Below are 72089 nucleotides of genomic sequence, written 5' to 3' on the forward strand. Positions count from 1 at the left end.
AATCGTAGCTAAACTACGTGTCCGAGCTCTACCGAATCGTAATCTAAACGATTCTAGGATAGCGTTATCGTCTTGGTTTTGAGATAACCAATTTATGGTTATTCGATCCCATTTAAGCGGGATAGATACTAAGTCTCGAGATCGACTTAGTTTTCGAGTGTTCTAGAAAATATATTCTTATATATAAATATAAGCATACTTGCGAAGTCGTGAATTAGAAGTACATAGGTGGATAGCGGTTCGTGTCGCCGTTATCGAATCGAGTCGGTTAATAGCGTCGTTTGTTAAAATCCTACGACAATGTGTCGTACTTCGGGTAAACGTTCTAAATAAATATAAATAATTATATTAATTTTATAAAAGTATACGAACACGACGTTTGAAAGAAATATATACATTATATTTATTTGTAAATGAGTTTGGAAGTATGGATGTTTAAAATAAACATAACCATTTATGTTTATGTTATTAAAATATTCGGATTCTATCGTTTTGAAATAAACATAATTCAGTGCGAGTGCTTGATGAAATCGTAAATATTATTTATTTAGTAAGGGTTTGTCGGAATGTTATAATTTCGTTTCGTGAGTTGTGAAACGTCGGCAAAATAAATATACATATATATTTATTTTATAAGGAACTTCAACTTCGACAAGTGTCGTTTTTTTTTTTAGAATATAATCGCGTGTCGTGTTTAGGATTTTTATGAAAATCGGACAGAGTTTCCTCTGTTTTTCGAATAACCCGACAGCTAAATGTCGATATATTTTTCAAAATTCAATCAACGCTTCAATAATATAAGAAATCTATATAAAATTTTGTCGAGTGTAATAAATATAAACTAGTACCAAATTGAAACGGGTCGAGCTCGGTCGCGTAAACTACTAAAATTCTAAATTCTATATCAATCTAATCTAACTTTCGTGTTGTAAAACTTTACCGGGTCTAAGTTGACCGGGTCTTGCGTTGACCAGCCTTTGACTAAGTTTGACTGAGTTTGACCAGAACCGATGACTTGTTGACTGCCTTTGACCGAGACCCGAAACTGACCGGAGTGAATATGAGCTGCTCCACGAAACTTGAACCAAGCTAGAACCATAACCCAACCGAGACTAGATCGAACCAAATCAAACCCGAAGCTGAGTTCACTTAAGCCGACCGTGTCGTGAACTGAACCGAGCATAATCTAACCCGAGACCTCCCAAAAGACCCGAACCGCGGCTGTGACCCGAACCAACTGAAGTACCTCGGACCACCACCCTTGTCGCCGCCGCTGCCATTACTCCGGTGGCCTTTTGCCGCCGTCAACCACCACCGTAACCCCCCTGAAACATCACCATATAACGGAGAACATCTCGGATCTAGAAGGAAATAAAAAGAGAAGAAGTGAAACCAGGTCTTACCCGAAAACTTTTGTCGAACCATAGCACTACTACCGACGTAGACGGTGCTGCTTCCGTCTTCCGACGCCGGCTTCACCGCGTCGCTGACCGGCTCCATCGTTGTTGCTCCTCTCCGACTCATCTCTCTTCGTTGCCACCCTCCTTCTCTCTCGGTTCCGATGCCGCACCACCACCAGACGGTGGTGGTGGTGGTGGTCGTTCAGTTCTGTAACGGGGGGGGGGGGGTAGGAAGGGAGGGTGTTGTGTGATGAGTGGGTTACCGGAGAACGGCTGGAGCCGTTGCCTGAGTCCGTCGACTGAAACGAAGGAAGTGAAGAGGCTGATGATGATCATGAGTGGGTGTGAGCTAGGGTTTCTCTAAGGAGCAAATGCAGAGAGAAGAAAGTGATGAGGGAGCGTCGGCTGAAACTTGAAAGTGAAATGAGGGTTTCTTTTTTTTATAACAAGGTTTATATAGTAGGGTTTCAAAAGCAAATAAAGTTGGATGACTTTTATTTCTTGTTTCATACGTATATACACATACATATAAAACATAATTTCATGGTTATGGTGTGTATATGACAACATCATTACCACCATACTTTTATGATGTCATACTAAACGTATTAGTTAACAAAATATCTTTTGTTAGTGTAGGCCTTACAATCAAGAAATATGATCATGATAAATCAATTACTTAACACAATCTAGTGAAATAATTCACCCCTACCAGTAGGGTGACATGATTGTATATACATACTATAAGTGATCATTTATATAAATAAAACACAAGATCTGATGATAAACAAAAATGTAGGTGTTCGTGTTTGTATATATTTATACATAAGTATACACGTGTGTTTTCGTTGAACCTGTAATCTTTATTAAAATAGACTGCGTTAAAATATGAATATTAATTACAATCATATTTACGTGTATATTATGCATAGAAATTAAGATGAAAATGCTTCTCTAGCATCTTGGTTACCAACGTTTGTTTTGTTCTTTCATATCGCTATAGAATTGTTAATTAATAAAGAGTTATTTGTGCCTCTAATCATAATTAACAAGCGTCGAAATTACGGGTTGTCACACTTCTCCCCCACCACCTCCTGCTCCTCCACCACCTCCTTCTTCTACTTCTACTCGTCATCCTATGGTTACTCGTTCTCGTGATCACACTCAACATCCTCGACAGTTTCCTGATCATGTTGTTTTTCATGCTTCCACAGTTCCTACTACTGAGCCATCTACTTTTCATCAGGCTCAGCGGTTTTCAGTTTGGTGGGATGCGATGCGTGTTGAGATGGATGATTTATCCGCCAACCAGACGTGGTGTCTGATTCCGGCACCCATTGATGCCAACATTGTTGGTTGCAAGTGGGTTTACAGGATTAAGCGCAATCCAGATGGGTCTGTTAGCCGATATAAAGCCCGGCTTGTCGCCAAGGGCTTTCATCAGACTGAGGGTATTGACTATACTGAGACTTTTAGTCCAGTGGTCAAACCTACTACCATTCGGCTTGTCCTTTCACTTGCTTTCTCTCGAGGATGGTCTATTCGACAAGTGGATGTCAACAATGCTTTTCTGCATGGTGACTTATCTGAGACGGTTTACATGTCTCAGCCACCTGGTTTTGTTGATTCCACTAGACCGGATCATGTTTGTCTTCTGCAGAAGGCCTTGTATGGTCTGAAGCAGGCTCCTAGGGCTTTGTTTTCCAAGCTTTGTTCTGCTCTTACTACTAGTGGTTTTACACAGTGCGTCTCTGATACATCCCTCTTTGTATATAGAGTTGATTCTACTGTTTGCTATGTGTTAATCTATGTGGATGATATCATTATCACTGGGAGTTCTACTTTTGTTACTACTTTGATTGCACAGTTACATTCGCAGTTTGCACTCAAAGATCTAGGAGAGTTGTCTTATTTTTTGGGGGTTCAGGCTACTTTCACCGATGATATTACATCTTTCTCAGCAGCGATATCTACTTGATTTACTTCATCGTACGGGTCTTTCTGAGTGTCGTCCTTTGCCTACTCCTGTTGCTTCTGGACGCCAGCTTTCTCGTCATACTGGTATTCCATTGTCTGATCCATCTCTGTATCGGAATACTGTTGGGGCTTTACAGTATTTGGTCTTGACTCGCCCAGAGATAGCATATGCGGTTAGTAAGGTGTCTCAGTTTTTACAGACTCCTACTGACCGACATTGGGTAGCGGTCAAGAGGATCTTACGGTATCTTAGAGGCACGAGTTCTTTTGGATTGAGTATACGTCGATCTGCTATACTTGACATTCATGCTTATTCTGATGCTGATTGGGCAGGTTGCCCTGATGATCGCAGGTCGACTACTGGGTATTGTGTTTTTCTTGGACCCAATCTTGTTACTTGGAGTTCCAAGAAACAACGCACTGTGGCTCGTTCTAGTACTGAGGCAGAGTATCGTGCGTTGGCTGATACAGCTGCTGAGATTCGATGGATTATGTCTTTATTACATGAGTTGCATATTGATTTACCTTGTCCACCGACTTTGTGGTGTGACAATCTTGGGGCCACATATCTTGCAGTCAATCCTGTGTTCCATCTGTGACAACCCTCACCAAACCAGGTATCCGTACGAATTAATTAATATTTAATTACCGCTTAATTACTGTGCTTGCTTACAAATGTGATTAAACTGCTTACTGATTTCTGATACATACATGCTCAAGCATCACATTTTATATTGTCACTCTATTATTTATGCACAAACACTAGTGACAACCTTGATGCACAAAAAGCACAGTGAGCACACTACGGGATACCCAGCAAACATGCTGACATAGCCAGCATCAGACAATTACTGTCTCTGAGGCCATTATGAGCCGGGAATAGATTACTACACTAGCAGTGAGTGTAGGGAGGTGAGGATCGTAGAACTGCGTCACTAGGTGAAGTTTATAGTGACCGGATGTGCCTAAAACGTACTTTAAGTACAACATTCTGCACTTAAATACAAAACTCAGCATTCTTACATTACTAATAAAGTGCAAAAACAGGGCAGAACGGTCCCGTATATTTTCCTAAGTGACGGGGATAATTTATGTTACAAAAATATACATAAAGGACCTTTTTCGGCATAATTAAACTTTTTAACGGATCGGTATTTAATCGTATAACCAGACATTACCCGGGACACTAAATTTTTGTCAAATACCTTGTCTTATTATTTTTGGCTTGTCATGATCCCCGTATGCCATAACACCCGCTAAAATAATAACTAACTAGCATATGAAGTTCATACTTGTAATGTAACTATCTTTTACCATCTAACCACAAAATGTTACATTAAGACCCCCCCCCCCAACGATTTTAGTCCTTCATGGACCCACATAAATCACCCACCATACTTCATATCATATATATTATTTGGATATTACTTGTGCTAGTTAACAAAATATGAGATGAAGATTATAAGTATGGAACAATAGGATCTTTCATCATTTCCTACCATTCACAAGATTCACTCCCACCTCACTTATCTCTCTCTCTTCTCGGTTACACATAGCAGCCATCACCCTCACCATTTCAACATCATCCTCTTCAAATATCAAGCTTCATTCAAACTTATAGGGTCATCTATGGAGGTTACAACTTGAAGGGATTTCAAAGGAGCAATGTTCTAGCCTTTTACACCATCTTTTTCTCACATTTCTTCACTAGATTTCAACCCTAGCTATAAGCTAGTAGTAAGTCTCATTTTGCCTTGTTTCATCTTGTTCGAAAATTATGGCCTATAACATGTTGTATTGTTGTTTAAACTACAAGATTACAAGAACACTAGAAAAATATGAAGCATGAGTTTTGAATATAAGATCTACATGAAAGTTTACTTATAATCGAATCATGAAGCGGAATCTTGTGGGTTTGAGGGTTGGCTAAATCATACTTGATGTTTAAAAGTTGTTTTCTTGTTAAATCCATTGTTCGGACACTCGTTGATGCGATTTAGTAATGTTTAAACCGTAAATTAACATGCTGATGTACTTTTCCAGCCGTCTTCATCAGGCTGTAAACGGACTTTAAAAACTCAAAAAACAGAATTTCAAAAGCCTAAATCGTGTCATTTCGAAAAACGAAGAAAATGGCGCTGGAATCGTATTTTTCTGATGTCGGTTACTATTTTAAAAATCTGTTTTCGTGACAGCAGCTAAGGCTGTTTGTTACTGCAGTAAAATGGGTCTTATGTTTTCAGTCACAACTTGAAACCTGAACCAAACCAGCCCCTGAAACTTTTATCAAAGATGATCACGGATGTATTTGTGACCCTCGAACTGGATTTTCGATAAACGGACTTACCAGGAATTTTTGGCGAATAATTCCGTAAACTATGATCAGAATGTAACAAACCTGATCACAGTTCGGTAAACGATTTTCTATAAATTTTTGGTAATGAACTAGACCCCGAAATTTTTACACAATAATTTGTGGGTCGTTTATAACGTTCCACAAAAATTTGGGAATTTTTGGAATAAGTTAAGTAATTTATTTACACATCCGAAAACAGTCCAGTTTTTTTTCACATATTGAAACTAAAGCGACAAGGGTAGTATTTCGCGTGTTAAAACGTAAGGGTTGATTGTTGATGATCATGGGTTGATTTCAAAAAGAAAATGATGTGCGTATTAGCACAGACACTCTCGTTTTAGGGGAAGTTCTGGCGAATTTTTTTTTTCTAAAAATACCGAGACTTAGAAAAATTATTTTTCTAACAAGTATGTTTAACTTTATTTTGGAATTTAACCTCACCTTGAGTTTTGACATAAATCTTTAAAGTGTTGGTTATGAGACTTGTAAATATATTTTGTCAATACTTTAAGTCACCGAATACATAATGCTTGTACGAATACCCCATCCTTGGGAAGGAATCTATTTATACGTTAACCAAGAAATTTAAACACGAAATAGATGTCTAACTATTTCCCCAAGAACATTAAAACTCTAAGCTAAGGCACGACCGTTCGTCTAATAGATATAGCACGTTGTAGGTTGTCGTGCTGCAGACTGAGTTGATTTGCTGTTATCGAGGACGCATTACTGTGAGTTCATGTCCCCCTTTTCTCTTAACTGTTTTCAGTTTTCTAAACTGCGGGGGTGAAATACATGTTACTATGATTACGAGTACTTTTTACATGGTATGGTTAGCGTAAGGAGGGTTACTACTTAGATCATGTGAGTGGGTAGGCGGGAACTGGAGGCCATTAATCCTCATTGTAGGACCGAGGGACGTAAGCGGTAGATCTATCTGGGTGTAGCGAGCCCAACCTCAGGCCCAGCAGAACGGACCTTGGGGTGACTTTGTGCCCAACGCAAAATCCGCTAGGTTTGAGTCTTCCTACTTGCACTTCACACATATCAATGGCCTTGCAAACCATTGGTGATCTCTTTTTCCTTATTTGCTACATACCAGGGTTTTTATACATACAAAGGTTTATTTACTCACCTACACATGAACTCGCTCAACATTATTGTTGATTTTTCCAACTTACATGTATTTCAGGGAATTAAAGGATCTGGCACGGTATGCTCCGTTTTCACGCTGCGTTAAAGTTATGAGGTCATCCAAGTTTAAGGGATGTGACTTTTTCCTGGACGGGTCACAGCTCTTAAACTGCGTCTGTTTCATGTTGGTGTTGGTGTCTTTTGAACAATATTTTATTTTGTAGTACTGTAATTTCCGTTGCTTGTGTCAACACATTTAGACAATGTTGTGGTGGTTTTACTTTTCAACTTAAATCAATGGATGATCTTGCATGGTTTTATTTTCATATAGCTTTGTTATGATTAAGCTATGGTATTAAGAAGTCACACCAAATTAACCACGCTTCCGCAAAGCCAGGGTGTGACAGCTTGGTATCAGAGCTCTGATCATAGCGAACTAGGATTCCTTCTCGAGTCTAGACTATGATCACTAGGGCTCTCACGAAAACATTTTTACACTGATACCACTTAAGTCCAGATTCAAAATGTTTTTACAAACAAATGTTGAGCACCTTTTAATGGTTAGTATAGGCTCAGTCTGGGAGGCTGGGGCTCGGTCTGGGAGGCTGAGGTAGTTGTCTAGTGGGACTAGGGGAGTCAGTCTGGGAGGCTGGGAGGCTAGTGGGACTAGGGAGTCAGTCTGGGAGGCTGGGAGGCTAGTGGGACTAGGTAGAGCAGTCTGGGAGGCTGGGAGGCTGGGAGGCTAGTGGGACTAGGAGAGATATTTAGTTGCTTATTGATGACTAATGTGTTTACTTGATTATATGATTGATATATGTGCATATCTGTGGTTGTATTACAGACACTATGTCTTCATCGAGCGGGGTTTCAGACCCAGTGGCAGTAGACTCAGACGACCCGATGTACACTGATTCAGAGGTTCATACATCAGATACAGACAGCACTGACGAGGATGCATTCCAGCCTTTTGCTATACCCGATTTTGGGGATGATATACCTCATGCTGATGGTGTTCCTGCCGGGGATCTACCTCTTGTGGAGATCCCTGCTCCCGTTCCACACGTTGCTTTTGCTGCTGAGGATTTGCCTCACGATTTCGAGTTCGAGGACGACCTCGATCTATTCGCGGGTCCCCCGGAGGGTCACCATGAGGGTGGGGCCCCGATAGCAGACGAGGTAGCTCTCCCATTAGTTGAGATTCCTGATGAGCAGGCCCATTCTGATTCGTCGATTCCTGATTCTCATGAGTCGGTTTCTTCCTCTGTTCCACCACCTATCCATGCTGATATACAGGTTGAGCCTGATGTTGTTGCTCCCCTTCCTGACCCGGTACCTCTAGAGCCCGACCATGCACTCTTCGCGGCTCATGTCGACCCCCAGTATGCTGACACCCAGAATGGGTGGATTGAGGCCGATGATGATATTCCACCTTTTGTAGTACCAGATGCACCAGCTTTAGCTCCCTTTGATGCACCCTTATTCCCCACACACACGGCTGATGCGCATCACGCGGATCTGCCCGTCACGTTTCTTCATGAGATCCCTCCACCGCGTCCTGGAGAGGGCCCATCTCATCAGCCTTTTGGCCATGCACCTTTTCTGACCGGAGGGGATCAGTTTGCACCGCAGGTCCCTCACCATACTGTTGTTCCCCCTGTTCCACCGTTCACTGTACCACCTTTTACTCCGTCCAGCGAGCCTTTTCTCTGGACATCATCATCCGTCATGCCGCCGACAGATCCATATCATCCCTATTTTGTCGGACCGTCTACGGAGGATGTCCTCGTCTCATTCATGCTACAGCATGACGCGCTGACGCGTCGTGTCCAGGTCCTGGAGCAGCAGTTAGAGCAGCTGTCACGCTCTCACCACGCCATGGAGGCGGACTGGCTCCTCATGCGCAGTTTGTTCTACTTTCATTTTCCCCCTCCCCCTCCACCACCAGCAGCATGAGGGCACTTTTGGTTTGATGCAGGTACCACTACTTTTAATGAGAAGATAGCGATTAAGTCGGCTGCACAGTTTTTTTTTTTGAAGACCACCTGGCGATGATGACTTTTGATGTTTGGTATTTGTATATATTTAGACGTTTCGGACAAGGGCGTTGTGACCCTTGGTCCCTTTTTGGATGTATGTTACATTATGAAACTCGTAAACATTGTAATCGTGGTCTTGGTTATATGAAAGCTTAATCGCAATATTCTCATTACATGCATGGCTGATTTATTGATTATTTATATTTATATCATGGGATGTAGTGTAATTGGTTGTTTATGTTCTATAACATGAGATGTTAGGTGTTCGGTTTATTTTAACATGAGATGTTATGTATTACCACTATCGTTATATACGCACACATTACTACTATGACCTGACCAACGTTAACACACCTTTTAGAAGATGCCGCCGAGACGTCAAACACGCATGCCTACCAACGACGCAGAACTTCAGCAGGTCATCGCTGCCGCCATCGCGCAATACGCCGCCTCTCAAGGAGGAGCTAGCGGAAGTAATTCTGGCAATACCGGCAACAACAATCCGCCTCATGGTAATACTAAGTTATTAAGGCCTACCATGATACATTGGATATCTATAGCAAGTTGCTAATGCCATTCATATGTTGTAACGTATGTGCAGGGTGCACCTACAAGCAGTTCTTAGACTGCAAACCTGTAAACTTTGATGGCACCGGAGGTGCTGTTGCTTTTGTTCGTTGGGCAGAAAAGACAGAATCAGTTCTCCGCATGAGCAAATGCGCTCCAGATCAGCAGGTTACTTACATCTCTGGGCTATTCTTGAACGGAGCCCTGTCATGGTGGAATTTACAAGTCCAAACACTTGGTGAAGCTGCAGCCTACGCATTGACGTGGAACGAGCTGAAAGAGCTCATGCGTAAAAAGTATTGCTCTCGCGCTGAAATTCAAAAGTTGGAAACCGAGTTTTGGCATCTGAAGATGGAAGGACCGAAAATTGCGGAATATGTTCAGAGGTTTCACGACCTGTCACAGGTGGTACCTTATATGGTCACGCCAGAATTCAAGCGGATTGAGCGCTTCATTTGGGGTTTAGCTCCTCAAATCATTAGTATGGTGACCACCTCAAAACCGGCAACAATCACCGAGGCGATCGATCTAAGCGTAGCTCTCACTGAGGAGGCCATCCGCCTAAACAAGTTTTCTGATGTTGAGCAAAAGAAGAAGGAGACTCATGTAGAGTCGTCCGGGAACAACAAAAGAAAATTCTCGAATTTCAAACAAGGCACAAGCAGTGATGGCAGGAAAGGAGAACCAAGCGCACCGGTTCAAGCTATGACTGGTACTGGAAGGAGAGGAAAGGGATATATGGGTACTCATCCCAAGTGTGACTCCTGCCAGCGTCACCATTCTGGCCGATGCGGGCCAAAAGTATGTGAAGCTTGTGGAAGGCTAGGCCACTTGAAGGATTCTTGCTGGGCTAGTACTGGCCGGGGAGGCCAAGGAGGATTTGGAAATAGAAACAATAATCGTGGTGGTATTGGGAATCGCACTCAGGGGAGCAATGGAGGAAACGGGAATCGAGGCAGCAATGCGAATCAAGCTGGTAATGTGAATCGTAACCAAAACAACAATCAAGCTGGGAATGGAGCAGGAAATGGTCAAAGAATGGGTTGTTTTAACTGTGGTGACATGGGGCATTTTAAAAGGAACTGCCCGGAATTGAACCAAGCACGGGGAAGGGTTTTCAATATCGAAGCGAGGGAAGCGCGCCAGGATCCCAATGTTGTTACTGGTACGTTCCCTATAAACCAACGCTTTGCATCCGTTTTATTTGATACTGGTGCCGATTATAGCTTCGTATCGTTAGAGTTTAAGAATATGCTTGGTTTAGCCGCTAGTAAATTAGATATTCCTTACTCAATCGAATTAGCAAATGGAAAGTTGGTAGAAGCCAATGAAGTGGTCAGAGGTTGTGTAATCGAGCTGGGAGAGCGTGAGTTTACTTTGGATTTACTACCAGTCCAGCTGGGAAGCTTCGACGTGGTAGTAGGAATGGATTGGTTATCAAGAAACAAGGCTGAAATTGTTTGTCACGAAAAGGTCATCCGTATTCCAACCAAAGATGGTGAGACAATTATGGTTCATGGAGAGAAGCGTGATACGCCTTTGAGAATTATCAGTTGCCTGAAAGCTCGTAAGTGTTTACAAAAGGGATGTGCTGCCTTCCTGGCACACATCGTGGATAAGAAAGCTGCTGAGCCGAAAATCGAAGACATCCCTGTCGTGAGGGAATATCCTGAAGTCTTTCCAGAGGACTTGCCAGGATTGCCACCTCAAAGGCAAGTGGAATTTCACATTGACTTAGTTCCAGGCGCCGCGCCTGTGGCTAAGGCACCTTATAGACTTGCACCTTCAGAGATGCAAGAATTGTCGACACAACTCCAGGAGTTACTTGACAAAGGTTTTATCCGACCAAGCTTCTCACCTTGGGGAGCTCCGGTCCTGTTTGTCAAGAAGAAGGACGGTAGTTTTCGTATGTGTATCGACTACCGGGAGTTGAATAAGCTGACGATCAAGAATAGATACCCTCTGCCAAGGATAGATGATTTATTCGACCAACTGCAAGGTTCAAGCTTTTACTCTAAGATCGATCTTCGATCTGGATACCATCAGTTAAGGATACAAGAGGAAAGTATCCCAAAGACAGCCTTCAGAACTCGTTATGGACACTACGAGTTCCTAGTTATGCCGTTTGGGTTGACAAACGCGCCTGCTGTTTTTATGGACCTAATGAATCGAGTCTGCAAGCCGTATCTCGATAAGTTCGTGATTGTATTCATCGACGATATTTTGATTTACTCAAAGACAAAGGCTGAGCACGAACAGCATCTAAGAGCAATTCTGGAACTGCTGAAAAAGGAACAGTTGTATGCCAAGTTCTCCAAGTGCGAGTTTTGGCTACGTGAAGTCCAATTCCTTGGACATGTGGTGAATGGGGATGGGATACATGTGGACCCCACCAAGATTGAAGCAATCAAAAATTGGGAAACTCCAAAGACGCCAACCGAGATTCGACAATTCTTAGGCTTGGCTGGTTACTATCGAAGGTTCATTGAGGATTTTTCAAAAATCGCTCAATCACTGACACTCCTCACGCAAAAGGATAAGAAGTTTGACTGGGGAATCAAACAAGAGGAAGCATTTCGGTTGTTGAAGGATAAGCTCTGCAATGCGCCGATCTTAGCACTACCGGAAGGTACAGATGATTTCGTGGTATACTGTGACGCCTCACGTCAAGGATTGGGTTGCGTGTTGATGCAACGCCAGAAAGTTATAGCTTACGCGTCACGTCAATTGAAAGTACATGAAAGGAACTATACCACGCATGATTTGGAACTAGGCGCAGTGATATTTGCATTAAAGATCTGGAGACACTACCTATATGGTACGAAGTGTACAATCTTCACAGACCACAAGAGCTTACAACACATATTCAACCAGAAAGAGCTGAACATGAGACAAAGACGTTGGGTCGAATTGTTGAACGATTACGACTGCGAGATAAAGTACCATCCAGGGAAGGCAAATGTGGTCGCCGATGCCCTAAGTCGTAAAGAAAGGATCAAGCCCATAAGGGTTAGGGCTTTGGAGATGATCATCCAGACAGATCTTTCCTTGCGCATTCGTGCCGCGCAGAAGGAAGCTCTTAAGGGAAGAAACTTTGAAGAAGAATATCTCCGTGGGATGGAGAAGCAATTAGTACCAAACAAGGAAGGAACGTTATGTTTTATGAAAAGGATTTGGGTTCCTCTGTTTGGTGGGTTGAGAAAAGTTATTTTTGATGAGGCACACAAATCACGGTACTCTATTCATCCCGGTGCGGATAAGATGTACCAGGATCTTAAGGATTATTATTGGTGGCCCAGGATGAAGGGCGACGTTGCTGTTTATGTTAGCAAGTGCTTGACGTGTGCCAAGGTGAAAGCTGAATACCAGAAGCCTTCGGGACTTCTGCAACAACCTGAAATTCCCAAGTGGAAATGGGAACAGATTTCAATGGATTTTATAACGAAACTGCCCAAGACGCCCAGGGGCCATGATACCATTTGGGTGATAGTTGACCGCCTAACAAAGTCCGCACATTTCTTGCCAATCAAGGAGAAAGACAGTACGAGTAAGCTTGCGGAAATTTACATGAGAGAAATAGTTGCACGTCATGGAGTGCCACTCTCAATCATCTCTGATAGAGATGGGAGATTTGTATCAAGGATTTGGAAATCCTTCCAAGAAGCTTTTGGCTCACAATTGAATTTGAGTACTGCATTCCATCCGCAAACTGATGGCCAAAGTGAAAGAACTATTCAGACACTGGAGGATATGCTGAGAGCATGTGTAATGGATCTTGGTGATAGCTGGGATAAGCATTTACCATTGGCCGAATTCTCATACAACAACAGCTACCACACTAGTATTGGAGCCGCGCCATTTGAAGCTCTTTACGGACGCAAGTGTCGATCACCACTATGCTGGGCTGACGCAGGTGATAGACAGCTTGTTGGTCCCGAAATCGTCCAAGAGACGACAGATAAAATTTCGCAAATTCGAAAACGTATCGAAGCGGCTCGCGAAAGACAGAAAGCCTATGCGGATCCAAACCGGAAACACTTGGAATTCCAAGTTGGAGATATGGTTTTATTGAAAGTTTCACCCTGGAAGGGTGTGGCACGCTTCGGAAAGCGTGGGAAGTTGAATCCGCGTTACATTGGCCCTTTCAGAATTCTGCAAAGGATTGGGCTTGTAGCCTACAAGTTGGACCTACCTGCTGAACTCCATGGTGTTCACGATACATTCCATGTATCCAATTTGAGAAAAAGTCCAACACAAGATACAGTGATCATTCCTGCTGATGAAGTTCATATCGACAACACGCTCCACTTTACTGAAGAACCTGTTGAGGTTACAGATTGGAAAGTTAATAAAACTCGCAGGAGTAGTGTCAAACTCGTCAAAGTTCGTTGGAATGCTAGGCATGGACCTGAATTCACGTGGGAACGTGAGGATCGAATGAAAGAGAAATACCCCCATTTATTTCCTAAGAACCCTGCATCTAGTAGCAGAACTTAAATTTCGGGACGAAATTTCTTTAACGGGGGGAGAATGTGACAACCCTCACCAAACCAGGTATCCGTACGAATTAATTAATATTTAATTACCGCTTAATTACTGTGCTTGCTTACAAATGTGATTAAACTGCTTACTGATTTCTGATACATACATGCTCAAGCATCACATTTTATATTGTCACTCTATTATTTATGCACAAACACTAGTGACAACCTTGATGCACAAAAAGCACAGTGAGCACACTACGGGATACCCAGCAAACATGCTGACATAGCCAGCATCAGACAATTACTGTCTCTGAGGCCATTATGAGCCGGGAATAGATTACTACACTAGCAGTGAGTGTAGGGAGGTGAGGATCGTAGAACTGCGTCACTAGGTGAAGTTTATAGTGACCGGATGTGCCTAAAACGTACTTTAAGTACAACATTCTGCACTTAAATACAAAACTCAGCATTCTTACATTACTAATAAAGTGCAAAAACAGGGCAGAACGGTCCCGTATATTTTCCTAAGTGACGGGGATAATTTATGTTACAAAAATATACATAAAGGACCTTTTTCGGCATAATTAAACTTTTTAACGGATCGGTATTTAATCGTATAACCAGACATTACCCGGGACACTAAATTTTTGTCAAATACCTTGTCTTATTATTTTTGGCTTGTCATGATCCCCGTATGCCATAACACCCGCTAAAATAATAACTAACTAGCATATGAAGTTCATACTTGTAATGTAACTATCTTTTACCATCTAACCACAAAATGTTACATTAAGACCCCCCCCCCCCCCAACGATTTTAGTCCTTCATGGACCCACATAAATCACCCACCATACTTCATATCATATATATTATTTGGATATTACTTGTGCTAGTTAACAAAATATGAGATGAAGATTATAAGTATGGAACAATAGGATCTTTCATCATTTCCTACCATTCACAAGATTCACTCCCACCTCACTTATCTCTCTCTCTTCTCGGTTACACATAGCAGCCATCACCCTCACCATTTCAACATCATCCTCTTCAAATATCAAGCTTCATTCAAACTTATAGGGTCATCTATGGAGGTTACAACTTGAAGGGATTTCAAAGGAGCAATGTTCTAGCCTTTTACACCATCTTTTTCTCACATTTCTTCACTAGATTTCAACCCTAGCTATAAGCTAGTAGTAAGTCTCATTTTGCCTTGTTTCATCTTGTTCGAAAATTATGGCCTATAACATGTTGTATTGTTGTTTAAACTACAAGATTACAAGAACACTAGAAAAATATGAAGCATGAGTTTTGAATATAAGATCTACATGAAAGTTTACTTATAATCGAATCATGAAGCGGAATCTTGTGGGTTTCAGGGTTGGCTAAATCATACTTGATGTTTAAAAGTTGTTTTCTTGTTAAATCCATTGTTCGGACACTCGTTGATGCGATTTAGTAATGTTTAAACCGTAAATTAACATGCTGATGTACTTTTCCAGCCGTCTTCATCAGGCTGTAAACGGACTTTAAAAACTCAAAAAACAGAATTTCAAAAGCCTAAATCGTGTCATTTCGAAAAACGAAGAAAATGGCGCTGGAATCGTATTTTTCTGATGTCGGTTACTATTTTAAAAATCTGTTTTCGTGACAGCAGCTAAGGCTGTTTGTTACTGCAGTAAAATGGGTCTTATGTTTTCAGTCACAACTTGAAACCTGAACCAAACCAGCCCCTGAAACTTTTATCAAAGATGATCACGGATGTATTTGTGACCCTCGAACTGGATTTTCGATAAACGGACTTACCAGGAATTTTTGGCGAATAATTCCGTAAACTATGATCAGAATGTAACAAACCTGATCACAGTTCGGTAAACGATTTTCTATAAATTTTTGGTAATGAACTAGACCCCGAAATTTTTACACAATAATTTGTGGGTCGTTTATAACGTTCCACAAAAATTTGGGAATTTTTGGAATAAGTTAAGTAATTTATTTACACATCCGAAAACAGTCCAGTTTTTTTTCACATATTGAAACTAAAGCGACAAGGGTAGTATTTCGCGTGTTAAAACGTAAGGGTTGATTGTTGATGATCATGGGTTGATTTCAAAAAGAAAATGATGTGCGTATTAGCACAGACACTCTCGTTTTAGGGGAAGTTCTGGCGAATTTTTTTTTTCTAAAAATACCGAGACTTAGAAAAATTATTTTTCTAACAAGTATGTTTAACTTTATTTTGGAATTTAACCTCACCTTGAGTTTTGACATAAATCTTTAAAGTGTTGGTTATGAGACTTGTAAATATATTTTGTCAATACTTTAAGTCACCGAATACATAATGCTTGTACGAATACCCCATCCTTGGGAAGGAATCTATTTATACGTTAACCAAGAAATTTAAACACGAAATAGATGTCTAACTATTTCCCCAAGAACATTAAAACTCTAAGCTAAGGCACGACCGTTCGTCTAATAGATATAGCACGTTGTAGGTTGTCGTGCTGCAGACTGAGTTGATTTGCTGTTATCGAGGACGCATTACTGTGAGTTCATGTCCCCCTTTTCTCTTAACTGTTTTCAGTTTTCTAAACTGCGGGGGTGAAATACATGTTACTATGATTACGAGTACTTTTTACATGGTATGGTTAGCGTAAGGAGGGTTACTACTTAGATCATGTGAGTGGGTAGGCGGGAACTGGAGGCCATTAATCCTCATTGTAGGACCGAGGGACGTAAGCGGTAGATCTATCTGGGTGTAGCGAGCCCAACCTCAGGCCCAGCAGAACGGACCTTGGGGTGACTTTGTGCCCAACGCAAAATCCGCTAGGTTTGAGTCTTCCTACTTGCACTTCACACATATCAATGGCCTTGCAAACCATTGGTGATCTCTTTTTCCTTATTTGCTACATACCAGGGTTTTTATACATACAAAGGTTTATTTACTCACCTACACATGAACTCGCTCAACATTATTGTTGATTTTTCCAACTTACATGTATTTCAGGGAATTAAAGGATCTGGCACGGTATGCTCCGTTTTCACGCTGCGTTAAAGTTATGAGGTCATCCAAGTTTAAGGGATGTGACTTTTTCCTGGACGGGTCACAGCTCTTAAACTGCGTCTGTTTCATGTTGGTGTTGGTGTCTTTTGAACAATATTTTATTTTGTAGTACTGTAATTTCCGTTGCTTGTGTCAACACATTTAGACAATGTTGTGGTGGTTTTACTTTTCAACTTAAATCAATGGATGATCTTGCATGGTTTTATTTTCATATAGCTTTGTTATGATTAAGCTATGGTATTAAGAAGTCACACCAAATTAACCACGCTTCCGCAAAGCCAGGGTGTGACACCATCAGCATATGAAACACTTAGAGATTGATTTACATTTTATTCGTGACATGGTGTTATCAGAGGTTTTACGAGTTTCGACATGTTTCCACCACGGATCAGATTGCCGATTTATTAACCAAGGGGTTAGCTCATGTTCGTTTTGATACTTTGAGATCAAAGATTCACATGGGTGATCCACGTTCAGCTTGAGGGGGCATATTAGTGTATATAGTTGAGTTAGTTTGAGTTAGTTGAGTTAGTTAGATGATGTGGCGTTATGATGATGTGGCACTAGAGTTAGTTGGAGTTTGTTGAGTGTCTATATATACTTTGTAACCTCTCATTTGTATGTTAACAGAAAATAATATCATACTTCACTTACTTGCTCAAGCCTTTATGGTGGTTCGGTAGATTTTGTTTAAAACAAACGGGTAGGATAACATTGTGTTTACACGGTCCGCCAATATATAATCGTGTTTCTATGAGGGATGATGAGTTAAGTCAACAAACGTGATTGCATTTAACACTCCCGATCAACGATACTAAAACAAACGTCGAGACACCATTCAAACCGATCGTATGCGATAGGCGTGACCCCCCCCCCCCCTCCAAAAACCTTGGCTAAATTCTATTTGGTTCTTAGTTTTAGATTTTATGTGTATATAACATGGTTCTTAGTTTTAGATGTTCCCAAAAGTGTAAAAAAGCTCGAAACTAGAAAGACCCGAGTTTGGGCTTGTTTTCACTGGGACTGAACCGATGTCACGTCAAACTAAAGCCTAATTAGATCGTTTCTGGTTTCCGATTTTGTTCTCTTCAACTTTTTTTTTCGAATCAAATACATGCATTATCTTGGAATGTTTTTCTATCATTGTATACAGATCAGTTTATTGTTATCATTCTTTACAAAGTATCTTTCTTATAAAAGCAAGAATATGAAAAGATAAACAAAAGATTATAACTTATGAGCTTTGTAGTTTAACTATATTCCTACAGCATCAAGGAGTTGAGAGTGTTGAGAAACAGAAACCAGTGAATTAGCAACAATGGCACCACTAGCAGCAACAGCAGGGACTCCGATTCCCGGAAAAGTAGAATCTCCACAGCAATAAAGTTGCGGGATTGGTGTCGGGTGTCCAGGAAACGAGTCTTTTCCAGCTTCTATGGCCGGCCCGTATGTTCCTCTGTTTCGTCTAAGAAATCGTTGGTGTGTTAATGGAGTCCCGACTAGTTTCACTTCGCATTTATCTCGACTGAAACCTGGACCGAGTGATCGTTCCACTGCTTTCCACATTACCTGGCCCATAGTTTATAAAAGTAAACTTAATAGGAAATGGCTCAAACGGGTTGAAATTCACACAAAATGTATTTCGTTGCATAAAATCTCCTACGTTCTTTTCTTCAAATATTTATATTATTATTATTGAGAAAGAGTAAAATGCCATTTTCGTCCATGAGGTTTGGCCAGCTTTGCAACTTTCGTCCAAAGGATTGTTTTCCACATCTGGATCCAAAAGGTTTGAAATTTTGCCATTTTCATCTGACTGACTAACTCGTTAACTCAATCCATTTTCTCCGTTAAGTCAGGGGTATTTCTGTCCTTTTTGTTAACTTAAAGAGCAATTCGGTCTTTTTCAGGGGTATTTGGTTTTTTTACATAAAGTGAAAAAGACCAAATTGCCCTTTAAGTTAACAAAAAAGATGGAAACACCTCTAACTTAACGGAGAGAAAGGATGGAGTTAGCGAGCCGGATGAAAATGGCAAGATTTCAAACCTTTTGGATCCAGACGCGGAAAAACAAACCTTTGGACGAAAGTCGCAAAACTGGCCAAACCTCAGGGACGAAAATATCATTTTACTCTTTGAGAAAAGTATAATCTTTGTAATCATATCTGACGCACAAATTATTCATAAAAATTATTAGTTTTACACAAAGCCCGACCCATTTTGATAGTCACCTGTTTTAATCCATTTCATCAAAGTCTTTACATTCTGTCTCATTTAAATATAGTAAAAGTGAAGTGAGTAAACTCTTACCTCAGATCTCTCGGCTTTGAGTTGCTTGTATTCTGCGCTTTTACGGTCAAGCCCTTCCCAAAGTTGAAATGGTTCGGTTCCCGGGGTGTACGCATGTAAAACATGCTTTCCAGGTGGCGCAAGATCTGGACTAAGTACACTTGGTACAGATATCAACACCACATTTTGATCAGCATCAACTCCGCGGTCCCAGTCATTTACAACTATGTGATGAATACCTAAGTCTTCCGGTATCCCCTAATAATTAAATATTGAATTAAACACCTTCATATAAAGAATTAAGCATATATTCGAATACTGAAATGTATAACATATGAATATGAAATAGATTCGGGATATGTTTTATCTCTAATCAGGTAAAAGAATTATTAGCTAAAAAAGGAAATGGTTGAACGCTCGAAATGTATTTTTCGTGCATGAAACAAACCTTCTAAATTGGTTTACTCAAAATATTAGATAGAGAAAAAAATGCCAAAATGGTCCCTGAGTTTAGGCCATTTTTGCCACTTCAGTCCAAAAATGAAACTTTTTGTATCTGGGTCCCCGAGGTTTCAATTTTGTTGCCATTTTCATCCAAATGAACGCTCAAAATATATTTTTAGTGAATCAAACACTTTCATTTAAATGAAGGGTATAATCGTCATTTTATGCCATTTAAATGGCGGCGCAGTTTGTTGCCCGTCTACCTGCTATCCTTATGTAATTTGCCCTATTGATTGGAATAAAAATATAAAATCTTCTGTAAAAAAAAAAATTAAATGAGGAAAACGACAAAAAATGAGAGAAGTTAACAGAAAATTCTAATCCAATTTGTCAATTGGATAAAAATGGCAACAAATATGAAAGCTCAGGGAACCAGATACAAAAAGTTTCATTTTTGGACTAAAGTGGCAAAAGTGGGCAAAACTCAGGGACCATTTTAGCATTTTACTCTATTAGATAATTAAAAATCTTAGAATTTTTGTGATCAACACACTAATTATCTAAAATATAAAATATCTAGAGAAATATTATTTTTGAGACACTCACCTCCGCATCAAATCCCAAATGCAGATGCATAAATGACTCACATTGCTTTGTATTTTCAATCCTTTCCTCATAAGATTTCGGAATAGCCTCTTTAGGTAATAATTTTAAAGTGTCCCACATGGATGCATTGCTCACAACAGCTTGCTTTGCACGCACAAACTGCGATATCACAAACGTTATTAAAAAAATCAAATATGAGAAGTGTGTGCAAGTATTTATCGTCCGAAAAATAAAAAATAAAAAAAAATAAGTTAAATAGTCTCGGTTACTCACTTGACCACTTCTTAGCTTCACTCCAACTGCTCGGCCGTTTTCGATGACAATATTATCAACATGACTTTTCAAATATATTTGACCACCAAATTTTTTTAATCCCCGAACAAGAGCATCGACAACAGCTCCACTTCCACCGAAAGGGTATTCTAAACTGCAACCCGGTTTATACCATTCTGCAAACATGTAAATCTGCAATACGGAAATATAACTATATAACTACAACATCAGATACCTAATTACCACAAATAACATGATCCTAAATTGTCACTTACGTACCATTTCTGCTGACAGTACGCCATCAGATTTGACTCCAGCAAGCAAGAACGACAAGAGATCGATCCAGTTCCTGATGAAGGGATCTTTGAGTCCCAATGAGTTAACAACGTCTGAAAACGGTCTCAGAAGCTTTGTAGCACCAAGAGCACCTTTCGGTCCCATTTGTGCAAATGATTTTAAAAGTGAGAGCGCGTATCTGGCACCGGCAGTTGAAAGAACGCCCAAGTCACCCCTGATGGATAACGGAGGCAATGCCATTGCAGCTGCAGATAATGGAAGTATCGCGTCCTGTTTAAAATGAAGTTTGACTTTATTTGACCAATATTTGAAGAACAATATGGTGTCCAACTTCACTATCAATAGTGAAGTGAAATTAAACAACAATTAATGAAGAGTTAACTGCCATTTTTGTCCATGTGGTTTGTCCAGTTATGCTAGTCCACGCCGAATTTTAAATCTGTACCATTTCCGTCCCTCACATTCTTGAAACTTGCCAGTTTAATTAAAAAACTTAACGGTCATTAACTTTGACTGTTAAATGAGGGGTAAAAAGGTAATTTTCTAGTTTTTATTTTCTTTTTACAATTAATTATTCTGTGTTTAACACTCAAAGTTAACGACCGTGGAAATTTGAAATGCTTAAATAAAAACTTTTCACTCCTCATTGAACAGTCAAAGTTAACGATCGTTAACTTTTTAGATTAAAGTGGCATGTTTCAAGAATGTCAGGGACGGAAATGGTACAAATTTGAAATTTGGCCTGGACTGGCATAATTGGATAAACCACAGGGACGAAAATGGCAGTTAACTCTTTAATGAAAGATGAAAGTAAATCTAACTTCTGAGTTCAAACAAGTGTAGAAGAAAAAAAAAGTTAAACGTCACTAACAAGAAGTTTTCGCCATTCCAGCACAGCATCCGGGCCCGCGTACATCTCTAAGTCCTAACATTTTTTAAAAACAAAGAAAAAATCAAAAATCTTATAGAAGTAGAAAATTGATTAAACTAAACAGAAATTCGGTAATATAACCATAAGTTTACATATTACAAACATCTTTTGAGTATTGAAAAACTACCTTGAAAAATTCGGTGGGACCAATGCGTGATAGAAACTCCCCTTCAGGCACATAAACCATCCATGAGTCATACTTGGCACATGGAATTGACTCACCTAACGCGTCCAATACCTGTTAACCATGATGATTATAAATAATCAAACAGATGTACAGATAAATAAATAGATATAATTACCATAAATAATATAACATTTTAGGTTAGTATGGAAAGAAGAGTGTGAAAGACGTAAGAAATACTTGTGCAAGGGGATTCGCCTGGAGACCTCTAGATTGAAAACCCGAAAACAAAGACGGGCCGGAGTCAAACTTGTAATCTTTTACCTCAAACGAATGGGCAGCGCCACCTGGTAAATCGTGGCTTTCCAAAACTATAACGTCTTTCCCGTATCTAGCTAGAAGTCCAGCACAGCATAGTCCACCGAGACCACTTCCTATGACAACAACATCTGCTTCTGCCTTCCCTGCATGATATCTTGCCATTGCTTAAATGACTATTTTGCCCTTCTTTATTTGAAAAAAAACGAAAAATGCACAAGTGTTTAAGAATAGAGTTGGAATACAGTTTTACAACATTCACAAATTACATGTAATAATTTAATTGCTTAAACCATAAACAAACATAAAGCAGGAAGCTTAAACTTTGATCATGAATGCAAACTATCCATTAATGTGAAAATGGAATTATGTTTTTTACTGAATTTACGCGTAAAACTTGCATTCGTTAATGCTACAAAAACCTTAAGGGGCAGAACAGTGGAAGTATAAGTGTCAACCTCCATTGCAAAAGCAAGTCAAACAGGGCATTGACAGTTTTTGTAACATCCGATCCCTCAAACCAACCTATATTGTCCGATGTTCCCGAAATTATTCCCATCCCAGCTTTGTTTAAAAAGGCGTGAGGCTCTATGATGTGTTTTGATCCCCAAAAGCTGATGCGCACGTGTGCGAGGAGCTCATTATTAAAAATCTCTAGAAGTTTTTTCAATCAATGGTCTGTTTTGTCCAAATACTGGCGTAATGCCTCAATCGATGATCATCATCATCATAATCATCATACTCAGTAAATCCCACCAATAGCAAAGCTAAGGGAGGGTCTGAGGAGGGTAACATGTAGACAGCCTTAATTCTACCCCGTAGGAATAGAGAGGCTGCTTCCAGTGAGACCCCTGGCTTGATGGTAGTTTTGCATCAAGCCTTAGACATAAGGCACAAAACACTCAGCAATTAAGACAAAGGCCGATTAGTGCATGTACTCCCTTGTCTTTCGGCTATCAACGCCGCTCCCCGGGCCCACACATATATACATTACATGCGCACACCTCAACCGGGGGGTAAAATTCGTTCAATCAGATTTGAAAAACTCAGACTCATTGCAATTGATGGTCTGATTAGTTCAAATACTAGTCAAGGCATCAAGTGCAATTCCATCACTGCATTAAGCACATCGCGTGATAGAGACTAGAGAACAAAAGGCTGATTCTCGAGGGGCTAATCTCCAATACAAGAACACTAGATAATCCAAAGAAAGAAACAAACAAGATATAGGAAAACACAAGAGAAATGAAATATGTAAATAATAATAAGAAATAGAAAAGTTACTAATCCTAGATTTCAGCCTCTTGACTTTGAGACATTCAGCCCCAGTTTCCTTCCTGCTTTGTTTCCCTTTATTAGTATTATTATTATTCATCAACTGGGCAATGTCGGTACCTTTTTTAAACAAAGCAAGCATGCCTAATTGTGGAGTTATGCACTCAAAGTGCTTTCAGGTTAAGGATTTGCCTAAGCTATTACACTTTTAAGCATTTCTTTTCTTCTATTTACATCTGCCTAATTCTGTCACATACTAAACAAATGACAAAATCAAAAGGCCAGGACCAAGAGAGACCAATTGTTTTCATTTCATACACAGTTAGTTGAAGAAATCTGTATAAATTTGTTTCAACCAACCAACCAGGGCACTCCTAAACTGAAAGCAAGAGAAATGCATAAAGATAATTCGATGAGACCTGAAAAAGATTTGGTTTGTGTAATCGTTGAAGATGAAGATGAAGCTGCATCTTCAGCAACCGTTGTGGCTGAAATGGTGGAATTGCGACGTTTGTATACGAATTTGTGTTTGTTCAAGGAAGGAGGAGTAAGAGTGGGTTTGAAGAAGGTTCCTAGAGTAGCTGCGAAAGCCGCCATTAACAGAAGCAAGAGATCACCACACAGAAACGGATTTCATGAAGCTCAATTTTGAAATGCTGGTGATGCTGGTTTTGTAGTTTCAAACTAGCCACGCAGTTGTCTTTGCACCTGTGGCCAGACAACGATAACAAACTCGGTTTAGTCATATTTGATTGTCCCATCCAAAAAAAAAAAGAAAATTTTTGTGGGTTTTTAGTTTTAATGTTTACGTTTTATTGTCATTTTCATCCAAATCACTAACATAGTTTATTTTTCTGTTGAGATTAAGAGATTTTTTGTCCTTTTGGATGGAACAACCAAATATGACCAAACAATTTATTTTTTTATGCATTTGAGTTCTTAATGTTTACATTTTATTGTCATTTTCATCCAAATCACTAACGTAGTTTATTTTTTCTGTTGAGGTTAAGAGCTTTTTTGTTATTTTGGATGGAATATGTCAACAAGCAAATATGACCAAACCTCATGAACAATTTTGGCGTTTTACGCTTACATTTTTGTTTTAAATTTATTTTAGAGTAAATTGTCAAAATCGTTCATAAGGTTTGGGCATATTTGCCTTTTTCATCCAAAAACGATTTGTGCATCGTATTCATTCACCTTTGTTTTTTTTTTTTTTTTTTGCCATTTTTATCTTTGATTATCTTTGATGTTGATAATTTATTGCGACTTTCATATCTCAATAAATGGCCCCGGACGAAAATGATAAGATTTCAAACTTTTTGAATGAAAATGACACCTCAAGGACAAAAGTCACAAAAGTAGCCAAACCTAAGGGATGATTTTAACAATTTACTCTTTATTTTATAACTTGTTTCCCCTTTATATAGCTTAATGTTTATTATTTTTAATAACTTCTTCAATATATCTATGTATCACTAAAGACATTTTGATTAAAAAAAAAAGCTATATTATTTATCAAAATCCATTAAAATACCCATTAAAATTTTATACGATCCGACCCGATCCAAACAAAACTGAAAAATATTATTACACAGCGATAGACAAATGATACTTAAAAGTTTTCGTCCCCGTGAAAAAGATTCCTGAGTCCGCCACTGATAATATCTGCATGGACGTTTTTAAGGTCATAATTTTTTTATCATGTGTAAGAAACAAGCTGTGATTAAAGAGATAAATCCTTTTAAGCTAGTAATTCATAACTGCACAAAATATACCGGACCAACCAATATGCATGCTCCAAACAAAATTTTGTCAAGTGAAAGAGTTAAAAATAAGTGGGTATAGCGGGTTGGGTAACAGGTCAAAAACATAATCATAAAATTTTAGTGGGTTTTCAATTGATTTTGATAAATAATATAACTTTTTTTATCAAAATGTTTTTAGTTAAACACACACATAGATATATAAGGGAAGGTATAAATCAGAACGCTAAATATTGTGAGAACCGTGAGAACGAATGAAAAAAACTGCAAGAACTTTGTCAAAAACAATTCAAATTCAAAAACAAATTACACTTAACATTATTATTCGAATACAATGTTAAAAATTAAATTTACTCATTTAAATTTACATGTGTTCGTAAATATTGAAATTTTACACATGTATAACTTTCCCATATACACATGTGTAAATTTGTTGTATTTAACAAATTTACACATGTGTAAAAATTTTACTAAGACAGATTTTAAGAGGAGAAATGAATTATTTGATGTTGTAATTTTTTTTATGTTGTATTTTAATTAAATTGAGGTTTGTATTAAAAATGGTTTTGATTGGTTTTTCATTCGTTCTCGCGATATTTAGCGTTTTCAAGATAACTCTCCCATATATATATATATATATAGGAAAAGGATCATGTGAGAAGTGATATGCTAGTTGAGAAACTTGAGAAGCATTCTGGACCACACATTTTTCTAAGCCTTTCGTAATATACACATATGTATAGTTTAAAATTGACTATATACATATGTGTATAACTCAATATACATATATGTATATAGTCAATTTTAAACTATACATATGTGTATATTACGAAAGGCTTAGAAAAATGTGTGGTCCAGAATGCTTCTCAAGTTTCTCATATAGGGTGGACTTCTCTTAGGATCCCTACCCTATATATATATATATATATATATATATATATATATATATATATATATAGGGTAAGGTTCATGCGAGAACCACCTTTATTGCGAGAACCGCGAGAACCAATGTGAACAGGGGGCAATACTGTAAATATATAACAAAATTGAAATTAAGTGTCTCCTCCTAAACACCTGACATTAAGAGCCTCCTCCTAAACACCCACGTCTGATACTCATGGACTTCAAAATTCGTCATCTCAGTTCACATCCGTCACTCCAGATTCTCCAAAATTCGTCATCTCGATCTTACCATTCATCCTTTATTCGTAGTATATTCGAAATTAGGGCACAAATAAAAGAGTCATCGAGCATATATTCGTTATATATGCGAAATTAGGGCAAAAAAGAACAGAATCATTGAAGATTGTGGCATAATTAGGGAGAATTTGAAGAACAAACGTCCAATGAACTGCCATAACCTAGTTATTGTCGGAATATCCAGCGTCATTACACCGTTCCGTGAATTTGTAAGTTTATACACTTTGTTTTGCATATTTATATGTTAGCATGAAGCTTAATCACCGATTCAGATCTTTTATATGTGAATATGAGGCTTAATCTTCGTTTCTTATATGCATTAGTGAAAATGGTGTGATGTATATAATTTTTGAGGGATTAGGGGCGATTGTTGTGTGATAGCACAATCTGTAATGTGGTGTTATGTGCTTTTTTGTATGTAATTTTGTTACTGATTAATGTTAAATATGATTGGTGGTAATACGAAATTGGATTTGTTACGGGTTAGGGTTTTTTTTAATGAAGCAAAACTGTTGATAAGGTCAGTCATGTTAATGCACATGTGCATAGTTATGCACATATGCATATTTTGCCATATTAGTTTAAAAGGGTCAGTCATATTGATGAAAATGCGTATATTTATGCACATGTGCATAATTTGCTAGAGTAGGTTAATAAGGTCATTCCAGTTAAATTGTCCGCGCCTGGTACGTGGAAACAAATTGCCAATATTTCCAACGATTTTGCAGGTTTGGGGATGGATCTAATGTCGTTTTTAAGCGGGCTCAGAAAGTTAAGTAACATTCTGGAAGGAAGTATGGTTGGGTGACCAGTCGTTGTGCAGCAGGTACACACTTTTATATGCGCTGGAATGCCGCAAATCAGCGTGTCTACAAGAGTGGATGGGGGTAGAAAACGGACAACTAACGCTGCATCTCCAATGGTCTAGGCTGCAACTTAACCCGTCTGAACTAGCTGAGTTGTCGGACTTAACCTATGCAGCGAATGCGGTCTCTTTTGAGGTGGGTCCAGACAGAAGGATGTGGTCTCCGGAATCCTCAGGGTTATTTACAGTTCGTAACAACAGGAAGATAATCGAGGAAAAGTCGTTTCCAAATGATGGTTTCGGGTTCTTTTGGAACAGATGGGTGCCGCTAAAAATAAATTTATTGGTTTGGAGGCTTGTTTTGGATAGACTACCAACAACAACGAATCTTAGTAGAAGAAATGTCCAAATTCCAGCCCTTGATTACAAGATCTGCCATGACGGGGACGAAACAGCGAGCCAACTTTTTGTTTCATGCAGATTGGCTCAAAGTCTATGGGATTTTGTCGCTGAATGGTGCAAGTTGGGATCAATATTCGTGCTAGATCTGAAGGATTTTGTGTATCTACATCAGCGCTACTGCGGATCTAAAAAATAGAAACAGGTTATGATCTTAATCATTCAGATTATGCTATTGTTTATATGGAGAAACATGAATGATGTTTTTAATAGGAAGCAAACGAATCTGACACGTCTAAAGGAGGAAGTTAACACGCTTGGGTTTCTTTGGATAACAAATAGGGCAAAGTGCAACGCTTTAAGTATCTGTTTTTTTATCAGTAACACTCGGTAAGGATCTGATTATTACCAGTATATATATATATATATATATATATATAGTTCTTTAGGTATCTGTTTTTTTATCAGTAATTTTGATTTCCATCAATGATTTATATGAATGTGATTCAACTCGTTGATCTGTTAACTGTGCTTGTTATGTTATCGCACATATCTTATACAGTGCCATAGCCGACCTAATATGTATATGTGAACCAAATAAAGTTAATAATATCATTCATGTGCATAGTGAGTTTGAGCAGATTTGTTTAGGATACGTGTATATGATTTTGGGTAATTAGAAAATGCTGGTGTTGTTGTTTTAGGTAATGCACACGTGCATAGTGAACTTGTGAAGTTTTGTGTAAGATACGTGGTTTTGTGTAATTAGGATATGATGGTGTTATTGTGATTTTGTGTAATTAGGATATGATGGTGTTATTGTTTCATGTGATTCACATGTGCATAGCAAACATGAGCAGCTTTGTTTAATATACGTGTATATGATTCTATGTAATTAGATTTTGTTGATGTTGTTAAATTGATGCAAATGTGCATACTGAATTTGAGCATATAACATTAAACTTTACATATGGATTGATTTTAAGCATCATTATAAGAATATGTGATGTACATGTACATGTGCATATAGATGCACGAATTCATATCGTTACAGTGATAGTGATGAAAAAGGTTGTTTAATGCACATACTAATTGAAATTGCATGTTTGATTATATTATGTTTCAATTATTATTGTAGGCAAAAAAATGGAAAAAGCGAAGAAAATGACACTTTTGTTGAGATCGAATGACAAAGGGGCAACAAAACTGCCAGATGATAAGGAAGGTGAATACAAAAGTGTTAAGTGAAAAGCCAAAGAAGGTTGGTTATTAGTCGATGATGCAGTTGGTAATATATGCACATGTGCATCCAATTGTTACTTTCTGTTGAACGATATTCTTTGATGTCACGTGCAGTTACGACAGGATAAAGAAATATAAGGAATAGGACAAGTAGACGAATGCACGATGTGATGGATCTTATGTGATGGATGATAAGGGCGACAAGACAGTGGAAAACATTAATGAAAGAAAGTTGGATAGAACGATGTTATATTGAAAATTATGGTTGTTTTTTGTATGATGGTTTATATGTTAGTTATTTTCTTTTAACGATAATTTATATTTGTTTATTGGACGATGACAACTATGTGATTGTTAATTCCATAATTTGATGTAATATGGTATAGTATATGTTGGAAATGCACATGTGCATAAGGTGAATTAGTATGCATAGTGGTGATATATGATGTGTTACCGGATGATTATATTCAGTTTACAACGTTTTCAAATGTTATATGGTGGTTGGTATAGTATATGTTAGAAATACACAAGTGTGTAATATTGTGACGTAAATGATTGTTAATTCCTCAGCACGCCATAAGATGCATAAACTCCACCCATGCCTCCCCGGTTGTCGGCTTGTTCTTCCATATTGTTTGTAGTTGTCCGCCACCCAAGACCCTTTGTTTAATGCCATTCTGTACATAATTGGATAGTCATCCATAAGGCACCTGTTCAGAATCCATACATAAACAAGATCCATACATCAACGACATGGTATAATTTTCAACATAATGCACATTTGCATATAAGTTAATATAATATCATTTACAATCAACATGATGCACATGTGCATATAATTTAATACAACATCATTTACAGTCAATATAATGCACATGTGCACATCATTTAATACAATATCATGTACAGAAGTATAACATCGTTTACAGTCAACATAATACCTTTAGTCACAAATCGAATGAATTGCAACTCTTGATGAACTGTATTTGTAGGTGTTGTCAAAGTGATGTATACATAGAGTCAAGAGTCTGAATTTCAAACCTATGAAGGGTATGTCGACTTTCAACAGTTTTAGACATAATTCTGTGACTATCAACGGGATTGACAACAGATGGACCACCAAAGTCGGCATCAGATGTTGTACGATGATGATATTTCAGACAATATATGAGGAGGTTCATCGGATATACGAGGATCGACACGAAGACGCCATATGCCATTGTAAACATCGTGCCGACTGCAACCGCCATGAAGTACATGAACACGACTATCTATATGCCATGAAAACCACCGTGCACGGCTCTCCGCCACCGTGAACCGCCGTGAATGCCTCTCGGCCGAGTGAGAAGACCATGAACTGGTGCTGGTGAACTACCGAAACCCCAAAGTGGAGATAATATATGTGTATATAATATTGAGTAACCGTAATTAAATAAGTGTATGCACATGTGCATTTTTTCATATCAGTAACCATATGGAGTCAAACAGTAAACATGTATGCACATGTGCATTTTTCTGTCAATATAGTAAGTTTGGTCATATATGTTAGATGGATAATAATAAAATTTGAAACGATTACATATAATAGGTAATTGATAACAAAGTATAACACATACAATAGGTAATTGATAACAAAATATAACGATGATAATCATAAACATTTGAAAACAAACATATAGTGCAAAACATTTATCGTCGTAAATAGTTCAATCAAGAATAATAAGTCGGGTTGGTTGATTTACGGACTTCTGGTCTGGTTGAACGTCTAAGAGTTTGCTCAGATTCTTGTATGTATGCAGATTCTTCGGGATCATCGTCAACATCGGGTATCCAATATGGGGTGCCATTAGGTGCCAATAGGCGTACTGTTCCTGTACTGTTCCTGTGTAAATAACAAATAAAAGTTGTTTAAAATTTTGTAATTATTACAGGGTGTGGTAATGGGATGCATATGTGCATGATAAGTAATATACGTAAGAAAACAACAAGTTAGTTGTTTGATGTTTATTAATGATAAATAGGTGGTATTAGTGATGTTTAAACATATGTATGGTTATGTACCATTGGGTTGGCTAAAAGTTTATATGTGATGATTAATTTGTGATGGTTACAGATTGTCGTTAAATGTCTATATAGTTTAATTGTCAAAATAATGCACATGTGCACAAATGTGCACAATGTAGTTGTCAACATAATAATGTCTACATAATGCACACGTGCATAATGTAATTGTCACATAATGCACATATGCATTATCATTTAATATATAACGACATAATGTATTTGTCAACATAATACACATTTACATATCATTCAATGCAGTATAATTTATTGCGTATCATTTTAATGCAGTAGTATAATTCACAAGTATAGATAATTTACAAGTATAGATGTATAATACCTTTTAGTCTCAAACCGTATAAACTGCAATGCACATGTGAATATCAGTCACAAAAAACTTATAAAGATGAGAAACACTGAATTATGCCAATCAGAGGAATCTCATCTCCTCTTGACGTCATTTTTATTCACTTTTACATAAGCACTTCAAATATAGTAAATGTAATAATTCAAAAGCAACATACGAATAGAAAAAAAAAATTAAAATTAACACCGATTTACACAATAGTAAACACTTACAAATGTCCAATCCGCAGTGACCCATCCGGGATGGTCCGGTGATGTAGTTGTGACCGCGATGTTGGATTGACGGTGGTGAACCTACAGTCATTTCCCATCTCCTTCATGCTCGCCCACTAACTACACGATGAACCGATCTGCATAAAAATGGAGAGATGCAAACGAAAAGAGATTACCTGATCGAATTCTCGCTGGAACACCGATTCAAGTCTCTGATTCAAGTCTCTGACTTCAAGATCACCTTCAAGTGTATTCTGTATCTAGATCGGTCGATTCAAGTCAATGATGTTGCGGTTGTTCAAGATAACATTCAAGTGTCCCATTCTGTATCTAGATCGGTCGATGAGAGACACTATGAGAGACACTGGTACCCTCGCCGGAACCCTAGACACACAGTTGTCATGGTCACCACCACCAGACCATCACCACCGCCGACTTATGCCCCGCCGTGGAACCCGTGAACGCCGACTGCCGCTCCACCGTGAAATCCGTGAACGGCCGATGAGATACGAACGAACCCGTGAAATTTGTGGGATCGACCGTTGTTTACTGCCGTGAGAACCACTGTACACTCTTGTGCGACGCCTGTACGCCGCCGTGAACAGCCATGATCCCTCAATGTGTCGCTGCTGATGATGCAGATTGTGGTTTGGGAATGAATGAATTGAACTGGAGAACCCCTAAAACAGGGGACGTGATGTTACAGTTCAATATATTTACAATATATGCCACCGTGTGTTTTGTGTTGTAGTTCAATATATTTACAATAATGCCATGTGTTCACATTGGTTCTCGCGGTTCTCGCAATAAAGAGTGGTTCCTAACGGATCCTTATCCTATATATATATATATATATATATATATATATATATATATATATATAGAGAGAGAGAGAGAGAGAGGAAGGTTAACGTACATTACGGCTTAACGTACATCACGTACAACAGGTAATTACGCACATTCATTTTAAAATCACGCACGTTATAACTCAAAAATCCAAAATCACGCATGTTGAAACAAAATAATCACGCATATTGAAAACATTAATCACGCATGTTATAGAACAAATCACGCACGTTGTTGTACGTGAAGTACGTTAAGCCGTAATGTACGATATACTTTTTCTCTCTCTCTCTCTCTCTATATATATATATATATATATATATAGTTACTAGTTTATAGACCCGCGTATTACACGGATTGTATATATATACATATTTAAATACATCATAGGACTGAAATTACATTTTTATATTGATAGTGGAAACGATCAATTAGTATCGAATTTTGTCGGAAATATTCAACTGAGTAACATGTTTTATTTTTAAACAAAAGCAAAAAAGTGAAATGATCAAATACGTCAAAAGTATTTGAATGCTTAAAATGTTTTTAATCATTTTATTAAAAAAAAATCTTATATAATAATATGTTTTTGCTACTCATAAACAATACACCAAACATTACAAAATGTATATAAAAAATAGAATGTACAAAAGGTGTTCAAACGTTGGCCTAACATGACTCAAATCCTTTTGACCCATAAAAAATACATGTTTTGAAATGAGCCCGTTCAACCTAAAAAGAAGGATAAATAAGATTCAAACATTTCTCAGTAAAATAAAAAACAAAAATCCTATTACAAATATGTGATTGACCTGAGTAGTTCATAATATTCACCTTAAGCATAAATTATTGTGAAATACAAGAATAAATCGTAAACCATAACTAATATGTGGCATATGAAAATTATAGATCATATGAAAAAAAAAGAGTAAAATGCACGGATAGTCCCTGTGGTTTGGTGAAATTTCACCTTTAGTCCCCAACTTTTGAAAATTACACTCTTAGTCCCTGTGGTTTGACAAGTTGTTACTCGGATAGTCCCCAAAGCGGATGAAGGTTACTCGGATAGTCCCTGTGGTTTGACAAGTTGTTACTCGGATAGTCCTTGTCATTTCACACCCACTTAACCAGAAAAACTAACTTCCATCCGATTTGGAGACTATCCGAGTAACAACTTGTCAAACCACAGAGACTAAGAGTGTAATTTTGAAAAATTGAGGACTAAAGGTGAAATTTCACCAAACCACAGGGACTATCAGTGCATTTTAGTATCTGATTCTATCTCTCAAGGGTTTTCAAGAAACATGTCACTTTTTTGTTGTTTTACTCCATTGGCAGGAAACAGCAAGAAAGCTAAGGAAGAAAAGGATGTCATGTTAAAGTGGTCAGCCATAGAAGTCCTACAAAACCTCAAGAGATAACCGTTCCAAATCTAAACTCCAATTTTTATACGTGTAAACACTAAATTGTTGCACCACACTCAAAGAAAGCATCAACAAGACAACAATATGTGATATATTCAACTATTAGAGCACCATTTCTTCTTGACAAGTCATAGCATCAAGTCCACATAACAAAATAAAATACAACAAATTACTCACGGAGAAGCATCGTTGATTGATCTGAGAGCAGCAGAAGCCTATTCGCCTGAGAAGAAGCAGGAGCGTCGTCCTCTGAGCGGGAGTGAGGAATGAAGCGTCGTCGTTTGAGCGGGAGACTTCAATGCGTATTAAGTACTGTTCAACCCTCGAGGGTTTCAACTTTCAAAATTGATTTAGGATCAATGAGTTTTTTATTAATGTTATGTATTGGGTTGGGCTACTAGTATTGATTAAAGGCTAACATATTAACAACTAGTATGGGTTAAAGGCTTAAGGCTAATAGAACCAACTTAAACATAAAACATATGGATTGGGCCTTGTAACCTATCGGTTCGGTTCGGTTTTTATCGGTTATCGGAAATGGATATTCAAAAACCGAACCGAAATTTTCGGTTATTAAAAATCCGAAAACCTAACCATCGGTTTTTGTTTCGGTTCGGTTATTTCAGTTATTCGGTTACGGTTCGGTTATTTCGATTTTCTTGCTCACCCCTAAGTGGGGTGGTGGTGGTGAAGATGAAGGATAGTAGAGAGAGAAAATATATATAGAGAGGAAGGGGTTTGTGTGTGTATATATATATATTAATAAAATAGGTAAAAGTATTTTGTAAGTACCTTGTGCATTAAAGGGTTGTACCTAGGAGTAAAATGACTGAAATACCCTTAAATTTAATTGACTTATTGGATGATGTTACAAATTTAGACTCAAATAGTTACAGACTAAATAACCAGGTACTTGTATAGGTAAAAATTTAATTTTGAATTCAAGTAGTTAAAACCACAAAAACTCATGCTCAAAAAGGAATTTACTATTTATTAAAACTAGTGGGATTTGCCGTGTCTAGCAGCTGGTTTTCGGTCAGTATTGTTTTTGTTTGTTATAGTACCGATATGATACCAGCACTCGGAATAACGACCGAAAGAGATATGTCCGACATGATATTGACACAAGTATCACATCGATCAAAAACTACAAAAACGGATACCAATACTAGTACTAATGTTGTTTGGCCGGTATTGATACGAATGTATGATTCATTACTTACTGATACTATACTAGCACTCACTATAGCTTATACATCGTCACGTAAGCACACGGCAATGGTATATCCAAAATTTGATGACATGTGCGCTTGTTTTTCGATCACATGCACATTACTATATACAACTCGGTTTTGAGCAAACTTATAGATAAAAATAAGTATGTTAAAACGGAATTTTACTATTTGCATGAGTGCTTTGAGTCCATGTGCTAACTTCTATGAATTTCATAAGCTAAATATTATAAGGCTTGCCAAGATATAAATGAGCCAAATCGAGCTGAAGTTTTTAGCTCAATAGCATATTTCAAGCTGAACCGGGTTAAGTAGTATATTTTCAGGCTTGAGCCTAAACTGGCATCGTCTGTGCTCGAGCTTGGCTTGTGAAGATCCCTATTGGTTTCAATTGTAAACCCAACATATTTGCATGCAACAAAATACACGGAGCCTCTTACGCACCACTGATATAGCCATACTGCGAACACCATCAAATGTAACCTTATCAACCACACATAAATGGGTTGAACTAAACTTTAGCGCTTTGGAATATCACACGGGGCCTCTTATGCACCACTGATAGACCCATCCAAACCGCACATGCCAGTAAAATTGATACCCAACTCCAAACCACACAAACATGGTAACACAGCCGATGGGTTTTTCATCATGATTCTAACAAGCTCCAGCATTGCATGGTTGACCCCAACAACAAAACCAAAAAGAAACTAGGAAAGAACAATGTCAACACGAATATCATACTTTCCTTGATGGAACAAAATCCAAACCACAAGCCACAGTTACATAAAGCCATAGAAACATGGTCATATCTCTCTATTCTATGTGCATATATCAGGAGGCAACACACCATTTAAGGTTAGTTAGTATAGTATAGTATATACAGTCACCCTTAAAAACCATAAAATTCAGCTATTTAACAAAGGCCACCAGCCAAGCCATGTGAACAAGATTCATAGGATAACCACACAGCTTTGCTGGACAAGCAAGACTCCCGATTAACAGGAACTTACTTTTTCATTCAAGAAAAAAACACATCACTTATGTTCCTGTTCCGCTTCCTGTTCCTGTTTCGTTTGTAAGTAGGGTAAAATGTCCACTCCACCCCTAGGGTTTCACAAAAAAGCCTGCTTTACTTCATGATCTTTTTTTTTGCTTCTGCTTGGATCATGAATCTAGCAAAAAGAAAACTTCATGGGCTCCCACAACTCCAATACTTTTCTAAAAAATCAATGTCTTCACTCAACTGCAAATCACCAACATTAATGTAATGATCCGACTTAGACAAGAAACCATAATATACCAAAACAAGATGGCTTAAAAATCATATTGTCATTGTAGTGGTGGCAAGATGGATGGGGTTTAGATTGAAACGGGTCATCTTTATGTGTGGGTGGAAACAGGTCGGGCCAGTCTAACAAACTTCGCTGTCTATATGTTCTTAAAATTTTCTATATAATGCGTTAATTATGATTACAGTAATATTCTAAACCTTGGAATAAAACGAGTTAAAATGTGGTATGCGTTAAAAAGACTTGAGATTACTTTCGACCCAATTCCCTTTTAGATGATTATTCCATTGACCCATTTAAGAGAAACACAACACAAATTAACCAGTAAAAAATCAACACCTCTACAAAAGAACAAAATAATATACAGTTCTTACTATATATGTATTCCATAATCCATTACTTAATTGTCAAAAAAATAGAACATTTCCTTGGTAAGAATCCAATTCAAATTTATGTAGTTCCCTATTAGCAAGCGCTACAAGATATTGGCACACGCCACACGGTATTCACTATTCATTACTAGTTAAAGAATTTAACTAATCTGCATGCCAAGTCAAACGCTTCATTTTTTATGGTACCAAGTATTCATTACCAAGTCAACCATAAAAACTGACCAATTTCATATTTACCCTAAGGAAAATTATTATATAAAACATACCCACTTTCATATTTCTTGAACATAAAAACTACAAGAAAAAAAAGATTATGTTAAATAAATTCATAACTCATAAGCAAACCAATTTGTGTTGATTGCAGTATAGGAATTGCTGTCAAACACAATGTTACAAACGCTAGCGATTATATAAAAAGGATAATATCATATATATTATATACCCCTAAAAAATTGAGCAATTTCATAAATATTTACATCAAAAATACCCACTTTCATCTTTATGACATATATACCCTTCCTTTGTGTAAGTATTTAGATTATGAGGGTTTGAAGTGTAGTGAGAGAGATAAGGGTATAAAAGGAATGTTATGAACTATATTTACCAAAATGCGTAAAAATATAACTTTGGGTGTTTTGAATGGGTATCTTTGATATTATTGGGAAAGTATATGATATTATTTAAGGTATTAGATGTATATATGAAAATGTCTAAAAAATGAGCGGAGTTTTACCTTAGTGACAAGACTAAGAACCAGAACTTGACTTCTGAACCCAGACCTGTTTCTGCATTACATTCACACCTTAGAAATATTAGTTATATCCTCAAAAAAAATTAAAAAATACAGAGAGCTAGTTGGTCTCAATCCAAAACACACCTCATGAGAACTATAGCCACTAGAAACTCCTCTCTTCAAAGGTTTTCCCTCAGTTAAACCGTCTGCATCCTTAACATTGTGAGATGGTCCCCGCCGACCACCGTGTTTATAGGAGCCTACATATTTATCCAAAAATCACTTTCTTATCATAATCTTTTTGTTTTATTATCTATAAGCACGTATGTGTGTTTCATCAAATTTCCACTAGCGGAACCAACCATTATCAACTGAGAAATGACCACCACGTCCACTTCCAATGGGTTTAGAATCCCCACTCCTTGCAATTGACAGGTCATTCTTCACCTCTCCATGAGTTCCTGTAGAACATTATCAAATTTATGGTCAAATCAAAAGGTGGCAATTTTGACCCGCTACTTATGGATGGGTCGATTTGGGCTATGATTTTCAAAAGGGCCAAATAAGAAAATATAGCTAAAAGAGGAGCTCAACAGATTAAAAGTCACCCAACGTTTACTATTATACAACCTCATAAATCATCTTATTCAAAATCAAAATTTAGAGTGTAAAATGCCATTTGCATTCCTGAGATTTGGTCAGTTTTGCGACTTTCGCCCAAAGGTTTGTTTTCCCCATCTAGATCCAAAAGGTTTGGAATCTTGCCATTGTCATCCAACTCGTTAACTCCATCCATTTTTCTCCGTTAAGTCAGGGGTATTTCCGTCTTTTTGTTAACTTAAGGGGCAATTCAATTTAAAATACCCCTGACCGAATCCGTTAGATCGAATTTCCCTTTAGATTAACAAAAAAAGCCGGAAATACCACTGACTTAACGGAGAAAAAAATGCAGCTAACGAACCGGATGAAAATGGCAAGATTTCAAACCTTTTGGATCCAGATGCGGAAAAACAAACCTTTGAACGAAAGTCGCAAAACTGGCCAAACCTCAGGGACGAAAACGGCATTTTATTATTGCAAGACTATAGTTTTCGTAAATATAGTTAACACATTACTCAGCGATGAAAATATTATAAATGGACAAAAAACTGTTTGCGGACCAACTCAACCTGGCACGTATTAGACTCTTAATACTAATTCTGCATTAAACGTCACATGCTGACATTGGATGTGTAATTACCATACCTTCTGCAGAATCTAGTGGTACTTGTGTAAATTGAGAGTTAGAAGATGAAAGGGATTCATCAGAATGCTTAAGGGGAGTCCAAACACCACGATCAGGTCTGTCCTTATTCCTCGTACTACGCTTGTCATAATTATCATCTGGCAAACCGTTGGAATGCGGTGAAGGTCTAGGTGGTGGTCTTCTCTCCATATTTGGTGGCTGGTTCTGTTGTTCAGATTGATTTTGTTTGTTCACCAGTATGCTTCTAATCATCCTTCCACTACCACCCTCCCGTTGCTGGTTCGGTTTTAGACCACCAGAATTTTGCAAAAGCTTAACAGAAGATGCTACGTTCTGCTGTGGAGACAACCCAGTACCCATCTGGAATCCAAATCACAAAAACAAAAAATAAATTATAAGAACTAATCAAACTATTACGGAAAAAGAAGAAGAGTAAAATGCCATTTTCGTTCCTGAGGTTTGACCACTTTTGCGACTTTCGTCCAAAGATTTACTTTGCCACATCTGATCCAAAAGGTTTAAAATCTTGCCATTTTCATCTGATTCGTTAACTCCATCCATTTTTTAACGTTAAATCAGGGGTATTTTCGTCCTTTTACCTATCTGTTAGTGTTTATAAAAAAAGTCACAACTAGAAAGTCAACAGAGGTGTATCTTTATTTCTTAATAGTGTTTTTATTTTAATAAAAAATATCTAGAAAGACGGAAATACCCTTCATTTAACTGAGAAAAATAAATGGAGTTAACGAGTCGGATGAAAATGGCAAGATTTCAAACCTTTTGGATCCAGATGTGGAAAAACAAACCTTTGAACGAAAGTGGCTAAACCGCAAGAGACGAAAATGGCATTTTACTCAAAAAAGAAATAAAAAATATCTAATGTTTACATGGGGTATTTCCTTCTCCTTTCCCTTCAAGAGCAAAATTTTCTTTTTCCCAGTATCAGAAGAGCCTGCGCATGGAAATATACGTAAACAGAGCAACCAGTAATGTTGATTAACACAACGATGAAATAAAGTTATAAACGCAGTGACAAGCACATACCCCCCAGCACCACGCTTCCAGATACAGAAGATGAAGCAGCAGGCTTTTCAGAAAGCTGTTGACCATCACGGTTTTGGATCTGAACATAGGTTGACTTTTCTTTACCACTTCTGCTTTTCCCAGTATCCCTTGGGACATACTGCCAATGAGGAAAACAACTAGATAATAAATAATGTTCACCATCAGCCATGCACATAAAACAAACAAGAAAACCATACGAATCTACAGAACACATTCAATGAGCATTGGAGGGCCAAATATCAGTTGTCATGCAAATATATTTATTCTGTAATCAAGCTACTTACAACTGTTGTATCACAATTTGTAAGTTTTATACCATGGTGGTTGAAGTCCTCCTCTCAGAACCGCGTTTCAGTGCAGCAGAAGTTGAACTTGAAGAGGATGCACCGCTAGTCCTTCTTGCCAATTTCCCGTTAAGCAAGGCCCTCTGGTATAGGTCACCAAAAACAAAGAAAGCATGTGCACATGTGACATGATATATTTTACAGTAATAAGGACAGTTACGGTAAAAACTTTATACAAAAAAATGGAACTCGTGAAGCAGCAAAAAAAAAAAACAAGATATGTGAAAGATCTTGAGCGTATCCTATCTCACAGCCGATAGCAACCTTAAGCTTTAAGCTGTGATCTTATAGCCTAATAGATTGAAAGAATAAACTGAACATGAAAGAATGATGATCGTACCCGAGATCCACCCTTGGCGGCTCTTTTCTGGCGAACAAAATCCATTAAAGGAGTAACTATAGGCGCTTCTTTTGCGGTACCTTGAAAAGAAAACAAAATTTGTATTAACTCAATTCGAGGTACATTATTAACCTTGTTTTCATTTTTAACAATAAATTCTGTTTCCATTTAAGACTAACCAGCTCGCTCGGCTTCCTTTCTTTCCAATTGTATCTCTGCACTAGGAAGATTCTCGACAGGCTTTGCAAGTAATTCGAGGAATTCAAGATATTGAGGATCTATATTTTCATCAAAGTTAACTATTAAAGATGAATAACAATCAGTTATACAAGAGTAACCATCTTAGATACCTTTGTCTATGGTCCCTTCACGTCCGTCTTTCTTAGACCATTGCTTTGGAACACGCTGTGAAGGTGCATACTCAACAATAGTTTTAAATTGGGTACCTAAGACGATTTTATAAGATTGTAAACATAGTAAAATCAATCAACATGAAAAAGACAGTAATGACATTTGACCCCTTAAATGTAGATGGTTGGTATTACCCTTCTCATTAACAAACACATGGCCGTCAAAGAACTCTGCAAACTCGATAACATCCTCTGGTTGTTTAAAGTCGATGTAGGCTCGGGAATAGGATTGACACTTCAGACTGCAAAACATGTTCAATTGAATTTGTTAGAAGAATATGCATAAAAGAGATGAAAACAATGTCACATTTGGAAAGAGTTCCACATTCTGAAACAGGTAGAACTGTTACAATGGTAGCAAGATTTTAAGTGACAAAAGATTCTTCCCTGATACAGGATTCGAGTTGCTTATTTATTCTAATAGATGTTGTGGTCCTTTGGGCTCCAAAACAAATCAGATATATATACTAAATATCTGGGTCAAGATACACCCATAAATAGAGTCCATGATATTTTATGTTGTTTTCTGCATATATTCTAAGACCACTTTGTGATATAAGGGTGTGTTTGGTTTAGGAATTTAGAATGAAAGTGATAGTATTTGTTTGCTTTGCTGTGAAAATTTATAAAATTCGATTTCAAAACCATAAAGTATGGGTATTTTGGTCACTTTAGATGAATTATTAGACCACCTCTCATCCTCCTCTCTGTTTGCCTCCTGATCTTCATTTTGAATAATAATCAGTTAAATTTTTAATTCCTATACCAACCCATAAGGCCATAAAACAAACAACTTTTAAATAATCATATCTTTCTCCTCCCTATTTTTCTTTCAAACCTACAAGCACTCTCAATCCCAAATGCCACCTAAAGGTCTATTTACCACCACTCATCAGCGTATATGACTTCTACCAAGGTACAACAACACTGAGGTGTTGTTTTCAGTTACACGATTCCACAGCTATAACGGGGCGGCATCAGTGTTGATGATCTCCTATGTCATCTTACTATGTAACGTGATGTCAATAAAGGATCCAAGAGTTGATTCAAACTCCCTCTATTGTCCATTGTGATGTCATTTACCAAAAACGAACACCAACAAAATCGAGAGATGTCGTTAGCCACAAGATAATGATGGGACCCTTAAAAACTAAGAAAGGAAATGAAATTAAAGAAGAGTCTTGCCTAAAATTTTATCCCGCAAAGATTTGAAAAATTAACCGCATATGCTCCAATTAAATATATTGATAATGTTCTGTGTCATATTATGCTACACAAACTATAGATCTAGTGTTTAACATGGCCAATAAGGATAAGGTATAACCAATTAACCACCACAAAATCAAGGATGCCGTATACCAGATACCTCAATTAACCAAACGACTTTGATTACATAAAATCAAGCCCAGTAAAGTTGACACAAGCTAACTTAACATTCAAGTACTAAAAACCCAAACCCATCTTTCACCACCAATCATTTACCAGCCAAAAGCCGTACCAATATCAAACCATAAACAGGAATAAAAACACAAAAAAGAGACAAAACAGTGGTGAAAACTCTATTCACAAACTAAAAAGCCACCTTTCTTAATGTTAGGCATACATACAATATACTATGCTTAATATTCCATCTTCCATTTATCTGTCTATCATGTCTCAACCTGACACTTATCTTGCTTTCAATTCTACCCTAAAACTTCCAACATTTGTAAAGGCAGGCAATTAACCTAAGAGCATATAACTCAATGACAGTTACAGTTTCAAAACAATAGCAACAAACACAATCTCAAAGAAAACACATGTAAAACCCTAACCTATTCTTGCCAGAACGGAAACAAAACCAGTTATAACGACCGGAAAACCGAGCATCAATCTGCTCCACAAGCACCGACTGAGACATATTATGCGGCAAGTGCCGAAGCACAACCTTAGTTCGATCCAATGCACCTTTCATCCGTACGACACAATCAGAAACCACCACCAAACCCTAAATGAAGTATTCAATCAGAGAATTCAAACCCTAGGCGGATGCAATTCGTCAAATCTCTCGGTCAATTACATCTTTTCCCCAATGATTGCTCGATCTGTGCCCTAATTGTTCAATTTTGAAGGAAACCAAGTGCCGTATGCATGAGAATTGAGAGATAAAGATGGATTAGAGGACAAGATTGGGGAAACTGAAGCTGTGTGTGTGCATATAGATGAAGTTTGTTGGAGTGTTTACGTATGGTTTTGGTGGAGAATTTGCAGAATGGAAGAAAGGTCAAAACAAAATCCCCAAATTTGTAATACGACTTTCTTTGGGTGTTCCTTGTTTGGGGTTGATGATGTAAAATAAATATTATTATTATTATTATTATTATTATTTTTTTTGACTAAAATGCACTATAGTACTTGTGGTTTTGCAAAATGACACCTATATTTTCTAACTTTTGAAAATTACACCGGTGCTTCTTGTGGTTTGACAGTTTGTTACTCGGATAGTCCCTGGAGTGGATGACGGTTAGTTTAATCTGTTAAGTGGATGTGAAATGACAAATTTACCCTTCATCTTCTCCACTATATAAAAACAGAACAACCCCACTCACCCCCCACATTTCTCTCTGTTTCCCCCCACCATTAACCACCAACCACCACCAACAAAAGCAGCTTCAGGAGCAAGAGGTATCTCTTCATAGCTCAGAAACTTCACTGCAGCAGGATCATAGCGAAAGAATCCAAAATTGTGAACCTGAAATTGCAAAAGCATAAAATTGTAATTTGTAATCACCACACACAGCTGTCAAAACACATGAATTGTCTATTAACCAACTCACAGGATCTCTATATATCGGATAGACCGGAATCTCTTCACGATTAACAAACATAGCTTCCGCTGTCACGGGACCTACAAACAAACAAAAGATATAATCAATCAGCCTAAAAGAAAGAAAATAAATTGTGAAAGAAACAATAACAATCCACACTGAAATAGTGTTGTGTTTAGAAGTTAGAGTTATTCTCAGCATACTGACTGCAAGTCAATAGACCTGGTTTGACCACATGACGGTTAGTGAGTATAATTCCATGACGTTTATCAACAACAAACCCTGTAGCAGAGCCTGAACGTGCGGATTCAGTGTCAAAAGTTGCACGCAGTCGTACGGAGCACCACCACCGCCTGAAAAACCTTCTGCAACGCTTTTCTCCAATCTTCAGCGAATGCGTGGTTCTCTTTGATAGGAGGATCGATTTCAATAGACAGCTCCGATTATAATATCTCCGATGAGTCCTCGATCTGTGACGTCATATACTGACTGGTATGTATGGGATTTTTTGTTAGCCGACAACCTTAACTCCAAATTGGGGTGGTGGTTGGTGGTTAATGGTGGGAAACAGAGAGAAAAGCAGGGGTGGTTGGGGTGGGGTTGTTTTGTTTTTATATAGTGGAGAAGATGAAGGGTAAATTTGTCATTTCACATCCACTTAACGGAGAAAACTAACTATCATCCACTCCAGGGACTATTCGAGTAACAAACTGTCAAACCACAGGGAGCACCAATGTAATTTCCAAAAGTTAGGGACTATATTTTGCAAAACCACAGGGACTATCCGTGCATTTTACTCTTATTTTTTTGTACAGTAAATTTCTTTCATTTTATTTCATGTCGTATATGGTCCTTTAATCCAAGACCTCCCTCTCTCAAGGTGTTTAAAAGTTTTGCCTTTATCAATGGACCACCACCTCATTGGTGATGTAAAATATATGTTACACTAGGTAAAGACATGTGTATGACACGAGTTGAATAAAGACAATATCTTACGTAAACTCACGAGACTATACTATACCCTAGTGACTTAGATGATAATAATTCATAATCATATAGCAATAACATTTTTTCTCATCTGTCCTTGAGGTTTGTATTTTTTTTTTCTTTTTGTCATTTTCATCCGGCCCATTAACTTTATCAAAAAAAAGTCAGTTAATTTTGAGGCATTTTTGTCTTTTTTACTTATTTAATTTATTGTCTTTTTAAATCCAAATATGTAAAACCTATCCCATTAATTTATATTATTGATCAGATGTAAACTTAATAAGCCATGTAAATCTCTTCTACAATAATGAGATTTAACTTAATCATTGTTGATATTAAATTACAAAAATAATTTAAAATATAATCTAAATTATATAAAATATAATTTAAATTTTAAACAATATACCATATTCGTTTTTATAGATTTATCGATGTGGCGGTATAAAATTCGTTGAATACAGAGTTATATTCGCAATAAAGTATTTTTTGTATTGGACAGCCCATGTGTTATATATTAATAATATGGATATTAGTCTAATATATTATTAATAAAATAGTATTGCTAAATAAAGAAATACATATGTGTAGTTATTCGTAAACAAATTATTATTAAGCTAGATTAGACAATCTAGATCTACAAGTATATAATCTAATTTGGTTTAATCCACAATGATTAAAAACTAAAAACTTTGTCACATATGAAATATAAATAAATAAATAAATGCTACAATGATATATTGTAAATATTTTTATGTATTACGTAATTATCTATAGTTATGTATAAATTAATAAATTGGATATATTAATATGATATAATAACAATATGACATATTTATTTGTTGTTGTGTATAAATTAATAAATTGTATAATAATAATAATAATAATAATAATAATAATAATAAAGGAGAGAATATCAAATGGCATTAAGATAAATTTAAGGATTGAATGTCATATGGCATTAACTCTTCATTTATTAGTATTATATTTATATTTATTTTCTAAAATTTGTTTTAATCATCGTTAATTTAAGAGTAAATTATGAAAATTGTCTTTTAAGTTTATATTTAAATTAAACAAAAAAAACTGGCATTTGCCTTTAAGATTGACGATATTTTTCCTTTATGTTTTCAAATTTTACACGTGTCTCTTTCATTAATGGGCATCAAATTTTATGGTTAAATCTAATCCGTTGACCTCTCGTGAGGGTAAATTAGTTTTTTCACCTTTTAATATAAAAATCAAATATAAAACCCCTTTTTTCTCTCTCTCTTTCTCAACTCCCACACTCTCTGTACAACTAACTTTTACCACCACCACCGGGAGACTGTCATCATTGTCGTTCTGCCAAAGCCCAAGGCGTCGTTGTTTTTCCACTACCAAACCATCACTTTTCGGCCACATCTTGAAATCCCAAGAACTAAAACCCTAGCCCCCATATTGTTGTTGTGCTCCGGTCTTTTTCCGGTTAGGTATGTGTAGTGTATCGAACCTCCGATGGTGGTGCTTCATCTCTAAAGTGACAAAGATGGGGGGGGGCTAGGGTTCTAGAAAAGCTCTAGTTATCAGGTTGCAAAACATGTTAGACTCGGGGGGGGGGGGGTATGGTGGGGTTGTAGCAGTGGTAGGTGGGTGGGTGGTGGTGGTTTATGGTGGGTTGCATCAATAGAGGTGGGTTATACGATGGTGGGGTTGCAACGATGGAGATGGGTTATGTGATGGTGGTAATGCGGGGTGGTGGTGGATGGCATATGACAGGTGGTGATGGCCAAAAATTCGGTTTGCCTTGGAAGGATAATAGAGAGAGAAAGAGGGTGTGTATGTTTAGAGAGAGAAATGTATTTTTAATTATATATATATATATATGTGTGTGTGTGTGTGGAATGTAGAGGGTAGGGGAAGTCTTAACTACCCTCATGTGACTTAACGGCAAAAAAAAATAATGAAGTTAGGACCAAAGAACGTAACATACAATATTTGAAAACATAAGGTACAAATTCTATCAATTTTAAAAACAAAGGACAGTTTTTGAAATTTGATATAAACATAAAGTACAGGTGAATAGCATAGAAAATTTTAAAGACAGTCTTTGAAATTTGAAATTTACTCTTATTTTAAAATGGGTGAAAAAAGAAAATATTAGGAAAAAAAGTTTATTGAAAATTATAAAGATGTTGTGAAACTAGCCTAATAGCATAGAAATATGGGAAATTGTAGGGAGAAAAGAACAAATAATTCATTGATCAAGTATATGTTACAAGAGTTACAATGAGAAATGTATATAGGAGTACAAAACTTGGAGAAGAACCCGATCTATACTTGGTGTTAATAACCATAATAATAAGATATGTTTATAACACTCCCCCTTAGTTATCAACTTCATACACCTGGAGATGTTGTCTCGTTAAAAACCTTGCCAGGAAAACCCAGTGGAACAAAGCCTTAGCTGTGGGAAAAAGGAGTGTAGTGTGTATTGTCTGTGACAACCCGAGATCTCGAGGTCCTTCCTATACACATCACTTGTTTCACAATTCTGTTCTGGTTGCAACTTGTTTTAAGTGGTGTCTTGTGTGGTGTATCTGTATGGTTTGTATATGCTTGTGCTTGATTCTGTGTGATGTGAATGATTAGAATTGTTGTTGTGTGTTAATGGCCATAAACGACAAAGAATGGTATTTCGCCGACACAAACCATCCACCTTCAATGCTTGACGAAACATGGTGTTTCGTCGAAGGATGTTTCGTCAAAAGACATTCGTCACCATGATGTTTCGTCATAGGATACTCGTCGCCGAGTGTAGACCTTCGGCCCAAATCCATGCACGGCCGAAGATGATATTTTACTTCTTAACCTCTCATAACCTGCAAACTAAAAACCCTAACTCTCCTCTCTCTCGCCCTATCTGGTAACCGACGGCGGCAAGGAGGACACCTTATTCTTTCCGAAGCTCTCTCTCCCTCTCTCGTTTTGGAGTATCTCTCTCTTCATCCCTCGGTTAGTGTGATTCATCGTTAAACCGGTTTATATTTGCTGTTAATCTTGATTATGTGTTTGCACGATGAATTATGTTGATGTGTATAACCTGATTGATCTTTAGAACGTGGCTAAATGATTGTATTGTGTTAATGAGTTAGTTGGAATGTGGCTCATGAAGATCCATCGTAAAATTTATAACAGTGCTTGTGATAGGGTATTTATGCATTTGTCAGTATCAATGGTAATTGTTAGTTTGTGTAAGGATGATGTGAACTGATGAACTAGAACTTGCATGATTCGATGAGTTGGTGGAGTATATTGATATATTTGTGTGGATTGGGTAACAGTTATAGATAATGATAATGGTGATTCTGTAAGTTGTAATGATAAATCGTTTTACGATCCGGGATGTACTGATGATGTGTATTGAAATCGATTAAGAACAATTATGTGAGATAGTCAATGCCATGATTAGGGTTTCTACGATCTAGTTTTGGGACGAAACGGCATGATGGCGAAACACTTAGACCTCTTTTAGCCGACGAAACATAAGTTTCGCCACCCCTTAACTCGACGAAACTTATGGGTGTTTCACCATGGCTCAACACGACGAAACTTGTAAGAGTTTCGCCATGATTGTAACTCGATGAAACCTAAGAGTTTCGCCATGTCTGATCTTTCGTCGGCCATCTGAGAACTATCTTAACAGAACAATCGATATAGCATGAACTGTGTTTGATGTGAATATTTAGTTACGTATTTGACTGAGTTATTGCTTATGTAACCCACAAGACCTGCTAATTGTGTATTGATGATTAGAATGAGTATGGCTATGTATTTTACTGATACATTACTTGTGGAATGTGAACTGATTTATGGGATTAACAAACCCATTCGATAAATGCTATTTAAGAGTCTAGTACATGAGGGGTGAACTGTAAAGGAACAGGGTATGTGCTACATGTTAAATTGTGATCGTGGGATAGATGCAAACTGTGACTGACATTGTTAGTAACCCTTTTTGGAAACATGAACTTGTGATTATAGACGTGCATAAAACCTAAATGTTTACTATGTGATACGTGTTTTGGATACGTGATTGTGAAACTGATTACTCTTCATAACCATAGTAGGGTTCGGTTGACCAACTGGGAACGGGTAATGTAACGAAACATACCGAGCAAATCTAAGGTGAGTTCACTACTCTTTTTCCAAGCATGCATCCCGGGGAGGGATATCTGGTAATTGTTTCGGGGAGGAACGTCGGGTTATTGGGATGTTGGTTATTACACTCATTTCTATCATTAAGACCCCTTACATCTACCGGTTAGTTGCCGGGGAGGCAACGAGGTTATTAGTTGATAGCGCTATTAGGTTTGGCACCCTCACACCGTACCGGGGAGGACGGGCGTGAACTAATTACCTTAACCACTTGACCAATGTTTTGATAGAGACATTGGGGTTGGGCAAATAAATCTAGCTGCCATCTGCGGTAATCGAGTTAATAACAACATCAAATCAAATCTGCGAAACGTTTTAATCTGGTAACTAGTATCTAAACACGTTAACAAACTTTGAACTCACCAGCGTCGTCTGACACACTCGTCTGCATGCTTGCATGTCTATAGGTTATATCATTGGGACTTGCTGTTTGGGATGCTAGAGTGGTCATGGGTCGAGATGCATGGGATCGCAATACAAGCTTAATGGTTTATGTACACATGGTTTATGAAACATTTAACAAATGAGTTATGCTTCCGCTGTATACAACGAATGATATGTAACGTTTGTAACACTTTATGTCATTGAATGAAAGTTTTATTTAAATATATTTAAGAGTTCAATGTGATTGGTGGCTTGGATCCTGGTACGTCACACGCCTCGTGGGGTTTCCGCATGTGGTATTTTGGGGGTGTGACAGTTTGGTATCAGAGCCAGGTTATAGTGAACTTGGTTTTAAAACGTTTTTATAAAACAAGGACTATAACCGAACAATTCTGAAAACAAGAATACGACCATGACACTCAGCTCCAGATAGCAAGGTTCGTCTCTCGTTTACTCACTGCACAACATAACTAGTGAACACTTACATATGATATTGCATGTGATTGCACGTTTAGCACAACAATATGAATTCATGTATTACTTACACGTGTTAAGTGATTGATAGTGTGGTGTTACCCTAGAGATTCGTGACCCCTGTTTTGTGATATTCTTTGTTTGACATCTGAGTTTGAGGAACCATTTGACATGAGTTAGGAGGAACTGAGATAAGCATGCAAATCACAATATTATTGTGGGTGCACACATAATAATAATGTGGGGTGCATGTGAGTTCCAGTGAGGCTTAACAAGTGAAAAAGGGGTTCCGCTCTGTTATTTGATCAGTGTGAAACGTAACAAGTCTATAGGAGTCATAGTAGTTATTGTCTCCTACTCGAATGTGATCTTTTCACTCCTCTCTGAATCCTTACGAATCTCGAAGCTATCAAGTATTACCCGAACACCCATCCGAACGCCTAGCGAACTGGATAGAATGTTAGGCGCTTGCACGAACGTCCTTGAGTTGGATGACACAGCATCGAATGATTGGTCGATACCTTACTCCCTCCTCTTTGTTTGCTGGAACTCAACGTATTGACGCCATAGATCTCGGAGTGCGGTCACCTCTGCAATACTCTCGCAACATACTGTGTATTGCTCAATCGACTTGCTGGATCGATGGACAGGAGGACGAGTGTAGTACCTTACCGACTTCAGTATTTGGACGACCCTGATTACCAGCAACGAACATCAGCAATTTGACCCCAATCGAATCTTTAACCCTAGTCAGCGACTTATGGGAGTCAACTCTTACGAATCAATCGGGACATAAGCGATGACAACAGATTATAGTGTGGAATGTGTGACTACCAGCACAATGAACAGCACCTTAGGACGTGGCACGGAAATGTGACTAGATGGACCATGTTGGTAAAAGATCGTAGGGCTCCGTTTCAAGCCACAGCACTAGGGGCAACAGTCATGGCAACATCAAGATAGTCGTAATCGTAGCCTACCGTATGGAAACAAAGGTGACTTCGACAAGGATTGACTGTTGTTAAGTCAAAATGTCAACAACCAAGGGAACGATAACAATATTGGGAATCCACGTGACCGTAACAGCACTGGTAGTGGTGCTTGTTGAAGGGCGAATAGGATTGGCGTGAGCGACACCGGGCATGCCAGCAACATGGTAGCTAGCATGGGTAGCTAATCGCTTCGTCTCTGTTCTGTATAACCTTGAAGCATTTCGAAACCAGGCCTGTTGTGTGGAATCGGCTGACGACAAGACAATTGAAGCCTCGTATGTTTGTTGGGATGTAAACACGGCCGTGTGGGTCAAGCGTTCGACGTCGACCTTCCTTCTGCTATCCTTGGTAGATACGATGCAACAGTTAGTGTAGATTGGTTATCCAGATATCGCGCAGATATACCCTGTGAGAAGAAAATTTTACGTATCCTTCTTCCTAGTGGAGAGTCGTTAACTGTTCTAAAAGCGCTAGAATGGCGCAAGGGTTAGCGCCATTTCAGCTATGAAGGCCCAGAAGTGTCTATGGAGGGAATACCCTGCTACGTTAGCAACCGTTACTGATATTAAGGCTAAGGAAAAGAGGATCGAGGATCCACCAATTGTTCGTGATTCTTCTCGGTGTGCTACCTGAGGAACTTTCAGGTTTACTTCCACAACTGTTAGTCGGAATCTCAGTTGATCTCACGCTAAAGGCAGCTCTGAATACTTGTACTCCTACCATCTTGCACCAGGAGGGTTGCAAGAATCGTCTAATCAACTACAGGAACTGTTGGACAGGAGTTTGTCGGACCTAGTTTTTCGCTTTGGGGAGCCCCAATTATATCCGTGAAGATAAGCCTATTCGTTGGACATGTGTACCGAATACCGAGAACTCAGCAAGGTGACAGTCAAGAACCGTTTGCCTCGACCATGTATTGCCAGCCAGTCGACCAGTAGCAAAGGTCGAGCTTCCATTCGAGGAATGTCTAACGCACGAACTATTGTCAGATGGGAGAGTGGAGAATGTTCCTGCAACGGCATACCAGACGCAGTGAGGTCATTTCAACGTTATCTTCCATGACCTTTGGGCTAATCATCACACCAACAGCTTTATGGATCACAAGAGTCGACTATGCTTATTGATGACGTGTAGAATCATTTCAGGAGAAAGGAACACCATGGACGACATCTGTATTTTATTTTAGCGCTCCTGAGGGAGGAGCCGTTACGTGCGAAGTCATGTTAGATGTCACATCTAGATTCGAGAGATGCATTTTGATCACGTAACCAACGAAGTGGAAATACACGTGGATCTCGCTAAGATCCATTTCATTTGAAACAGATCGGCATCAAAAAGTCCTTCGGGGATAAAGCAATTTCTTGGTTTCACTAGAGACTATCGCAGATGCATTGATGTGTGTAAAATGCAACATATAAAATACATCAAATAAGGCATAAAACTAACCCTTTTTTAAGTACTAATGTTGGAAAAAGAGTGCTTTTGTCTTCCTTTTGTATTTTCAGGATTAAATGAGCTCAAATTCACAAAAGAAGCAAAAAGACAGCTAAATCTAACATAAATACAAGAAAAGGAACACAAGTGGATTGCCCGACCCCTCAACGGCATCCTCCCAAGCAAAATAGAGAAGACAGAAGACTGAACACGCCCCGTGCTCAGCCAGCACGGGGCCGTGCCCAGCCAGCACGGGGCCGTGCCCAAGAAGCAGCAGAAAAGACAAACCTATAGAAGCTTCTATTGCCCACCACGGGGCTGTGTCCAGCGGACACGGGGGCGTGGCGAAAGTACAGCAGGCGCATTAATTGTAATTGCGAATTACAATTAATGAAGAGAGAGAGTGTCAGACAGGCACGGGGGCGTGTCCAGCGGACACGGGGCCGTGCCCAGCCTTCTGTTCAGCCTATAAATAGGAGTGCTTGGTTTCATTGCAACTCATCCCTTGGCACACCACCTCTCTCACACTTCATCCACCACCCACCACCACCATAACACCATCATCCACCACCATCATCCATTGTCCATCATAGAGTGTGTGAGTCGTCTCGGGATCCAAGATTGATCGTAAGAGTTCTTGACAATCAAGGCCATGTTTGCCTAAGTCTCTTACATCACTTGGTGAAGACAAGTGTTTAGTATAATACTTTTTATTTTTAATCTTTTGCACTTTTTATTTGGTTTTGTATTAATGACTTTAATAACTAGTTGCTTATGTTGAAGGTGATCTTTCCTTATCGTTTGTCCGTGGTGTCTTGGCATTATTTTACTGTCTATATAAAATAAAAGATTTTCACCATTCATATCTCCACGGTCTATATGGAGGTATGTTGGCTACCTGGTCGGGGGTTAAGGGAATGGTTTGGTAAGGGTCTTGCCCTTGTTCAGCGTTTAGAGGTCCTGCAAGGAACCTGGGTCAAATTTAGTAGGATCTCCTTCAATGCCCATAGGTATTGGATGGCGGGGATCCAAACTCTTTGACCCCTCATAAGTTAACTACTATTAATACTATAACCCGACTATTTAGGACTGTATCCCTGCTGACTCAGACTACTTAGTCGAGGGTAACGTCACCGCCAAAAGCGGGGCCTACCATAATTTGCATTAATAACTTAATTCATTATCTTCCAATAATCCAACCCTTTAGGATTGTATCCTTGCTGACTCAAACTACTGGGTTGAGGGTAACGTCGCCTTCAAAAGAGGGGCCTACTACAATAACTAAGATAATCTCTTAAACAAGTGCAAAAGTGCGAAAATAATCAAAGGTTATACTAATACACGAGTCGGATCCAAGTGATTCATCTTGTCTATCTGTTTTTATTTTTATTTTATTTTTCAGCATTTAGTTAGTTTTTATTTTCTTAGTTTAAAAACCTTTTTCTAACTTTTTGAATTGATTAGACGTTGAGGATAAACCGGTACTAAAAGCTCTTGTGTCCTTGGACGACCTCGGTATCTTACCAACACTATACTACGTCCACGATGGGTGCACTTGCCCATATGTGTGTTTAGTGTTAGTAAATATCGTGTTTTATAAATTTAAAACTTGGCTAAAAGTGTAAAAAGGGCTTTAAATATACATCTAAAATATAACACACTTCACGCACATCAAGTTTTTGGCGCCGCTGCCGGGGACACAAGGATTTTAAGAAAGTTAGGAATCAACGGCCTAATCATATTTTTATTTTTATTTTTCTTTTTAATTTTTAGGATTTTTCTTAGTTTTTTTAGCTTCTGCAGAGCTCAGCACGGGCCGTGCCTGGTCGGACACGGGCCGTGCCCAGCGTTGTTACTGGCAGTTTTTAGTTTTCCAAGTTATAGACGGCTGACCACGGGGCCGTGTCGGTGCAACACGGGGCCGTGTCCAACTCTCCAGTAACTGGGATCTGGAAAACAATCACTGTAACTCCGACCACGGGTCGTGTTCACTGAGTACGGGCCGTGGTGAACCTTCTGACCAGCATTCTTTTCTGTTTTTATTGCAGGACTTGGAACCAGACGTCACCCCTACGTAGTGTATGAGCTCTAGTTCTAATAAGGACATAAAAGAACCTCTCGAAGAACCCGAACGCTTTCTTAGAAAAAGACTAAAAGCCAAGAACCAAGAGAAAGTTTCGAGGAATCCACTTCCAATGGCGGACCAACGTACCCTCATGGATTATCTACGACCCACCGTAGGTAACCTAGGTGCCGCTATCAACGCACCGCATGTTGAAGCCAATAACTTCGAACTTCGGCCGCATTTGATACAAATGCTCCAAAACTCCGCAACCTTCCATGGGCTTGCGGACGAGGATCCCCATCTACATATTAATGTAATCCTTCGATTTAATGAAATCCAATTTCAAATTTCTTTTCTATTATTGAATTGATCTGCTATTAATATCCCAAACTCTTACTAACGGTGATAGCTCCCGAATGAATCAAATGGCGTGCCGAAATACTGGCAATATATCTAAAAAGAACGATAGTGACGACTATGATCACCGAGAACGTTCAGAATGAGAAAATAATCTTTGATCCTTAGTTAATCGCCGAGGAAGTCGGTAAAGCTATGGCCGAATTCATGGCTAAGTTAAAAGGGCCGGAACCATCAGTACCAAAAGAGAAGTCTATTTCCAAACCTCATTCTAGAACTGAAAAGACTCACTATTCTACAAATAAGAGTGAGCAAAGTGTCAAGAACATTGTCAACACTGAGCATCACAACTCTAAGGATGGGTACACATATAAGTATTTCGCCTCATGTAAGCCCCGTGACTTTACGGGCGAAAAGGGAGCCATAGATGCTTTAAAATGGCTTAACGAGATGGAGACTAGGATCAACATGAGCAGTTGTGCTATCAAAGACACTATCAAGTATGTGTCCCAATCCTTCAAGGAGGATGCATTGACCTGGTGGAAGGCACTGATCCAATCCACGGGTAAGGTTGCACTATACAACCTGAGTTGGCCCAAATTCGTGGAACTGATCCCCGAAACTTACTGCCCGCCTCATGAGGTGGAGAAAGTTGAATCTAACTTTCTCAAACTGACAATGAAGAATCTCAACTGCCGAGCTTATGTATCTGATTACAACTCCCTTTCAAGACTCGTACCGTATCTGATTACCCCCGAGTCGAAGCACATTGCGCGATTCATTGGAGGACTTGCTCTAGAAATCAAGGGGATGGTTAATTCCTCTAAACCTACGACGATTAGATCAGTTGTGGATCTAGCATTATCTCTCACCGAGGATGAGAAACGAGTGAGAGCGGCCAATGGCGAGAACAAGAGGAAACGTGATGACACTCCTGTCAGGGATTCCAAGAAGGGCAAGACTGGTTCGAACTATAACTAGTCTAAGCCAACTGAGGCTAAGCCGAGTGAAAAACCTGTGGGAAAAGGCATTTTGGGAAATGTCTGTATAATCAGCCTAAAGGTTGTGGCATCTGTAAGCAGATGGACCACAAATCACATGAGTGTAACGATCTGAAGAACGCCACTTGCTATGGGTGTGGCGAGAAAGGGCATATCAAGACTCATTGCCCTAAATTATGCAACTGATGCCAAGAATAAGGTTGCTGATGCTAAGAAAGGCAATGTTAGAGCCTTTCAGCTAACTGTGCGGGAAGCAGTAAGCGATGCAAAAGTCATAACATGTATGTTTCTCGTAAATGACATAGTTGCTAGAGTCTTATTTGATTTCGGAGCCGATAAAAGCTTCGTTGACCATAAGTTTAGCAAACTTCTAAATCTACCCTTAAGAACTTTAGATATCACTTATGAGGTTGAAATGGTTGATGGTAGTATAGAAGTAGCTTCCACGATTCTTGATGGATGCGTAAATATCCATCAAGAATCAATCTATTCCTATTAACCTCTTGCCTATGAATCTCGCGGGATTCGATATAGTTTTAGGCATGGATTGGTTATCCCATAACCAAGCCCGCATTGCCTGTGATAAGAAACTTATCGAAAATAAATGTCACACCCCCAAAATCCACCCGCGGAATACCACCGCTCGGGAGCGTGACTGACCAGGATCAAGCCATCAATCATATCAAACCATAGCAATTAATAATAGAGGTAGTTACTATAAGTCACCATGACATGATTGATGTTTCAAAAACCAAACACTGTTTTAAGTAGCGGAAGCATAGTAAAGTAAATCCAAATAGTTTTACGAGTTATGAGTTCAACATCATTACGATCCATCTGCCCACAACGACCTGCTCTTCCCTGTGCAAGCTCCAAGTATACCTAAGGTCCTGCAAGGCATGCAGCAAATAATCAACAAACTAGTTGAGCGAGTTCACAGAAAGTAAGTTCATTGTGTAATGCATAAGTATAGCTAGTGGGGGCTTCCCATACTAGTGTGTAATAAAGGTGGGGGCTTCCCATGTTCATCCTGGTTAATGAGGGCTTCTCATTAACGGTACTTACTAGACTAACATCCGACCATGTGTTCTTCTTTACCGAGAACAGGAATACGTACAGGGTCACGTAGGCTTTACGTGACGTGCCCTTCCCCGAGGACAGTGGTACGCGTGGGGGCTACGTAGGCTTTACGCAGCGTGGCCTTCCGACCTGGAAGCCAGTGAATGGTATTGGGTTACGTAGGCTTTACGTAACGTGTCCTCCCGACCCGGGAGACATAAGGCAAGTATACTGGGTTACGTAGGCTTTACGTAACGTGTCCTGACTAACCTGAGGACGATGGTCTATAGTCTGGTATATGCGTAAGTACGAGTAATCATTCCATATCCATCATATCCAACCCAATTCCCAACCCGGGAATCCCATGCCTTGGCTGTGTGAACTCACCTTGGTTTGCTCGGCAGATACACAAAGAATATAAGTAGCAAGTAAATGGTCACTCACGTCCTATCATGGTTATTATACGAGTCAGGTTTGTATATAGCACGTATATAGTAATCACGTATAGTCATGGCAAGCATGTACGCACGTAAGCAGATAAGACATAGCATGTGAGGATCCAATTGTCTAAGTCCAACCATACCCGGCCCAATGACATAAGCAGCCCAATAACAAAACAGTCCAGATTCTCAATCGGCCCAAATAGCAAGCACAAACAAGTCCAATAATAAACAGTCCACAGTTCAAATCGTTGGGCTCAATAGATTGGGCCCGTGACAGTGAAGGCCCAACAGTGTGCGTGTAAACGATGGTCTCGAGTCGCAACGGAGATCTCGAGTCGCAACCGGAGATCTCGAGTCGCAACAGCTGGTTGCGAGTCGCAACGGTGATCTCGGTTCATCATGGCCTGGTTACGACTGATCATGTGCTGGTTACGAGTCGCAACGGGACTCGCAACCGTAGTCTCGACTTGTGCTGGCTTGGTTACGAGTGGGATTCTGACTCGCAACTATGGTCCCGACTCGCAACCAGGTGTCGAAACCGCGTATGTAACTGATTTCCATAATTCCTGCATTGACTTATCCGTGATTCTAGCAAACATCTAAGGCAGTTTCGAAATCAGATCAATCACAGAAATTTATCAACAGTTGATTTAATTTTCATGCATATTCATAACCATTCAAGAACATCGAATCAACGTGAACTGCATTCATATGAACAATAATCTATTTCTATGAACATGTAACCGTGACTAATTACCTAGCCCAAGACTTAGCACATCCACAAGTTAACATCCGAATCATATAGCATAACAACAGATTTCATCGAGTTTCATCCGATCCGTATGAACATGTTAACAATCCGAAACACATATTAACATTTAATTTATAACAAAGCACACATGTAAACCGGTTCTATCACAATCAACCATACTATCATCATCCGAATTACATCATGTAATGTTCAAGAATCATATAAAATCATCATGTAAACGCATAGATCACAATATCATCATATACAATCAAATAACCATGTACACTAACCGGTTGGAATCAAAGAGAGGGTGAGCCGAGAAGTGTTGTTCGCCGTCGGGTTCCAAGTAAACGAGAGAGAGAGCAAAGCTTCTAGGGTTTGTGTGTGTTTGTGATTTTGCAAAAGTGGTAAAACAAAACCCCTAAACTCGGTTTTGTGTTGCGAGTGGGGAGTGGGCCGAGCCCACTCGGTTGTCTAATGGACCCGAGAACAAGGAGTGGCCCCAAGGGCTTTGTGTGGCCTGTTCACATACATACGACATACATACACACATAATGCATATAACATAACATATATCATGAAATCAATTAATCATTCGGGTTTATAAAATCACATATCGTGCACAAACGTTACATCAAGCAAGCCTAAAGTTCGAGTTGTCACATTATCCCCAACTAATTGGAAATTTCGTCCCGAAATTTGGTATGCACTCACTGAGGAAGCTAGGTAAACTGTACTGTTCACTGGTTTTCCTGGGGTGTCACATCCTCCCCCCGTTGATCTGGAATTTCGTCCCGAAATTCCGAAGTAGTAGCTTCAGCCTCAGTAGTGGTTGCCTTGTTCCCGAATAACTGGGGGTACTTTTCTGTCATCCTGTCTTCGCGTTCCCAGGTGTACTCTGGGCCACGTGTGGAGTTCCAACGAACTCGGACAAGAGGGATTCTCTTGTGTTTGAGGACCTTCACATCCCGGTCCGTGATTTCAACTGGTTCCTCGACGAACTGTAACCGCTCGTCGATAGTGAGTTCTTTAAAAGGAATGATAAGATTTTCATCTGATAGGCACTTCTTTAAGTTCGATACATGAAAGACATTGTGAACTGCCCCGAGTTCAGCTGGTAGGTTCAACTTGTAGGCTACCTTGCCAATCTTTTCTATAATTTCGAATGGTCCGACGTACCGCGGATTCAGTTTACCCCGTTTGCCAAAACGAACCACACCCTTCCAGGGTGAGACTTTCAATAAAACCCGGTCCCCGACCTCAAATTCCAATGGCTTTCTACGCTTATCCGCGTAGGCTTTCTGACGGTCGCGTGCTGCCGCCATGCGTTGTCGTATTTGTGCAATCTTTTCTGTGGCGTCCACAACAATCTCTGGACCCGTGATCTGACTATCTCCCACCTCTGCCCAACAGAGAGGTGACCGGCATTTACGCCCGTACAATGCCTCGAATGGAGCGGCTTGAATGCTGGTATGGTAACTGTTATTGTAAGAAAACTCCACCAAAGGGAGGTGCTTTTCCCAGCCGTTGCCGAAATCGATAACGCATGCCCGAAGCATGTCTTCGAGAGTTTGGATCGTACGCTCAGACTGCCCATCCGTCTGAGGGTGGTATGCTGTGCTCATGTCTAATCGTGAGCCGAAAGATTTATGCATTGCTTGCCAAAGTTCTGACGTGAATCGTGCATCGCGATCCGAAATGATAGATGTGGGCACCCCGTGCCTCGAGACAACTTCTTTAAGATATACGTCTGCGAGAGTGGAGAACTTATCCGTTTCCTTAATCGGCAGGAAGTGTGCAGACTTGGTGAGTCGATCAACTATGACCCATATCGTATCGTTCCCACGCTGGGATCTAGGTAGGCCTGTAACGAAATCCATGGAAATTTCTTCCCATTTCCACTGAGGTATCTTAGGCTGCTGAAGTAGGCCAGCTGGTTTCTGATATTCGACCTTGACTCTTGCACAGGTCAAGCATTTTCCAACGTACGTAGCAATGTGGGCCTTCATACTAGGCCACCAATAAGTAGTGCTGATATCGTGGTACATTTTATCCGACCCTGGATGTACCGAATAGCGAGACTTGTGTGCTTCATCCATTACAAGTTCTCGTAAACCGCCATAGAGAGGGACCCAAATCCGGCCCGTTACATAATAGGCGCCGTCTGCCTTCCGTTCCATCTGTTGTCGTGAGCCGCGTAAGGCTTCAGCCTGGACGTTTTCGAGCTTTAATGCTTCTACCTGAGCATTTCGTATCTGTGCTGGAAGGCTAGACTGAATCGTAAGCTGTAGCGCTCGCACGCGCTTCGGTAAAGTGTCCTTTCGACTGAGGGCATCAGCCACAACATTGGCTTTGCCTGGATGATACTTGATGGCGCATTCGTAATCGTTAAGTAACTCGACCCATCGTCGTTGACGCATGTTCAAATCCTTCTGCTTAAGAATATGCTCGAGACTCCTGTGATCGGTGTAAATCGTGCACCTGGTACCGTACAGGTAGTGTCGCCATATCTTAAGCGCAAAAACAACAGCTCCCAGCTCTAAATCGTGCGTCGTGTAGTTCCGTTCGTGAACCTTGAGTTGACGAGAGGCGTAAGCGATAACCTTGTCGCGCTGCATTAACACACATCCCAATCCCCGAATGGATGCATCACAATAAACCACAAAGTCATCCGTGCCCTCTGGCAATGAGAGGATAGGTGCACTGCAAAGTCTATCCTTTAGGTGCTGAAAAGCAGTCTCCTGGGGCTCTCCCCAGCGATAGGTAACACCCTTCTGTGTCAGTAGCGTAAGCGGCTGAGCAATCTTCGAGAAGTCTCTAATAAACCGTCTGTAGTAACCTGCCAGACCCAAGAATTGGCGTATTTCCGTTGGCGTACGCGGTGCAGGCCAGTTCCTGATCGAATCTACCTTGGATGGATCGACATGGATCCCATCCTTGTTTACCACGTGGCCTAAGAAGTGGACTTCACGAAGCCAGAAGTCGCATTTAGAAAGCTTGGCGTACAACTGTTCCTTCCGAAGGAGTTCCAAAATAAGGCGAAGATGCTGCTCGTGCTCCTCCTGACTCTTGGAGTAAATCAGGATGTCGTCGATGAACACAATGACGAACTTGTCGAGATAGGGTTTGCACACCCTGTTCATAAGATCCATAAATACCGCAGGCGCGTTCGTTAACCCGAATGGCATGACGAGAAACTCGTAGTGACCGTAACGAGTTCTGAAGGCTGTCTTGGAGACGTCCTCATCCCGGACTCTCAACTGATGGTACCCAGACCTCAAGTCTATCTTCGAGTAGTAACACGACCCTTGCAATTGGTCGAATAAGTCGTCTATGCGTGGAAGAGGATAACGGTTCTTCACCGTCACCTTGTTGAGTTCACGGTAGTCGATGCACATCCTGAACGTACCGTCTTTCTTCTTCACGAAAAGTACTGGAGCTCCCCAAGGCGAAGAGCTTGGACGAATGAAACCCTTTTCCAAGAGTTCCTGCAGTTGCTTTGACAATTCCTCCAATTCCGATGGAGCTAGACGATATGGTGCGCGAGCTATGGGTGCTGCTCCTGGAGCGAGCTCGATCTGAAATTCAACCTGACGATGAGGCGGTAAGCCTGGTAAGTCTTCAGGAAACACCTGAGGGTAATCACGTACAACTGGAATGTCTTCCAATTTCTTTTCCTTTGCTGAGGCGTCTGTAACAAGAGCCAAAATGGCTGTGTGACCCTTACGTAAGCATTTCTGAGCCTTCAAGAAAGAGATGATGCCCACCACTGCACCACTCTTGTCGCCTTGAACTTCTAGAGGTTCCTGACCCGAACGAGGAATGCGAATAACCTTTTCGCTGCATAAGATTTCGGCCTGGTGTTGGGAAAGCCAATCCATCCCAATCACGACGTCGAAGCTACCCAAAACTATGGGAATGAGATCAATGGAGAAGGCTTGACCAGCTAGGATAAGATTACAACCCTGAACTACGTGCGTGGCTTCTAGACTTTTACCGTTAGCTAACTCTACTACATGTTTGGTGGGTAAAAGTGTTGGTGCACGTTTTAGCAGTTGACACATTTTCACAGACATATAGCTTGTATCCGCACCCGAATCAAATAAAACAGTAACGTAAATATTGTCGAGGAGAAACTTACCCATAACAACGTTGGGATCGTTCACTGCGTCGCCTCGACCTAGCACGAATGCACGACCACGAGCTTCATTGCCGTTATTGTTGTTGTTTCCACCGTTGTTGTTCCCGTTGCCCTGGTTGTTATTGTTGTTGCGATTCTGGTTCAACTGAGGGCAATCGCGTTTGAAGTGACCTTCAGCCCCACACTGGAAACATCCCCGGTTTCCACGCTGTGGCTGCTGTTGCTGCTGCTGGTTCTGTGGAGCTGGTTGCTGAGGCTGCTGATTCTGATTCGCAGGACGAGGGCTCCTACAATCTTTGGCCTCGTGTCCCATCTTGAGACACCTTTGACAGCGACCCTTGTTACATGGGCCGTGGTGATGCCTGTTGCAGTTGTGGCACCTAGGTTGACTACCCTGATATCTTCTCTGTCTGTGACCACTAGAGGATTGCTGACTGGGACTCTGATAGTGATCGATCTTCTGCTGCTGAGCTTGTGGCTGAACAGATGCTGAACCTTTGCTGGAATCCCCATCCCATTTTCTTTTACTGTCACCAGATGTAGCAGGAGTAACTGAGGTGGTGACATTAGCAGTAGCATTAACACGCTTGGGCAATCTATTCTGTTCCACTGCCTGATCGGTGATACGGTGAGCGAGACGCTGTATTTCCTGAATGTTTTCGAGATTAGCCGACGTCACGTGGCTCTGAATTTCTGGCGCCAATCCCTTGAGATACAACTCAATGCGCTTGTATGGAGGGTCCACCATAGTTGGACACAGAACGGCCAGCTCATTGGACCGTTTGGTATACGCTTCGATTTCCGATCCAACCATTTTCAAGTTATAAAGCTCATCTTCCAGCTTGTGTATGTCTTCCCGCGTGCAATACTCACGCTTGATGAGTTCCTTAAAGTCGTTCCATGGGGTGGCGTTAGCAGCTGCCAACCCTAAAATCTGCACTTGTGCGTTCCACCAAGTGAGCGCAATCCCTTCAAGTGTGCCAGTGGCGAACTTCACCCTGCGAGCCTCAGGGCATTCGCACATTTCGAAAACCGACTCGAGCTTTTCAAACCAGTGGAGGAGTCCAACTGCTCCCTCTGTGCCACTAAACGAGCTAGGACGACATTCCATGAAGTTCTTGAAGGTGCACCCAGGCTGCTGCTGAGCGGGTTGACCTGCTTGGGCGGCTGCAACTGCCGCAGCAATGAGAGCCTCTAGCTGGGCTTGAGTCATGTTAATTCGTGCGGCCATTGATCTTCATAGTAACAAGTAGCATACATAAGAATGGTTCGCGAGTAGGGCGATGACAGAAAAGCGTAGGCATATAGGTGTTCTCATGTAATCAAAGCATGTGTATCTAAGCGTAATGCGAGCAAAGTTCTAAGCAGTTCTAGCAAACAGGCAATAAACATAACATAACCCTTATTACCTAGGATGTCGAGTCTTGCACGTGGAGCGAAGCGTCGTTGTGGATCGTTGAGAGCACTGTTCTGGTTATAGTCCGGTTTTAATAAAAACGTTTACCCATATTAAAACCAAGTTCTCTATAACCAATGGCTCTGATACCAATCTGTCACACCCCCAAAATCCACCCGCGGAATACCACCGCTCGGGAGCGTGACTGACCAGGATCAAGCCATCAATCATATCAAACCATAGCAATTAATAATAGAGGTAGTTACTATAAGTCACCATGACATGATTGATGTTTCAAAAACCAAACACTGTTTTAAGTAGCGGAAGCATAGTAAAGTAAATCCAAATAGTTTTACGAGTTATGAGTTCAACATCATTACGATCCATCTGCCCACAACGACCTGCTCTTCCCTGTGCAAGCTCCAAGTATACCTAAGGTCCTGCAAGGCATGCAGCAAATAATCAACAAACTAGTTGAGCGAGTTCACAGAAAGTAAGTTCATTGTGTAATGCATAAGTATAGCTAGTGGGGGCTTCCCATACTAGTGTGTAATAAAGGTGGGGGCTTCCCATGTTCATCCTGGTTAATGAGGGCTTCTCATTAACGGTACTTACTAGACTAACATCCGACCATGTGTTCTTCTTTACCGAGAACAGGAATACGTACAGGGTCACGTAGGCTTTACGTGACGTGCCCTTCCCCGAGGACAGTGGTACGCGTGGGGGCTACGTAGGCTTTACGCAGCGTGGCCTTCCGACCTGGAAGCCAGTGAATGGTATTGGGTTACGTAGGCTTTACGTAACGTGTCCTCCCGACCCGGGAGACATAAGGCAAGTATACTGGGTTACGTAGGCTTTACGTAACGTGTCCTGACTAACCTGAGGACGATGGTCTATAGTCTGGTATATGCGTAAGTACGAGTAATCATTCCATATCCATCATATCCAACCCAATTCCCAACCCGGGAATCCCATGCCTTGGCTGTGTGAACTCACCTTGGTTTGCTCGGCAGATACACAAAGAATATAAGTAGCAAGTAAATGGTCACTCACGTCCTATCATGGTTATTATACGAGTCAGGTTTGTATATAGCACGTATATAGTAATCACGTATAGTCATGGCAAGCATGTACGCACGTAAGCAGATAAGACATAGCATGTGAGGATCCAATTGTCTAAGTCCAACCATACCCGGCCCAATGACATAAGCAGCCCAATAACAAAACAGTCCAGATTCTCAATCGGCCCAAATAGCAAGCACAAACAAGTCCAATAATAAACAGTCCACAGTTCAAATCGTTGGGCTCAATAGATTGGGCCCGTGACAGTGAAGGCCCAACAGTGTGCGTGTAAACGATGGTCTCGAGTCGCAACGGAGATCTCGAGTCGCAACCGGAGATCTCGAGTCGCAACAGCTGGTTGCGAGTCGCAACGGTGATCTCGGTTCATCATGGCCTGGTTACGACTGATCATGTGCTGGTTACGAGTCGCAACGGGACTCGCAACCGTAGTCTCGACTTGTGCTGGCTTGGTTACGAGTGGGATTCTGACTCGCAACTATGGTCCCGACTCGCAACCAGGTGTCGAAACCGCGTATGTAACTGATTTCCATAATTCCTGCATTGACTTATCCGTGATTCTAGCAAACATCTAAGGCAGTTTCGAAATCAGATCAATCACAGAAATTTATCAACAGTTGATTTAATTTTCATGCATATTCATAACCATTCAAGAACATCGAATCAACGTGAACTGCATTCATATGAACAATAATCTATTTCTATGAACATGTAACCGTGACTAATTACCTAGCCCAAGACTTAGCACATCCACAAGTTAACATCCGAATCATATAGCATAACAACAGATTTCATCGAGTTTCATCCGATCCGTATGAACATGTTAACAATCCGAAACACATATTAACATTTAATTTATAACAAAGCACACATGTAAACCGGTTCTATCACAATCAACCATACTATCATCATCCGAATTACATCATGTAATGTTCAAGAATCATATAAAATCATCATGTAAACGCATAGATCACAATATCATCATATACAATCAAATAACCATGTACACTAACCGGTTGGAATCAAAGAGAGGGTGAGCCGAGAAGTGTTGTTCGCCGTCGGGTTCCAAGTAAACGAGAGAGAGCAAAGCTTCTAGGGTTTGTGTGTGTTTGTGATTTTGCAAAAGTGGTAAAACAAAACCCCTAAACTCGGTTTTGTGTTGCGAGTGGGGAGTGGGCCGAGCCCACTCGGTTGTCTAATGGACCCGAGAACAAGGAGTGGCCCCAAGGGCTTTGTGTGGCCGGTTCACATACATACGACATACATACACACATAATGCATATAACATAACATATATCATGAAATCAATTAATCATTCGGGTTTATAAAATCACATATCGTGCACAAACGTTACATCAAGCAAGCCTAAAGTTCGAGTTGTCACAATAAATCCCCATCCGGTGATATACTCACTATCCATGGAGATCAACACTATGGATTGCCCGAGGGAGCCTCTCTGCTTAAGGCATCCAGGTGCTTGAAAAGAGGATGTGTCATTTACATGGCACAGGTGACCATCGACAAGCCAAAGCCGAAAATTGAAGATATCCCAATCATCTTGGAGTATCCAAATGTTTTTTCCTGAAGATCTACCTGGTCTGCCCCTGGATAGGCAAGTCGAGTTTAGAATCTACATTTTGCCTGGATCAGCTCCTGTAGCCAGAGCACCGTACAGTCTGGCACCCACTAAGATTGTAACACCTCGTAAAATCACGTCCAATGATGTATTAACACGTGTAATAAACCCTAATAAAGTCAAACATTAAATTTAAGGGACAAATTTTTCAAAAAATTGAAAACTTTGATTATGAAAGGACTGGAAGTGTTAGCATGCCTAAAATAAGTTTCTAAATAACCTCTTACGATGTCTATATTCATAAATGTGCCACTTGACGGTTATGTGTAGCCGTTTGCGTAATTAATTGAAAGTTTGCGCAATAAAGGGTTAAAAGCGTCAACATGTTAATTCTTACCTCTGAGTGACCTTTTAACAAACCGTGAGCTTCATAATATTTAATTATACTCTCGGGAATGCCAAATAATGGCCGTCTAAGGTTTTATGCCTATAAGTAAAATTACGCGCAACTTTGCAAGTTAGAGGGGCTAAAAGTATCAATATGTTTAATTATACCTCTGAATGACCTTTTAGCGAACCCAAAGCATCGTGATGTTTAATAATACTTTCAAGATTGCCTAATATGGATTATATGAGGCTTCAATGCTATTAAATGATGAGACGCGCAAGTTTGCGCAATAGAGGGGCCTAAAGCGTCAACTTTTGAATCTACGCCTTTCGGTGATCATTTAAGTGAAAGGGAATATAGTAATATTTAAGTATATGCTTGGGAATGCCCATTGTGGGCTATGGAAGGCTTGAATATCATTAAACGACATTCCACGCTACTTTGCGCAATTAAAGGACTAATTGCGTCAAACTACAAAAGTGGGTCGATTAGTATGGTAACGGACCTTCCGGAATATGTCTATGAGTTAAACATACCCTATTTATTCTTTATATAGCTTAGATATAGGCTTAGAGGTGTTTGGTGCGCAAAAATAAACTTTTACGTCATGCAGGGACTAAAAGTGTCAAAAAGTGCACAAGTTTGCATTTTCGCGCATATCTTGCATTCTGAATATCCCCGGACACCCAAAGATTTATGTAAGCACTAAAATATTTTATTTTAGTGTTTGGGATGATAAAATTCCATTCGTCGCGTAATTTGGTTCGTTTTTCGTGTCCGTCCGTGTTTCGTCGTATTTAGCCGAACAACGTGGCCGTACGACCAAACGAACCGACATCCGGCATATTTTTGAGCATGTTTCATGTTCCCTATGCTTAGGCATCATTGTTGAGCCTTAAAAATGGTTTAACGAGCCTTCGATGTGTTGGAAATGACATTTGGAGGTGTAGGGGCCAAAGCTGTCAACAAATGAAAGTTGTGCTGATCAGACCTGGTCCTTACGGACCGTATGGTTGGACCCTTGCAGTCCGTAAGCCATGCCCAGTAATAGAAAACTGGAAACCAGCCTTGGTTTGCCTCCATTGTCTCACATACTAGAATCTATGGATCATTTGATGGTTTCTAAAAATGGTATTACACCTGTAATGATCCTAGAAGCCCTTCCTAACACTTGTCATGATCCAATTCCTATCCAAAACCTATATATAGAGGTGATCTCTTCATTCAAAATTGCCCATTTTTCATCTCTCTTGCTATCTTCTCAATTCTGGAGGAAACCTGAGCATTTTGGAACTTCTTTGGAGTTCATTTCAGTACCAATGACCATTTGTAAGTGTCCTTAACCTCCTAATCTTAGTTTTGATTAGTCTAATGACCTAAAGTCAACCTTATCGTAATTAAGGATTGACTTAGTGATTAATCACTAATGGTCCAGTAGTTAGTCTAATTAGAAGTAGCTATAAGTTGGTAATTATGTAGGTAATAAACCCCTTAGAGGGCACCTACTGATTTGCAACCTAACTTAGTTAAATTGTCGGGTCAAACCTAATCACAAAAAGTCAACAGGAAACTATTTTGCGAATAAACTTGTAATTAGCAATACAGAAGCTATAGAACCTGTTTTAACGCTAAAATAAATTGGTAATTAAATTAAGAACATGTCTAAGCATGTTCCACCCGACAATTCTAAGTATAGGCTCGGTTTGGAACCGAAAGTCGCAAAAGTTGACTTTTGCTATGACTTTCAGTTCTGACCCGATTTAGCTTAGTTTAGATATGCCTTAGGATTCCATTAGAACCATATTATAGGTTAGTATAACCCTCCAAGGTTATACAACTTGGTTCCATAGAAATCCTAGTTCATGCATGTTTCCGTTAAATGCCTAAATGTTGACCGTTATGCCTTTTGACCCTAAAACAATAATTTTTGAAAATATGAGAGGACAATAATCTTCATTACAGAATTATAAACTTGTCCCTAAAATTTGACATCAGTTTGAGGTCTAGATTAGGAGTTATGCTCATTAGCGTAAATAAAAAGCTTTTTATTAATTAGACGGCATAATTAGCGTATATCCTATCTAAACCCAATTTTTGATACCAAACTTTTTACCTACTGATATAAAATAATATTTTGGGATTTTTGAAGATTTTTATTTATTTTTAGGCTGAGCATAACATAGGGTTCTAAGCTTGATTTGGTAATTACCGGTTTTGCCCTTTTGGCTTATAAATTGAGTTTTACAAAACATTTTGACCCCGAACCTTTTGCTACTGATTTTATATTATAAATAAGATATTTTGAACTTTATCAACTAATCAAAAACTCAGATTTCCTATTTAAACCCAAAAATCGCTTAAAACCGACTTTTACGCATTTTAAGCGCATAGTATGAGTTAAAACTATTTTTGGCATATGAAACTTAATAGCTACTGATATTTTGAGTAAAATTTTATACTTTAACAGTAAGCAAAGGTTTTAAACTCAGATTTCCAAATTTGACCTTTAAACCTTATGTGAAATTACCAAAATGCCCCTTCGGTGCATAGTTTGGTTATAAATGATAAAATTCACATATGTGTAATACCCTACTGTTATAACTTATTAAAATAAGTATATATACTGATTAAATCAGACATGTAACTCAGAATAATATTTAATCTCTATTAACCTTTAAAATGACCAAAATACCCCTACGGGGCATAAATTGGTCTTAAACTCGTTTTGGGCATAATGGAAGGTATCCTACTGATATCACAACATATTTAAGGCATATTGACTTAGGAAACATGTTCATGACTCTTTTGGTTACCCGTTACACACTTTTCGCATTCGGATCGGCTTATGTAACTAGTTTGCATAAATTAGCCGAAACGGGTCAAACCTTATCATTTTTATCTCAAAATCCAGCATGTGTTTAGTTTACCCTTATTATACAAGTATACAAGCTTGTCGGGTCTAAACCACATTCTAATCCGGTCTTCGCATAATCATGCGTATTGAACCGTATCCTCCTTTAAAAATTAACCGGTCTAAGCTTAGGCTTAATTAAAGACCCGTTAGGAATCTAATAGGTTATTAAAAACCTTCGTTCCAGATTTAGGAGCCCAGTAAAAGCTATTTGTACTTGCTTGGTGGTATACGGCTGGGATAAATTGTATAAATTTGCTCAGGTAAATACTTTTAACTTATTTTCCCTTATACGGGCTTGGGGTACGGTATATAAAATACCGCTTGGTCGGGCACTTGACCTTAATTCATTGGTAGTTAAGTATTATCAAGATGACCCGTTTGAAAATTTGGTTTTGTTTGTTTAACGCCTTTGGGAGTTTAATGACCATGTCCCGGATATCCTTGGCATCATTCATAGAATGGCCACGACCTTAGCACACGGGTGTAGGCGTACACCCGTCAGTGCATTTATAATTATTAAGGTATAACCGCCAGTTACAAGACTAACGCGGCGGGACTATATCATGTGGTGTGTCTATTAATCTTTAACCCGGCACGAACCGGGCAACTGAACGCATAACAAACATGTAATTCTTTTACAAGTTTATATTCAAATAATTATCCCAAGTTATAAAAATCTTTTTGTGCCACGTGCATTCAAATCAATTTTCTAAAACATTTTCAAAATGAGTCAGTTAAATTGTATTTACCAGTGAAAACTGACGTATTTTCCCAAAAAGACTAAGTGCAGGTACTACGCGTAATAGGCTGGTCTCTCCTAGCATCAAATAGAAGTCTCGCAAGCATAGATGCCTGAAGTCTGTTGAACAAAGTTTTCTCTTTATTTTGATCCACCTGTGGATCCTTTACATTCCGTATTTGTAATACTTGATATTACTCTTTATATCGGATTTTAATATATTTATCTTTTGCTTCCGCTGTGCATTTAAATTGTGTTGTTTGACTATGATGATATCAACTACGTCACGATACTCCCCACCGGGCCCACCGGTAATACGTGGAAATATCGGGGTGTGACAGGTTGGTATCAGAGCCAACATTGAGTGAATTAAACACTAGCCTTTTGTGTTTAATCTCAATGACACCGTAGCACATTCCTTGACCTTCTAAGTCTAGACTTAACATAGGAATACTCTCATCTCTATTAGGAGAATTTTTGGCTTCAATTCTATATATTCTAATATGTCGCCAAGCAAAGCAGCCATAATGGAAATTCTCCCCATTTGAAGCCTAGGGAAGGCCGAGCTTCGTACTGCGACTAGGATTAACGTGCAACCAAGGAGAAAGCATTCAGAAATAAAATGAAGAAGAAACTCCTTTTGCTGAAGATCGTTTCCTTAGTAGTCCTTATAAGGACATATTTATATTTCAGTCCCTTCATGGACAACATCATTTCTTTCAAGTCCCGCTTAGGGCAATTCTGTACCTCTTTAAAAAAAATCATTGGGATATTTTATCTGAATTTCATTTATATCATTGTATATGAATATAATATATGAAATAAATTAAAATAACATTAATTTTATAAGATCTACCATTATAATAAAATGGCAAAATCTAAAAAGAACAAGACCTAGCCCATGTGTCATTTAAGACAAGGCCAAGATGGTAGTTCCTCAATTAGATTCAGATCCTTATTAATATCCCAATTTAGGATTGTTCTGTGTTAATATTAAAAAGAATCTTAAAGGTACAACCTAGCCTATATGTCAATTCAGACAAGGCCAAGATGGTAGAACCTATTCAAAAGATTCAAATCCTTGTTAACATCTATAACATGTTAACATTCCTGGCAGACGTGGTTCGATAAAATCGCATAAATCATCCTTATACTGGATTCTCCCGAAATCCTTTCTTATTTTATGATTTAAGCATCCATTAGGGATGTAATGCTTACGGGCCATATTCATTGTCATATAAGACAAAAGACAGTCGTAGCCTACAATTCCCTGTCAAGAAAAGGCAATGAACAACGTTCAAAGCCTAAATACCTTGATTCTACAAAAATCATGGTTTATAATTTAAAGTTGCCCTTGTGACTTGGCCTTTTGTGCCATAGTTATATTTTAATTAAATCCAGGATAATTATGATGAAAATCCTGAATAAATATCGTCCCTTTCCTGTCAGTATTCATATTAAAAAGAATCTTAAAAGGTGTAACCTAGCTTGAATGTCATTAAAGACCTGGCTACGATGGTAAGACCTGTTTAAAGAGATTCAGGTCCTTGTTAAACACCTGAAAATGTGTTAACACTCCTGACAATTGGTGATGTGATAAAATCACACTTGTCATCCTTATATTAGAAATCTTCCAAACCCCTTATTCAGCCTAAATGATCAATAGGAATCATGGCTAATAAACGTCGAACATGATGTACACACCTAAACATCCATCTGGGATGTATACCTACGGGCAAGGATGTATACATGAAAAAGATAGTTTTATTTCATAACTTCTTGTCAAGACAATGAACTATGAAATTTTCCGATTCAAAGGAATCATTGATTATGTTTTAAAATTCCTTAGTGACAAGGTCTCTGTGCCATCAAAAGCCCTTTGGAACAAGCCCTTGTGCTATAAAATGTCGGTACGACATTGACAGTCGTGATTTATGTCCCATGTCTAATAAATATGAAGGA

At 39.2% G+C, this 72089-nt stretch overlaps 3 protein-coding genes and 1 long non-coding RNA gene across 4 annotated transcripts; 1 reads left to right on the top strand and 3 right to left on the bottom strand.

Annotated features, from left to right (window-relative positions):
* Positions 1–18134: 18134 nt before the first annotated feature.
* Positions 18135–24331, bottom strand: LOC110865813 (prolycopene isomerase 1, chloroplastic). The gene is made up of 9 exons (XM_022115134.2): positions 23992–24331; positions 22220–22443; positions 21983–22093; positions 21796–21849; positions 20907–21194; positions 20628–20819; positions 20355–20513; positions 19326–19562; positions 18135–18584 (listed from the first exon to the last, which is right to left on the bottom strand). The coding sequence occupies exons 1-9, from the start codon at positions 24167–24169 to the stop codon at positions 18270–18272; spliced, it is 1758 nt and encodes a 585-aa protein (XP_021970826.1). The 5' UTR covers positions 24170–24331; the 3' UTR covers positions 18135–18269.
* A 6210-nt stretch (positions 24332–30541) lies between these two features.
* LOC110865812 lies at positions 30542–34322 on the bottom strand. Its single transcript, XR_002550986.2, has 3 exons — positions 34069–34322; positions 31625–32304; positions 30542–30866 (listed from the first exon to the last, which is right to left on the bottom strand). It is a non-coding gene; the product is annotated as an uncharacterized LOC110865812 (long non-coding RNA).
* A 1527-nt stretch (positions 34323–35849) lies between these two features.
* On the bottom strand, positions 35850–43271 carry LOC110865811 (regulator of nonsense transcripts UPF3). Its single transcript, XM_022115133.2, has 13 exons — positions 42760–43271; positions 41081–41187; positions 40886–40981; positions 40715–40813; positions 40536–40615; positions 40168–40278; positions 39831–39969; positions 39674–39738; positions 38786–39146; positions 37903–38001; positions 37685–37800; positions 37541–37592; positions 35850–36369 (listed from the first exon to the last, which is right to left on the bottom strand). The coding sequence occupies exons 1-12, from the start codon at positions 42897–42899 to the stop codon at positions 37554–37556; spliced, it is 1452 nt and encodes a 483-aa protein (XP_021970825.1). The 5' UTR covers positions 42900–43271; the 3' UTR covers positions 35850–36369; positions 37541–37553.
* An 11563-nt stretch (positions 43272–54834) lies between these two features.
* Positions 54835–55620, top strand: LOC110944966. The gene has a single exon (XM_022186609.1). It carries the CDS (start codon positions 54835–54837, stop codon positions 55618–55620), a length of 786 nt encoding a protein of 261 aa, XP_022042301.1.
* The last annotated feature ends 16469 nt before the right edge of the window (positions 55621–72089 follow it).

This window comes from Helianthus annuus, chromosome 11 (assembly GCF_002127325.2).
Source record: "Helianthus annuus cultivar XRQ/B chromosome 11, HanXRQr2.0-SUNRISE, whole genome shotgun sequence".
NCBI classification, from domain to species: Eukaryota; Viridiplantae; Streptophyta; class Magnoliopsida; order Asterales; family Asteraceae; genus Helianthus; species Helianthus annuus.

What these genes read in the sequence shown, in the direction of transcription:
- LOC110865813 (XM_022115134.2), bottom strand. Translation starts at nt 24,169, where the DNA reads ATGGCGGCTTTCGCAGCTACTCTAGGAACCTTCTTCAAACCCACTCTT. An exon ending in AGGCGAATCCCCTTGCACAA is followed by an intron (nt 22,094 to 22,219) that starts GTATTTCTTACG and finishes CATGGTTAACAG; the next exon opens with GTATTGGACGCGTTAGGTGA. An exon ending in TGAAGCTAAGAAGTGGTCAA is followed by an intron (nt 20,514 to 20,627) that starts GTGAGTAACCGA and finishes GTGATATCGCAG; the next exon opens with TTTGTGCGTGCAAAGCAAGC.
- LOC110865811 (XM_022115133.2), bottom strand. Translation starts at nt 42,899, where the DNA reads ATGAAAGGTGCATTGGATCGAACTAAGGTTGTGCTTCGGCACTTGCCG. An exon ending in AAAGGAAGCCGAGCGAGCTG is followed by an intron (nt 40,616 to 40,714) that starts GTTAGTCTTAAA and finishes TTTCTTTTCAAG; the next exon opens with GTACCGCAAAAGAAGCGCCT. An exon ending in GGAGGACTTCAACCACCATG is followed by an intron (nt 39,970 to 40,167) that starts GTATAAAACTTA and finishes CCTCATTGGCAG; the next exon opens with TATGTCCCAAGGGATACTGG.
- LOC110944966 (XM_022186609.1), top strand. Translation starts at nt 54,835, where the DNA reads ATGGCCGAATTCATGGCTAAGTTAAAAGGGCCGGAACCATCAGTACCA.